Here is a 63,934-nt window from a genome sequence, read left to right on the forward strand (position 1 = left end):
ATCACCATGCCTTTCTTAGGACCCAGCTGCTCCCTTTACCATAAAAAAAGAAAAAAAAATAGATAAAATATGAAGCACATCAAGAGAACTAATTAGGAAAATATTTGAATATAAAATGTCCTCCTTCCTGCCCTCAAGGAATTAAAAACAGCCCCACTTCATTCAGGTAACATTAAATAATGTTGGTATAGCATATTAAGGTATGCTAGTATGGCAACCATGACAGCTTAAAGTTCAACAGAACTCTTCACCAGGTTGCCTGGTCAAAGCATTCCTCCTGTGGATCCAAAGTTTGGGGTTTAATTGCTAGACTTTTCCTTCTAAAATCTCATTAACATCCTGTTTCAGGAACACTGGTATTAGTAGTAAATGTTTTAGGCTTCAAATGGAAGCATCACTGGAGAGGATCCTAGGACAGCCAATGAGCTGACAAGAATTCCTCAGAGGTATATGAAACTTTTCACCCAGGTGATTGAGAAGAATAGATTTTAAGACTTAACAAAGGTACCTACTCCTGGTTAGATTCAGTTCATTTACTAATGGTCCACATTCTCTACCCTGCCATATCTAGGAAGGTTACCTCTCTGTACGTGGATGTTGATTTGGGTTTTACCTATTGGAAAGACCATGCATTGACTTCATAAGGATGAAGTGTGCAGTCTGCTTTCACTATATCTTGAAGAATCTAGCACTGGCTGCCACATGACCTCCCAATAAACTCCTCTCATTTGACTCTTCCCAATAAACACCCTCTCATCACCAGATTTGGGCAATTGTTCCCTCACCTAATTTCTTCAGAGTTAAAGATATTAACTAGCTACTGCATACTTCACTACATTTTGGGACTTGTCTGTATCCTGTCCACAACTCTATAACCCCTTTATGAAAGTTCTACCTGAATTGTCCTAGTCAGAGGGTGTCAACCCTTCCCTCCTGGGACTCTGCTCAGCCAACTCATCAAAAATTACATCCCTGCAATGATCCATAAGGCCCAGTAAGATTAGGAGCTGTCATATCTCTGACTATAACACGTCCTACCCCTCCTCAGCTCTTCTACTCTAGTCACAGTTGCTGTTTTTGACCCTCTGCATGCTAAGACTGGTTTTAGTACACTATGTTGGAGACCCGGAAGAGGTTCTTGGTTCCCGGCTTCAGATCTGCGCAGTACCAGCTGTTCCGCTCACTTGGGGAATGATTCACCGGAGGGAAGACCTTCCTCTCTGTCTCTCCTCCTCTCTGTATGTCTGACTTTGTAATGAAAAATAAATAAATCTTTCCAAAAAATACATTAAATGTTCCTGTTAGTGAAATAGGGTTTCAAATCTGGATTGTATCAGTTATAATCCAATGAAGAGTACACCATAGCCTCTTTCTCATCCATAAAATATTCATAATAAATATACATATTATTATACATAATGATAAAATATTGTAATTATTAATAACAAGAGTACAACGGTGTGTAGGCATCATCAGGGCTAGGTTGGTAAGTGGGTTTGTCTCTGGTTCAATGAAATATCAGGAAATGCTGAGCGAGTTGTTACATGGGTAACACTTGCATCAATGCTCTTAGTGTTTACTCATGTTGCTCATGAAGGAATAGGAGCCTCAGTGCTAGTGTCATGTCTGAAAATCCACTACCTGTGATGACATCATGCCAACAGTTGGAGTCCTAGCTGTTCCACTTCTGATGCAGCTTTCTGCTCACCGCCTTGTCATAAGATGAATCAACCATCCAGGAATCCACCACCTGTGAAAAAATACAACAGTAAAGCTCATGATTTCAGGCTTCTGTTATCTCCTGCACTGGTGGGACGCACACAATAATCCAAGTGGTGAGAGTTAATGCCTTGGAGGCTGAGGCAGTTGAAGTGCTAAGATTCTTCTCCACCAGTTAGAAGCCTGATTTTAGGAGAATCCTTGCCAAAAAATTCCAGCAAGAAGTTCTCTTCAAGATAGTTTCTACAGAATCACTCCCCATTGATTGAGGAGATGCTGCTACTATTTTCAATATCTGACCTTCTTGATAAAGTGTCCCTTGAGTTAAAGAACCAGATTGTGTGTTTGTGTGTGTGTGTGTGTTAATTCCTACACTAACTCTCTAAAGCTTCCAAACTTCTCAAAATGAACATAACATTTTTGTCCCCTGGGTAAAAACTTCAGAGTTGATACCCCTGTGTGCTCTAGAGGAATTAGGAGAGTCCAAAGCAGGTGTTTCTTCAGAGGTATTTTGCTCATCATAAACACTGGCAGATGCACAGCCTCAGGGCATGGTGATAACTTGAGTTCTGATCACAAAAACAAGAGGCCATGGCCTCACTGATGGGAAAACCTCTTAAGCATCTCCCTTTGGACTTTTGTACCTGTGTGGCTCCGCAGACTTGCATATACCATCTACAAGTAGAAGGCATTCAGCAGGACTGGAGATGGAAATGGGGGTTTCCTGCATACTGCTTTAGCCTCCAGAGAAACAGCTGAGAACTCACACAAAGCCTGCTCCAGTTCTCCTTATATCTGCAGGTGCTTGGGGCTTTAACCCTGTTATGGGTTGCTATATCATGCCATTGCTGATCGAGACCTTCTGCTGGGTGCATTTCCCCCCTTTACTACATAAAACCAGAAGCAACCAGGATAAGTTTATCATTCCTAATAAAGCCAAATGATGAAGCAGCAGCAGACAGGTAAGCCCAAGGTTGAGTTGTGTGTGAGCTGTGCTTATGTCTGTGTGTGAGTGTCTGCTTGTGTCTCCCTGTGTTTACTCCCGGTTCAGAATTCTAAACAATGTATACAGAAGCTGCAGCAAGACACACCAATGAAGTCTGGTGTGTCCTCCCTCTCTTTGTCTTTAATACACTCCCATTCTCACTTTTCTGTTTGCTACCCCGATGTCCTCAAACACAGATTAGTGAGAAAACCTAGAATAAGAAAAGAAGGAATGAGGAGAAGAGATATTTGAGGGTCAGCAAATGTCTGCATTTGTCATCACATCCTTAAACTTTCTATGCCTAGGCCTGGGAAAGTGCTCTGTGCTACAATCTTCCTACTCCATCCATAATTACACTTCCATACCAGACACTACATTAGAGCTATGTGTTTCTATACCTGATGCACTCCATGTGTTGTATCCATGAATACCCAGTGCAATTCTGCATGTCTTATGCCCACCTTTTCACCCAATGTTGGACACTTCAAGTGTCATTCCATTTGCACAACTCTGTGGATTAAACTAACCCTAGTTTTCATTTCTATGCTTTATTGCTTGGAATATGGGGCGCATTGTTGAATACTGAGGTGTGCTGTTTCAACAGGTTTTAGTCCTTGATGACAAAGACTTGGTCAGCCTGCAGCTTGCCCATCACTGTCACAATCCCCATTTCTGTTTTCAGTGTGTCACCATTCCTCAGTCCTTCCATTGTGCCTAATATACCACCAAATGTCCTGTATGTATCTTGGATCTTCCTCAGATGCATATTTCATATAAACTGACTGATATCACTTGGAATCTTTTTCAACAGTCACCCATCCCTGCACAATAATCTGTTTGTCCATGCTGTGGCTTACAGCAATTGTTTCTCACAGTAATTTCATATCTAGATCTATATTAGACATCAAAATAATTGTGGATGTTTATTACACATGACAGTGTTATGAAAACTGTATGTTTTTTCAACATTCTGGGTATCATGTTAACCATGTCAGCATTTGTTACTTATAATGTTTGACAAGAAAATAATTCATGGAGCCTTTTAGGCCCTGTTCCACTGAGAAACTGTATTCTAGAATCAATCTCACTTCATCATCCACCTTTAAAATTTTTGAAAATGACACACATGCATTTTGCCACACTTTTTGAAAATTGGACAATGTTTCCACAGAAGAGAATGGCATTAAATTGCCCCTTTCCAGAATATTTGGTGATTACCTTTAGGTTGTTAAATAACACACATCAAGATGGCAAATGAACTCAAAGTTAGATGATTTCCTATCATCTGAATCGGGTGGAGAGCAGAACTTTCACATCAACTCCAATAACATATGAGAGTTATTAGTAAACCCCATCCATCCACTCAAGCAAGACAGAAAAAGGCAGAGAAATGTTCTGGAAAACAATGCAATACTGAAAGGTTAGAATTCAGTGCTGGAGAAAAAGTACGAATGAAAGTGAAGCAGATGCTATGAATGTTCTTACAGTGAGAAGTCATGAACCAAATGTTAATTTGTCACACAAATATAACTTAACCAGTTGCTTCCATGGGAGTTGAGATTTGATAGTGAAACTTCCAGAAAGAGCCCAGGAAGATGGCTTTGCTGGATCTATTCAAGAAAATAATACTCTCAAATATTGGAATATTTGGCAAGCCAGAAGATATTAAAAGTATTCCTAAAATGAGGGATAACAGAAATACTTTCTACAATCTGTGTGTCCAGGTTGAGGCACATGGGTGTTTCTTGATGGCTCATGGAGGTGCATGAGCAGAGGTGTCCAAAAGCCATTCTGAAATCCTGCAGAGCTCTGCTGAGCTCCTCTCTACAGCTTCATAGCCACAGCTGAGCTGCCCAAGAATGGCGCCCGATTCTGTCTATTGTTGCTCAATTGCATTGCTGTGTGGCTGCCCTGAATTCCATGGTCTGATTCTCCTCTTCTTTGTTGCTGCCCCTCTGCTTTGGTGGCTGTGGAAGAACTACCAATATGTGCTGGCCTTTTACTTTGCCATCCAGGAGATCAATAAGGACTACCGCTTGCTCCCAAACAAGTCCTTGGGTTTCCAGTTGTGCAATGCCTTGGCCAGTAACAGCTTCACACTGTGGAATGCCCTGCACTGGCTGACAGGGGACCATAGCTTGACTCCCAACTACAGGTGCCAGATATGGAGTAAGTCAGTTGTTGTCCTTGCTGGAACAAGCTCAGTGTTTTCTGCTGAAATGGGGACCATTTTGGAGCTCTACAAAATCCCACAGGTGAGTGGGATATGAATTCCATTGAGTAAAGTTTTCATCTCCTCCCAGTTCACTCTGAAATGTCTCATGAAGTGATAATGTGGAAATATCTAGCTTCCATTTGGAACTCTCCTAGTACCATGACAGTTTCAAAGGACCCCACAGTTCCACTAAAATCTGATGACCCTCATGCACTCTGCCTAACTATGCCCTGCTCATATTCATCCAAGCCGATTTCAACTCAGCTTCATAGCTAATTTTACTGGTTTGATTCAAAGTGAATAGAGTGTTTGTGCCTGTGTGTGTGTGTATTCCTGTGTTTGTGCACAACTTTGAAAGCTGAAAAACAAAGATAAATATTGCAAGCAGAGGGTGCATCAAATACCTGGGTCCCTGCAACCGTGCAGGATATTCTGAAGAGGCTCTTGACTTCTGCCTTCATATTACCTCAGCATTGGATCTTGTATCCAAAACTCATGCCCCATCTGTTCTTACCCTGGACATGATGAACTCACACATTTTCTCTAATGACACAAATGCGGTTTCTTGTGTAAAACATGCCCTTCTCTCTGCCCTCAGCATGATCATGGCAATCAACTGGAGATTGTCCTTACCCAATAATATTATGTTCAGTTTGTGAGACAGACTTTTTCACATGTTTCTCATGACAGCTAATGCTGGTTTTCTTTCAGCTCACTTGTGGTCCTTTTGATTCCATGCTGAATGATAAGAAGCAGTTACCCTGACTCTATCAGGTGTCCACCAGCGACAGCTCCCTCGTCCATGCCATGGTCTCCTTTCTGCTGCATTTTGGCTGGACATGGGTGGGACTCTTGGTGTCTGATGACATGAAAGGAGAGCAGTTCTATCAGCACATCTGAGCAGAGATGGTCAAGAGAGGAGTCTGCTTGGCCTTTGCCTTCAAGCTCCGTGAGACAAGGACAAAGCATGAAACCACTGACAGCTCTTTCCTTTATTGGCTCAGCATTTCCTCTGCAAATGTGCATATACTGTACAGTAACATCAGGGGCCTCTTTACCATGGAACACCTAGGTGCACTCTCTCTAACTGTGGGGAAGGTGTGGCTCATGACAGCCAAGTGGGACATTGTTGTAGATGAGACACACCACATGTTGCACTCTTTCCATGGGGGCTTTTCCTTCTCACCCCACAAGGGCAAAATCCAAGAACCAAAACTTTTCTCAAGACAGTGAACCCCACCCACTACCCAGAAGTCTTCCACTTTGGTGAATTGTGGTTTTATTTTTTTCCACTGCCTATCTGCTGGGCAGTAGTGGACGCATAGGAGTCTGCCATCCCAATGTTTCCCTTGAAAATTTCCCAGGACACAATGGCATTCTGACCATTTCTGACTCCCACGATTTTGTGTACAATGCTGTGTATGCAGTGGCCCAGGCCCTGCATCGGGTGTCTCTGGAGAAAGAAGAAATTGTTTTCCCAGAAGACACAGCTCAAGCTCTGATTCTTCCCTGGCAGGTAAGCCTCCTCCACAACAGGACATGCTCTTAGCATCACATGGCAGTAGTATCTCACCAGAATATTTTCTTTTTTGACATTTGCATGATAAGTCATGAAAGAAATTGTAATCTTTCTCAGTGTGCTGTATTTCCTGGAATGATTCAGGGAAGCAATATTTATAACTGCTTTGTAAATCATCTGACCGCCACAGAGGTTTAATCCTCTATTACAATTATGGTAAAGTGTAACTGTTTTCCTTTGTGTGTCTGGTTCATTTCACAAACTTTCCTAATCTCCAGTTCAGTGCATTTTGTTTCATAGGTGAAGATTTTATTCTGTCTGGTGTCTGAGTAACATTCCACCATAATAATACACCACCTTTTGTTTATCCACTCATAGGTGTGGATGGACAAATAGATTGTGTCCATAATTCAACATGCATGTGACTGCTCAAGGCATGTTTCCATGACCAGGGTTTATCTCTTTTTTTTTTTTTTTTTGCTAGACTTGTAAAAAGAGTGAGGCAAACTTCACTGTGCGGATGTATTTCTGGTTATGTCTGTTTTATCCATGAAAATGCATATTCATATCCTTAAGTCTGAAATTAATGGGATCATCTTCTTCTTATGACTTTCACTATCCTGGTATATTTGGGATATCATATCTGGTTGAACACATATAACGATTTCTACTTTTTAATTCACGGAATTGTTGCTACACTCTGCTGAGTACTGTCACACAAGTTACTTAGCTGGAGGAAACTCCTGTGTAAGATTTTGTTTATTGCTTCTGTGTCTGAGGTATTACCAAAGGGTTCTTGGCTGAGGTTAAATCTTATACATTTCAAAGAGTTTTCTCTAATAACTGAATGGCTTCAGGTGTAATATTTAGTTTTTCCATAAATCTTGATATGATATCTAGATGTGGTCTGAAATAGAAGCCTAAATTCTAACATCTGCATGTAAAAATGCAATTTTCACAGCTTACTTTTTAATCCAGCTTGGTTTTCAAGAGACCATTCGTTAAATACGACATCTCTGAGCATTTATAAATGCACTGCATGTCTCAGGATATATTCATGGATTCCTGTGGATTGTAACCCTGCCTTATTACAGCCTCTTACCATGTTAGAGAATTGAATTAATATGATCCTCATGCATGTACAGGAAATTGTACTAATCAAATTAGTTGAGTCAATAACACGAATGGAATGTCTCACAAAAGGCATGATCACAGCTTTTCAACTATGCATCTGAGTAATTTGCTTTACTGTGTAATTTCCAAGCCTACTTGCAATTAGAGCTCACACACAATTTGGGACATGCTGCCTGCACATAGAAAGGAGTAAGTTAATTAATTACAAAGATGATCATTGATAAGATAATGGAACATTTATGAAGTTTAGCTCACATCAGTGGAGACATCATGACAGCAACTTCCCAGGCCTGAACCCATGGCAGAAGGATTGTTCAGACCTGAACAATAACGAACCTCCAGCAATTGACATTTCAGGGCAAAAAGTGAAGGAAAAGGAAGAACTTCCTAGGACATATGTACCTCCCATCTCTAATTTGATTACTTTCTGCTTTCTAACTATGCTTCTCATCCAGCTACATCCACTTCTGAAGACAGCACAGTTCACCAACAATGCTGGGGATCATGTGTCCCTCCACAAAGCAATACCTCATCAGGCACACTACGATATTCAGAACATTGTCAACTTTCCTGCAGCCCTCCAATTGATGGTTAACGTTGGAAGGTTTTCCTCTGGGAGTGGACATGACCAAGGCCTAGTCATCGGGGAAGACATGATAAAATGGCCTGTTGCATTCAAGGAGGTATGCTTCTGGGGAAAATTCTGGACATGCTCAGAAGGCTCTGGGTGGATGAGGATCATTTTGGATCTCACAACTTCAGAGGTGGAGCACTGATACATTACAAAGTCACAGGGAACTAAATTCTGTGAATCCAAGGAAATGCTTATTGCCAGCTTTCCTTACATTCATTCTAGCTGGGTCACTTAACAACCATTGAGAACAGGCAATCATTGGATTATAGGGCTTTATTGCCATCTGTCTTCTAAGCAGTTTACACAGAGACATAGTTTACACCATGCGTATAGTTATAAACAAGTCACTACTTTTACAGTGCTACCTAAGTCTCATGAATTTTCATTCCTTGTTAGGTGATAAGTTATAGTTGATTGAAAAGGACAAAGGCAAGCACGGGGGAGTGTTCCAAATAGTACTCTGTAACATGGGCAGTGTTCCAAGTGGCCACTCATGTACCTGCCATCAGGGGCAAGTCTCCAAGCAATCCCAAAGAACTAAGGCATTGCTCCCAAGGTTCAGAGCCCAGTGATCAGTTTTCACCACACACTCCTCCAAGTTTCTCATGGCTAAAACCTGACCTGTATGATATCAGTTAAAGTAGTTCAAAAGCTAGATAAAATTGCTAAAGTCATAAATCTGTAGATGAATGAAATGAATGTGATCAGATGTCCTGACACTATTTGGTAATGAGTTGAAAATCTTGAATGAACATCAAGAAACACTAAATTCTGGGTCTATGTGCTGTTAACAGGACCAAGAGTGCAGAAGTCATAGAGATGCAGGCCAGTCTTTTCATGGTGATGGGGGTTATAGTGGCATCTTCTCAAAGTGTGTAGTGATGTGTCAAATCCTGACCAACGTTTCTTTATGCTCCCTCAGACTCCAACATCTGTGTGTAGCCAGAGCTGTGTGCCAGGATTCAGGAAAACACCAGAGGAAGGATTGGCTGTGTGCTGCTACACTAGTGTTTCCTGTGCAGAGGGGAAAATTTCCAATCAGACAGGTATAAAACACATAACTTACCTATGAGAACTCCATTGTCTTAGGCATAGTTGCAGTGACATCACAGTGCACTGTTGTTCTCCAGGCACACATTCCCTCACTGTTGCAATAGACATGCTTTAGGGTTACTGATGGCACCCCATTGTATATGACGTACTACCTAACAGTGCTCAGCTGACACGTTGATTCTGTTAGGGAGCCTCCATTACTATCCACTGCTGCATGACACAGTTTGGACCAAGTCCTTCAAGTAAATCACACTGAGGTCTAAGCAAGAAACAGGAGGTATTTGCTTGTCAGGACTGTGTGTGGGTTATTAGAAGGCATGAAATCAATACTTTTTCATACACTACTGACAAACAGGGAGCTACTGCACATACACTGCTAGGGAACTGTTGTATTACTTCCTGGTTACATCATTGTCATTATGCACATGCGAAACACTCAGAACCTACACCCAACATTGTCCTTTGGAGGTAGAAAACACAAGAGAAAAACAAAACACAGTGAAAAATGAACGTGCAACATGCCAATACATGTGCATTTTGGTCATATTAAGATTTTGCACAAGTTCAAGACATCAGGAATTAGCTATCCAAAGCAAATGCACTGAGGAACATGAAGGTGCACTAAGACTCATGAAGAAAAACCTTTGTGCCCCAAAATATCATAGATAAATGTATCAATAGATAAATCTTCAGATTTTATCCAATGTGCAAATGCCAATCATTCCAACATTCACAAGATTTCATACAAGAAGACCACAATGTGATGTTACCCAAGTAACAACTCTCTCAACGTTTCGTTGATATTTCATTTTAACAAATATGCAGCCACCTACTTACCTGGCCCTGGTGGTGTCTTTCATGTTACAGAAGCCTCAGTGATCTGTTTCAAGACATAATATGATGTCATACACTCTGGGTGTTCCTCATACAGGATTTGAACCAAAGAGCTGAATAACCCATATCCCCGTGAGAGCATGAAAGAAAGCTTTAACAATTATAAAATGCAATAATGGTGATGAAAATATCACTAAGCACAATAATTTCATGTTAACAATACAGCTACGCTTTGTTTCAACAGTATCATCCCAGCCTCTGAATTGGCAAGGTATTAATCATGATTGAATTTAGAGTCCTGTTTAGAGTGTGGATATCATAGAAGTGAAGGATCATTTGATTCTCCATCTAAGCAAAAGGTTTAAACCCATGACCAAGGAATGGTTTGCTTCAGTGCATTTTTTTTAACTGCAGATGAGAATTCTCCAGGGATCAGAAACACAGGAATTTGCTCTAGTATGACATAATAGAACACCCTAGCAATCTGCCCACAAAGGGGCATTGTAGAGTGACCACTTTCACAACAGGGAAAGCTTCAGTATTAATGCAAGGGAATCATGAGTCTTTCTGCCCTACAGATGCAGAGCTGTGCATGAGTAGTGTCCAGAGCAGGAGTACACAAACACGGAGAGAATTCAGTGCCTCCACAAGCTGGTGACATTCCTGGATTTCCATGATTCTCAGGGTATGGCTCTGGCCTGATTGGCTCTGTCCCTATCTGCCCTCACCATTTTAGGGATCTTCGTGAAGCAGCAAGAAACACCCATGGTCAAGGCCAATAACCGCACCCTCACCTACATCCTGCTCATCTCACTCCTCCTCTGCTTCTACTTCTCCCTCCCCTTCATTGGCCGTCTGAACACAGCCACCTGCCTCCTAAGACAAATCACATTTGCCCTGGTGTTCACACTGGCTGTTTCTGCTGTGCTGGCCAAAACTATCACTGTGGTTCTGGCCTTCAAGGCCATGAAACCTGGATGGACCATGAGGTGATTGCTGGTGTCAGGAGCCCCAAACGCTGTTATTCCCATCTGCTTCCTTGTCCAACTGACTCTCTGTGCCATCTGGCTGGCAACATCTCCTCCCTTTGTGGACACAGATGCACACTCTGTGCTTGGACACATCATCCTCTTGTGCAATGAGGGCTCCATCACTGCCTTCTACTGTGTGCTGGGCTTCCTGGGGTCGTTGGCCCTGGGCACCTTCACTGTGGCTTTCCTTGCCAGGAAGCTGCCTGACATGTTCAATGAAGCCAAGTTCCTGACGTTCAGCATGCTGGTGTTCTGCAGTGTGTGGGTGACCTTCCTGCCTGTGTACCAGAGCACCAAAGGGAAGGTCCTGGTGGCCGTGGAGGTCTTCTCCATCTTGGCCTCTGGTGCTGGTCTGCTGGGCTGCATTTTTGTCCCAAAATGCTGTATCATTCTCATAAAGCCTGAAGGGAATTCTTTGAAAAGCTTTTAAAAAAAGCAGGTTTTAAGCATGTCTAAATATTTTTCAAAAGTTTTCACTATCATATTTGAAGAGATTGCAACCCAAAATTATACTTAGCTGCATTCATGTGTCTAATATATTACATCCTTCTTCATAGTTACTATTTGTGTGTAGTCAAGATAGCCTAGTAGAATACATGGGATCCATGTTTGTTCCTGGCTCAGACCTCTACTTCTGACCACTTCTGTCTGGAACATCCTGGTTCCAGCCACCCAACCTGGTTTGACTCCTACTGTTGGCTTTAGACACACCACTGACACAGGCATTGGAATGGAGAGAGACGATGCATAAAATGGGATGTGTCTCTGTTTTATTATTTCCCTTCTATGTGTCACTCCCCCAGAGTTAATGCACAGGCTGAGAAAGTCTTACCTGATTGAAAGTAATCATGGTGTCATCCAAACCTCAGATCAGCATGAAGATACAATAGCCATGTCCCTTTATTTTAGCTTGGCTCTTCTGGGAATGGCAATGTGAGAGTCTCAAAGTTCCTCTTTTCATGTATGCCATGTAGATAGTGTTAGTGTCTATATAATGCTAGGACATAGGGGTGTCTATATAATGCTAAGATACTCTGAAAGTGTGCTACATCTTCTAATATCTACTTTTACTTACTTACTTTTACTATGTTGAGTCTTGTGGAGTAGTGGGGTGCCTCTGCTTGAAGAGGGGTGATTTTCACAGTCTTGAGCCCACAAAGTTGTACAGTGACTAGGGGAACGGTTGGAGAAATTCTTCCATTAAAATGGGAAAACTACAAGCACATCACACACACACACACACAAACACACACACGCACACATACACACATACACACACAGTTTACACCAACCAGCATAAGTATATCTTTTACTCCCTCTCTCTCCACAAACTCTTTTTAAAAGATCTAGTTTTATTTGTCATAAAGATCTACAGAGTGAAGGAGACACAGAGAGAAGGATCTTATGTCTACTCGTGCACACCCCAAGGGGTTGTAATGACCACAGCTGAGTTGATGCAAAGTCAGGAGCTTCTTCTGGGTCTTCCACCAGGGTGCAGGGTTCCAAGGCTTTCTGCTGTTCTTTACTGCTTTCCCAGGACACAAGCAAGGAGCTGGATGCGAAAGTGAAGAAGCCAGGACATGAACTTCTGTCCATATGTGATGCTGGCTCTGCAGGCAGAGGCTAGCCTGCTACATCATGGTGCCACCCCCCTATTTTACCACTGTTTATTACCTATTTTACTATTTTATTGGGGATGACATTCCCACCACATGAGCTCTTGGGAGGGATAAGCTGTGTCCAGGCCAATGGGCAATGCTATGGGAAATGACAATAAAACTACATGTATGTCTCACAAATATTTGTGCACCTTCCCTCACCCCAGTTAAATTTCGTTTTGCCTTGAACCTACTGAAGTAGCTTCCTAGTCAAGGTGGGATTAGATGTGCAAATGTCAGCAGGCCAGCAGGTGTGGACTGCATGGCAGGCCCTGGGACCCTGCCTTTAGCAACCTTCCTGAATGTACCCAGATTATCCCCCGAGGGAAATCCCAGCAGCTTCCACACTGCCTCACTGGTCACCCCTCTATCCATCCCTTGGTTGTGCGAATTCAAGAAGCTTTGAAAGGTAGCAGGTGCAGGCCTTCTATTTTCCTTCCAGAATGTTAGCAATAATCCAGTGCCTCACCGCTGATTGGGGTGTTCCTTCCCACAAGAGATGGGGAGCCTAGGCTATGGGACCCCCCACTTAAGCTTCAATAGACAAAACATTCCTGACTCAGCATCTCTGAATCAGGGACTCTGGGTAGGTGTTCCAGCGCCACCGTGTGGTTCCAGGGAGTTGGCTTTTACTAGGAAATCTGTAAAGAACTTGAAGTTCAAAATAACTTATCACCACCCTCTTTTAGACTTCCAAGTTTCATTCAGGTTTCTGTTCCTCAGATGTGGGGGAACGGGAGCATTTACACATTGCTGCTAAGACTGTAACATAGTGCAAGCTCTATAGCAAAGCGTTGGGTGCCATGTTGAAAGATAAAGGAAGAATTGCCACATAGCCCAGCTTTTCCACTCCCAGGTGGTCAGTCAGAAGAGGTGATAACACACCCCACAACAGATCATCTGACACCAGCGCTCATGGAGAGCTGTGCATAGCAGGCAAAGGGAAGACAGCCCTAACATGGAGTGGAGCAGAGTTAGATGAATACAACGTGGTGTATCTGCTGAGTGGAAAACTGGAAAGCGACTGGGGACTACCCTGTGAGTGAACTTGTCAACAGTGCTGAGTCTAAGAGATCCAGTTTGCATCTGTGAGTCCATGTGACAGGTAAATGCATCTGAACAAGGAGATGCTGGTGCTGTGGCCTCCATGTCCGCCTGGCTGCTTCCTGGGTCATGGTGGGGTAACAGGGTGATCAACATTCCCCAAGATATATAGAGCTGATGACTGCACTGCTTCCTGAATGTCCTGTGTGCAGTGGGAAAGTCAGAGTGCTCCAGGAACTGATTTGTGTTTGAGAAATACAGAACTTTGAAATTCTAATAGATTCTAACAGGTTCACATGAAAAATGCTCTGAGAAGTCAGCACTTTTCTTGGTTGAAGCCGGGATCCAAGAGCCCCATCTGGATCTCCCATCTGGAGGGTGCAGGGACCCAAGGTCATGAGCCATCACCTGTGCCTGTGAGCATGAAGCTCAGTTGGAAAAGCAGCAGGCAATCAGATAAGGCATCTCGTTGCTTTCTGGCATGCAAGTGTCCAGGACCAGGCTTGCCTGCTGTGGTGAGGTTTTGGCTCCCCGTAATTCGATGGAGAAAATGGTTAGTATTATTCCAGGACTTTGATGTGGGTGAGAAAGAAAACATTCTCTCCAGGGTGTAACAGAGGAAGAAAACTAGATGCCACGATAGGAAAGGCAGTAAGCTGCCAGATGGGATGTGATGTTAGATGGAGTTCTCTGTGTGTGCAAACAAAGCTTTCATATATGATTAAAAAAAGGGATTCCCAAAGAGTTGCACAATGATTTGATACATGGTTAGAGTACAATAAAGTATGCTCAAGAAAATATTTTCCTTGACTATTTCAGTCTAGGTATAATAAAACATTCTAAGTAATGCATGTCAACAGTAAAATGACAAAGTTTATCAGAGTTGAGGGAAAGCAAACTGAAGCATGTAAATTATCCTTGGGAACTTCAAATGTAGGCAGCACTAGGGAAAATGTAGAAATGAGTTGAATACATTTGTGTGCACACAGCCTCCAATGCAAGACTGCTCCCCTGCCTGGGCATCCAGATGTGCGGAAGCTCATGCTCCAGTGGCTGCCTCTTTAGAGCAGGTCGCTATCAAGGGCAAGGGATGGACTCAGGCAATATCAAAGAGTGCAAGCCCAATCAGGGTGACAAAGGCTTGCTAGAAAACATGACAGTCTGCATGTTTCTCTTAGAATCTCTTGTAGTCTTTAAAACTTGCAAAGAATTCCTTGCAGACTTTAAGAGAATGATATAGCATTTTGGGACAAAAATGCAGCCCAGCAGACCAGCACCAGAGGCCAAGATGGAGAAGACCTCCACGGCCACCAGGACCTTCCCTTTGGTGCTCTGGTACACAGGCAGGAAGGTCACCCACACACTGCAGAACACCAGCATGCTGAACGTCAGGAACTTGGCTTCATTGAACATGTCAGGCAGCTTCCTGGCAAGGAAAGCCACAGTGAAGGTGCCCAGGGCCAACGACCCCAGGAAGCCCAGCACACATTAGAAGGCAGTGATGGAGCCCTCGTTGCACAAGAGGATGATGTGTCCATGCTCAGAGTGTGCATCTGTGTCCACAAAGGGAGGAGATGTTGCCAGCCAGATGGCACAGAGAGTCAATGGATGAGGAAGCAGATGGGAATAACAGCGTTTGGGGCTCCTGACACCAGCAATCACCTCATGGTCCATCCAGGTTTCATGGCCTTGAAGGCCAGAACCACAGTGATGGTTTTGGCCAGCACAGCAGAAACAGCCAGTGTGAACACCAGGACAAATATAATTTGTCTTAGGAGGCAGGTGGCTGTGTTGGAACGGCCAATGAAGAGGAAGGAGCAGAGAAAGCAGAGGAGGAGTGAGGTGAGCAGGATGTAGGTGAGGGTGCGGTTTTGCCCTTGAGGATAAGTGTTTTTGGTGCTTCACAAAGACTGCAAGGATAGTGGCTATGAGCACATACAGCGACAGAGCCAATCAGGCCAGAGCCATTCCCAGGAGATCTTTGAAAGCCAGGAAAGTCACTTGTTTGTCTAGGCATTGGTCATGCTCTGCATTGGCATGCTGGTGATCTGGACATGTCACACACTGGTCCATATTTAGTGAGAACGGAGAGATGCCATCATCCCTCATACAGTTCTCTGATACTCACGCCCCTCTCTGAGACCTGTTTCAATTTGTGTCCCTGTCTTTTTAAGGTGACTTGGCATTTCCATGAAAGATCTGCAAGTAGTGGCATTTAATAACATCCAACTTCCTCGTTGTTTGGGAATCTGCCATTCCCTCATCTCCCTAGGTAGCCTGTGTACTGATGAGAACTCTGTTCTCACACTGCCATGAGCTCTGCTGATTCAGTTCATGCTGTCTTACAAAGAATTTTCTGGGCATGTTCATTATTAGCTCCGTATATTCTTTGGTCATGGTCTTTCAATGTGAAAGGGAAGTTCCTGAAACTCAAGCGTCCCATCATGTTCTTACACATGGTACACTCTTGTTACATCCTCATGTGAGGCATGAGCAAGCAGCCTCCTCCTACCTTATTGTAACAGTGTACTTCCCACCGTGCTCTCATAACCTCCTCAACCAACCACCTATGACCCAACTCTAAGATGATGGGCTGGTGAGGATTGGTGTTCAGTGTCAGTTGCTGAAAGCTCCTAAGCAGGTGTTGGAACAAGTATATGAAGGAATGCACTAGAAAACTGTGTGGGGAATATGGGTGAGAAGCAGAGTAAGGTAAAAACCCTCTTCTCTGTTGCTGATAATGTGGATTTTATTTGCTTTCTGTAACCATGCATCTTTCAGAGCAGAGCATCTCCCAAGGGATAAGCTGGGTTATAACACGCAAGCGGCTAATACTGATGGAAAAACCACTGTGAATAAGGCAACTGGTCACCTTCCAAACAGAAGGGGATCAGGCCAGCCTTGCTTAACATGCTTCCCACACAGAACACAGTGGAACATGTATTGGTATCGCATTCCACCTGTCAATCACCTGGAAGCCTACTGGTGTGTTTCTCCGCAGGATATTGAATTTCATGCAGATTCTTCAGTGTGTTGAACAAACCTACATGCATGATTTCACATTGACATTAGAGAGAACTGCTAGAGATCTCTGAAACTTTGTTCTGCATGAATAGGTCCTGAGAGTGCATGGTCTCTCTCTCTCTCTCTCTCTCTCTCTCTCACACACACACACACACACACACACAACAAATTCACATGTGTTTTTATGACTTATGAAGATGTTCACAGACACACACAGCACACACACACACACACAACACAGACAGTCATAGGCCATTACATTATCATTTCCTCCAGAAACATCATCTCTGTGGTTCCTAATTTTGCACAAAAGTCCGGCTCACACTATGTTTTAGCCTCCATCTTAGATACTAGTCACTTTCAATTCTATTCACATCCTTTCACTTGGGTCTATGCTGAGTGTGCGATCACTGATCTACATTGCTATGTACATTTAGTGCATCTTAGTGGTTTCTCTTTGCGTTCCACACATGCTGCTTTGTTCATGTTTTATGCCACACTTCAGTCTGTATGTTGCCTGCATCATCCTTCCTGTGCCATTCAATCTCCTGCTTGTGTTCCTGACAACACAGAAAACACACTGCAACAGGTGGACTTACTTGATAGGGGGATTATTCATAATTATGAAAAGCCATTGTTTTCTGAAGATTGGCAGAATTTCGTCCCAGGTATTATCCCACATATTGGTCATTCTTTGAAGGATCTGTGATAACAATAAGGACAGGAGTAGAAGTTCTCTGTGAGCAGGATGTTCACTTACCAGTCTCATTGGCAATCTCGTTGTCTGGACAAAGGGTGCAGTCAAAACAGCAGGTGGGCTCTTCCTCCCAAGTGGTCCTCCAGTACCCATGGCCACAGCTGGTGCTGCACACTGATTGTGGGGTCTAAGGAAAATAACACATCTGCTGGTCATATGTGGAGCTGGTCAGGAAAATGCTCCTCCCAGGAGATACTTTGCAGTTTGGGAGACCAAGAAATTTCAATGGCGAATACCTAATTTCCACTGCACTAAGTGTATGGCATGTTGTACATGTTTGGAGGCAAGGAAATAGATTCAAAACACGCTAGAAACAGTTGTGTATACTTTGCATCCTTCAGAGCACATGAGAAAACACTGAAGTGAAAGAGGGAGTGGTTTAAGGCCACACAACTTAATTCTGAGATCATAGAGCACAGGCCTGCATCCTGATGGTGTCAGAGTCTGCAGATGGAGCCACATGGTGAACTCAGCTGTGTCATCCCTGAGGCCCACTCTATCAACTCCTCAGAGAGAGACAACTGTTGGCCTGGAGGATCATAGGGGAGAAGTGTCCCACTTTGACCATATGGCTAAGCCCTTGGGGAAAATTCCAGAAGTTGAGAATGTCATAGGCTGCAGCCAGCTTTCTTTTCTGGTCTAAGTTCACAGGGTCGCCAGCAGGATTTATAAACTGGAGGCTCTTGAGAAAGGTGTGCATCTCCTGAAAAAAATCACATTTTTTATGAGAAAGAGGACCAGATGAGATGACTCAGGATCAAAGCAGGACAAGGTCTCTGTCTGTGACCACTGCCTCCCCATGAACTGCATCACACAGAGGAAAAATCACAGAAAATTCCATTCAATCACTGTTACCTCCAAGTCAAACAGAAAGAAAATGAGAAACATGTGGCCCATTGTCACTGTCCCGCAGTGATGGACTTGGTGCACGGAGCCGATAATAACATGCGTGGACCCTGACTGATGGTCAAAGCCGAAGTTTATTAGGGACATCAGACTTTATACACTGAGAGTCCACACTGTTTCCCTCTCTTGATTGGAATTCCTTTTGTTTTGTATATTCCACCAGGTGTTCTCATTTACATGCTGTTTATACCAAAGGTAGCCATTCGGTTGTTGTCATGCAAATACTGTCCAATGAACTGCAAACCTGTGCTCGCTGACCTTCCAGGCTCACAATGTCCTCCTACAGCCCATCACACAGTTTTTGAAGGTTTTCATTTGTCAAGTCTAAGCTATTCACGTTGGCCTATTTATTCAATGTACCTGTGTGTAGCAATAAATGGTCAGCAGAAGGAAGTGACCCACCACCCAGTGTGAGCAGATAATAAGAAAATATTCATGCCCCCTGGGCATTATTTCCTGAGCTCCACTGGACACGGACAGAGCTCAATTCCCAATAACGCAATTTGTGCAATGCACAATATAACCCAGGTACCATCTATGTCAACACCACTGGACTGAAGTCTGAGTTCTTTGTATGAGAGCCCTTGTACTGATCCAGTGCCTTCTTCCTGGTCCATGACACTTGTTTGATGATGGAAACCTCAGCCCAACTATTCCTTTACCTCCCAGACAATGTACACGTGCAGGATTCTCCCACATGCAGGGTGACCCCAGGGAAACATGTCAGCTGGAGCACCAGCCAGCCCAGGTACACAGATACCTGTCAGTGGGGAATCATCATAGTCCCTTCAGGCCCTAATGGTTGCATTTCTGATGCATGTTCATACATCTTGTGTAAGGAGTGGGCCACAGCATGCACAGCATTGTATATGTGGTAGCTCCCTTCACTCATTGTCATGTCAAAATCCTGCCAGGACAGCCATTCCAGGGAGGCATTTATGGGACAGCACTGCAGCATCCTGCATTCAGCATTGGAAATGGAGCAGTGAAAGGACAGAGACCAGAACAGAGCAAGGTAAAAGTCCCCTGGGTACCTGGCGGGGTGTCTTTTTTCAAAAAGTGTTGGATCCTGGAATCTCACTGCAGTGCTTAGAGAAGCTGAGGGTCCCATGGAACCAATGCAGCAGAAAGTCTGGCTTACTGGTGGCAAAGTCCAAGTGGCAGGTGGTGACCCAGCCCTTCCACGTTATCAGAGATCTCATCAGCAGCAAGATTAGCTTAATAAATAATTCTGTGTCACCGAACAAAACAACCCCATTGGCTGAGGACATCATGATGTGGGTTGGCTGTGTTAGATCTACTGAGGGAACAATGCGGTCATTGACTGGTATTAGCTCCACAAAGGCCAGGCAGAAGCCATGCTCCTGCATCTCTGCTGTCAAATCAGACAGAAACACTACACCCTTCTGGTGATCCAGAATTGGCAGCCCCAACCACGTGCAGCCGAAGTGCAGCATCAGGGAGACCATGGAGAGGGCCAGAGAAGCGTCTTTTGGGGCCATCTGATAGACAGAGGGAAACTGGTTGCTGTCACTCAGAAGAGGATCCAAAGGACCCAGTGTGAGCTGAGGAGAGAAAATTGCACAACACATGTGAGTGACCGCACTGCTGAAAGACATCACATTGATGTAGCAGTTGTCCAGTGTGTTTTAAAGATGAGAATTGCTCAAGTTTTCATCAGAATCATCTGCCATCAGAAGCATATATCCAGAGAATCCCCCTAGCTCCTTTTCAGTTTAGCTCTGTGCTGCCTGAGAGGATCCTGGGGATCCTGCACACTCCTGCTCAGAGCACCCAATGTGCCCAGGGTGTGTACCCCATCCCACGGCATCTGTGGTCCTGAAAAGTGCATCACAGTGGAATGGGTTCTGTTTTCTCTGCTTCCCAGGCACCCTCACCTCTGGGATTCTGTACAGTTCCAGCAACATCCTCTTCTGGATGGAAATTCCGGTCTCTGATAGAAACACCGCAGCCTTGGCCCTTCTCCTGCATGAGTAGGTAGGGATGCTTGTGTTTGTCCCTGACAGCCACACAAGTGAATTCTTCAGCATCCTCACATTGCTGGGCATGACATTGTAGAGATCAAATCCTACAGTGATGTTGGGCAGGAGGTAGTGATTCCTGCTGATCTCCTCGACAACAAACATCAGGGCAGACAAGTACTGGAAGTTCTTGGACTGAAAGCTGCACATGAGACAGAAAGGATCATTAGGGAGGAGAGGTCCAACCTGAGGGTCATCACATGCTTGGGGCTAAGATGTCCGGCTAATGGTACTCACAGCCACCCTGATGGCCATCATGACCATTTCTTGGAACAATTCCAGGACTATTTCAGTCTTGGCCACACAGTAATCACTGTGGGAGAACAGCTAAGATCGTGGGAGGTGACTTTCCTGTCAGGAGTTCATTCTTTTGGGATCTTATAAATGGGCTGAATTGTCCACATGACAATCCTGCATCCCTCCATCTGCTGAGTGCACTGCATGAGCACTGTCCTCTCCACAGCAAACAGGCACACTGCTGGTGCCTCAGCCCTAGGCCTGGCAGCCTTCACAATTCTGCAAAACAAAGCTGTGTGGCTTGACCATACTGCCTATGGTGTGCTCCTGTAAGGCTGTGAGTGCTGTAATAGGCTGATCTTCACTCAGGAAGCACATCTGGTCATCTTTGTTTCTTTCAGGAAACAGCTGCCTCTCCCAAAGTCTCAAGGTTGATATTTAATGTCAACTAGAGGACAGGCTCGAACATTTCCCCCACAAACGATTCCTCTGGTGAAGAGTTTAATGAATGAAAGGAAAATCACTCTGGGACAGATTGTGTGGGGGTGAAAAAATTCATAGACCCAAGTGCTCCCTCACACTTGGAAGAGAGTTCACACTGGATTGCATGCCTTACACCTGGGAAAGCATGGGGTTGACACCATGGTGTATTACACTAAGCCTCTGTGTGTCATGTAAGAACTGTATGTGGATGCTTATTTTTGAATTCTCTGATAGACTTCCTATTCTGCTCCCTGCTGAGCCCTGGATAGCAGAAGTGGATTTTGCTTTAAGCCTTTGGGATCCAATAACCAAATGGGAAATATGGAAGAAATTCATGGCTTCCAGCTTATCATCAGTTTAACCCTGCCATTGTGGAAACTGGGGAGTGATTCTTCTATCTTGCAGATAGAAGACTCTTCCCCCATCTCTTCCCATCTCTTTAAATTTTCATCCCTAAGTGGAAAACAGCAAAATTTGAGAGAAGAAGAAAAAGTAAGAAGTTGGGTGGTGACACCCTTCCACTCCACCTGGAGCTGCTGACCCCAATCCGCTCGACCCACAGCACTTGAAACCTGAGGGCCAAATCCTGCACCTCTACTATCTCAGTCCTTCAGGATGAATAGATAAGCAGTTTCTTGAAATGGTCAGAAATAGAAAGAAATCAACACAAATATAGAGTACATCTGTGGCCTGAGTATTTTATGCTTATGTGCATTGCACAGAAAGGCAAATAACCCTCTACCATCAGGCTCCAGTTGAAATATTAACTCCTATGAGCTTAAACTGGAAGGACCAAGAGGGCAAGCAAGTCTGTTTCTCATTCAATGTTGAGGCTTGAAGGGTTGCAATTTTTCATTCTGGGTTGTGGACATTTGTACAATTCTAGCTTCTTAAATAATATGTAGAAAAAGAGGTGGTCATTCAAGGTGTAGAAGGTCCCAGCAAAGTTCTTTTAGTGGAAGGCAGTGGGTGTGAGGCTGAACAAACCCCATGGAAGCTCAGACCCAGCACTGCAGCATCTGTGGTCAGCCTCGGATTCTGTGCCAGAATGCACCTTCCCAAGTGGTCACAGGGCACAGTGCAAGTGGCTGCATCCCTGCCATGTGAGAGAGCTGACTTGTGTCCTGGCTCAAGGCTTTTCCCTGGCACAGCTCCCACTGTGGAAAGTGGAGGGTGAGACAGCAGATGAGAGAGCTTTCTGGTCTCTTGTTCTCTTTGACTTTCCCACAAAGAAAGAACATGGCATTCTGTGCTACAAAGGACAGCTGCTAGAACTTCTTTCACAATGTGGCTGGCACAGCTCTGGAAATGAACTTGATTAGTTTTCAATGATTTAAACTTTTGAACCACATGGGTCTAGTGTTTATCCAACTAGGATAGTACAGTGTAAACAGCATACGTTATTTTATAATCAACAGGTTCAACATCAACAGTGACAACAAAACCATTTTACTGTATCTGGAAACATCCAGAACATAAAGTTGTCAGCTGTATCTCTACACACACACTTGCTGCGTTACAAGATCAGGTCATGGAACAGGTTGCACACAGTTTGTTCATGTGGCCTCAATGTACTCACTGGGCCTGCTGACTAGACACCTGCCCATACCCTTTTGAGGCCAATGCAGGACCACATCATCACTCTACCCAAATCAGGAACAGAACAGAAGAAGCAATGTCAGGGCACAGTCCAGCACCAGCTGCAGTTCCTGCTGCTCCTGTTGTCTCATGAGAAATGTCACCTTACCCTGCAGGTCTGAGTATCCTGACAAGGATAATAAAAGTAAAGGCACTGTGTGTGCTGGGCAGGGTGCTCAACAAATGCCCTGCTGGACCAGTGAGTGGGCTCTGCAAACACGTGAAGAAGCTGGGAAGGCACTAAACCAACAGGTTTCCTATCAAAAGACCCCACATCCTATCACCAGTGCACTTAGCCCAGCAGCATGTCAAGATACAAATTCCCCATTGGCTTTCTGTCTTGCTATACAGAGGAATAACAGCGCCCTAGAGACAGAGGGTGAAGGTGAACGGGCATGGCAGGAATGTACTTTGGTCTCCTTACACTTTATTGCACACAGCAAACCACATCCTCCTCAGGTCTAACACATCTCAGCAACAGACAACTCACAGGAAACAGCTCACTCAAGGCTGTTTCTGTGCACTGAGTTCAGGGAGATTGCTCTTGTTTCCTTTATAATATATCCATGACTGTATGTATTGTCCCTGGGTCTGTATCTCTCACAGTAATGGAGGAATCAGTTCTTTCACCTTGAAAGTAAATGCCTATGAGTTTCTCTTAACTATATCAAGAGCCTGAAATGAAAACAGGAAACTGAGAGATTCCACATTACTGGACATGGAAACATCTCACTTATCTTTGCTGCAGGAAGATGTCATAAAAACCTCAGGGGGTTCCATATGCAGATCACACATGACAGACCCTATGCTGCCGTGGACACTGAGTAAGGACGGTTTAGCAGCAAGCAACACTGGCCCTGACTGCTGGCCAGCTGGGATGTCTTCTTCCCAGAGCAAGATGAGAAGAGATTCAGTGCTCTGGGGTGCAGGAGGACCTTGTGTCAGGAGGACTCTGCGTCAGGGAGCATTCTCTAACCTAAGTGTAGATGGCATGGGGCAAGGCTTTCAGGAGGTGTTACAGTGTTCAGCACCCACTCTACTCCATGAATGTAGGTACTGAGCATTCATCTCTCCCCTCAACAGAACTCAGGGATTTCTCTGACATAGGTGGAGGTCCACCTGACCTCTCAGTAGCATGGCAAGCTATTTATGATAGAAACAAATGAGCTGATCCCTCGGACCGTGGAAACCCCTCTTTTACTGAACTTTTGCCCAGGCTGTGCTGCTGTGAAAGGTGAGAGGCATGGCCAGGGGTCATACTTGGTCATTGCCTGTCTGTCTCAGTGTCCCTGAGTGGGTTGAGTTCTCTGTGTTTCTGAGTCCACTCATGGCAGTTTTTGCATATTCTCCTGGGCAAATAGAGGGCAGAGGCTACCATCACACTAGCCAGCAATGACATTCCCATTTTCTATGCGGGCTCGTAGCTAACACCTGAGCAAATAGCACACGTTCTCCAGTCCAAGTAACACACAAGGATTCCCCCATGGGTGTAGTGCTAAGCAGACCGTGTGGCAAATTGTGTGCAGAAGCTGGGTGAATAAGAGCATTTGGGTGCCAATGCAGACTGGGAGAGCCCTGGGCTGGGGTCCATGGAGTGTGGAGGAAGGGGGTGCCAGCAGCATTGCTGTTCCTCCTGAAACACACAAAACATCTTGCCCAACAACTCAGAGATGCAGAGCAAGGGTGCTGTGTTCATCAGACTGCAGCTGGGGCCCCGCAGGTTTGGGGCAAGAGTCCGGTGGTTGCCTGCCCAGATACAGAGACTACACTCACCTCACTCCCTCCAGGGCCCTGACGGTTAACCAGCAGGACATGCAGGGTGAGAAGTATAAAGGAAAGGACACCTACCATTTGAAATGAGATATTCTTCAGGCTTGTTTATGGTCATTTTGACATAGTATAAGCAGATTGGTAAGAAGGCAGTGAGCATCACATCTCCATCCTTGGAATCACCACAGTCCATGATGTGAAAGTAGTAGTGGCCACCCAGCAGCTGGCACACAGGGCAGGGAAGCTGCAGAATGAGAAGGAGAAAGAGCAGAGGATGCATCTGGGACTTTGTGCAAAATCCTAGGAGGCAGGGTCAGGAAACTGACACAGCGTGACAGGTGCATGTGTAAGCTGTGTGTGTGAGCTGCCTGTAGACTGGGGTGGCCAGTCTAATAGTTCTGCAGCTTACTCCTTACAGACTCCCTGGGGCAATGGAGAGCCCTGCTGTCCCTGGGGCACCTGCTGCTGTGGGATCCCGTCCAGGTGATAAACACAAGATGGAAAACATGTTTGCTCAGCTTCCTGTTTAGCCCACAGTGCTGTCATGTCAACCATTCCATGAACAGCAATACTCCCGGGGGGATCGTCTGTGAGATCTGGGCCAGAGACCTTGTCAAGGAACCACTTTGATAATCCAGATGGCCATGAAAGGTGTTGGGTGAGTTCATGAAGGAACATCTCTGCTTGAAATGCTCCAATGTCCGGAAAGGGAGGACGCAACTGCACAAATTTTCCAGGTGTCCACCGTGATCTCATACCAGTTCAGGCTTTGGAAATTTCCAGAACTACAACCCATTCTCAATTACCATTGAAGCACAAGTTTAGTTTTAGATATATATTTTTTTTTATTGAAAAGGAGATTTTCAAAGAGAAGGAGAAAGTGAGAAGCATATTTTCTTTCTACTATTTTTGCTCCTCAAGTGGCAGTAATGAACAAAGATAGCAAAAAGTCTTTGAGATAGGAAGGCATTTCAGAGAATTCTAGAATATTTGCCAGTGGTTTAAAAAAATCCAATATATAAAATAGACAATGACAGATTTAAGTTAACATATTTATATGTCCTTCTCTTTGTAAACGTGCCTTCCAATTAAAATATATGAGTTTTCCCAGGAAAATATCTTATGTAATTTGTAGCCATTGGGCATAGGCCACTGTGAAGCATCTCCAGTAAATCACCATAAGATGAAATGGAAATGTTCCAGAACAAACCAGAATGCAAGTTGTTTGTCACCACTCATCTGGCATTAGAGATCATGTACTGCACAAAGACACTCATGTGTCGGGAAAGCAGCAGAGAAAGGATCAAGTGCTTGGGCACCTGCACCCACATGGAAGACCTGGAAGGAGCTCCTTGCTGCTGGCTTCAGGTCAGCCCAACTCCCGCTCTTCCACTTGCTGGTGGAGGAAAAGATTGAGTCAACAATTCCTCTGTATCTCTCCCTTGTTGGGGGCACTGACCATTTCCTGCCCTGTGATTGGCCCTTTGCCCTGATTGGTGTGCCTTGGTTATCTTTAAGTTGATTGGTCAAGTTTGACAGTTAAGCAGGGGGCTTGGCGGGGGAGGGGCTGGAGCGTAACGGTCATAACGGATATAACGGTCACAACGGAGTTAACGGACGGAACGGAAGATCAGAATAAAGGCGCCTTAGAGACTCTCTCAAGTGTCGGGTGATTTCTTCCGCGGGACGGGAGGACCCCCGATATCTGGTACCGTGACTCGGATAGAATATACTCCCTGTCTCTCTAACTCTGACATTTCCATAATTACATGAATTTTAACAAAAACTCAGGAGCTTAATGTGAAGGTACACAGCGTTGTTAAAACAGCTGAGCAATGTATCATGCATCTCCCAGTTGCTTGCAGATTTACTCAATTACATGGGTTGATCTTGAACAGTTATATCACCTGAAATGTATATGAGCTTTATGTAGTGCTATCAATACATTCCCCCTTTATTTATTTGCTGTCTTAAGCACATGGTTGTAAGGGACAAATAGGTAGGCCAGCCTGGATCACAGCAAAACACTTTGTGTATTAACAACAACGTGAAAGAGAAAACACCATGCAAAGAATGGAAGATGCCAACAAAGCATGCCAGAGATCGCCTGGCATCAAAATATGCCCCAAGTAGGAGCAACAAAAACAATAGAAAGAAAACTACTGACAGTGGGGATAAAAGCCCCACAGAGAACCTTGTGAGCATAAAGCAGCATACACCCCAGGAATCATCAGTAACAATAGATGTATCCATCAAAGCCACATGGAGATAGCACCTCAAATAGACCAGGTAAGATAACATGACATTTACAAATGGAGAGCAACACCTTCACTGGTAACTGGGGTCATGCAGGGAAATGCATCGCCCACATACATTGAGGATGAAGAGAGACACGATGAATACAGCTCCAAACATTTAGATTCTCTTCAAGGAAATAGACATATAAATCACCTATGACCTAATCATTCCATCCTTAGCAGTATACCCAAGGGAACTGACAATACCCACCCAAACCGATGTTTACACAACAGTGTTCACAGCAGCCTATATGATAAAATATGAAAACAACTCCCATTCTACTTGTGCAGAAACAAAACTCAATGTGTCAATACAATGAACTTTTTACTTTGTCATGCGATGTGTCAGGGATGCTTAGTCACTTATGGATGACACAAGAAAACAGGGTGCTAAAGGAAAGAAGGCTAACGTTGTTGTTCATACAGTGCTGGATGTCTTCATAGGAAATACTCTACACAGTCAATGTCATGGAAATAGAAAGCAGATTGATGGCTGTGTGACAGCATAGAAATAGACAGTGAGTGTTTAAGGAACAAGAAAACAGAAGAAATCCTAAAGCTAAGATAAATAACCAGAATGAAGAGATGCAAGAGGCCATATTCTTCAAACTGATTGTATTTGTAAAGAAAACTGGTGTTTGATGATGAGAACATTCATATTCTCTGATAATGACATATATGTTTAAGAATTTTATGGATAATATTGTCTACATGTGAAAATTAAAGTGACAAAATATTACATCTAGGAAACCTACAGTGAATCTAAATGTTTTAATTTAATATAAAATCCCAATGGAGGAAACAGATAAATGTGAGAGCTCATGTATTAGATTAAGATAAAACATGAGTGTTTTTTCAGTTAGGATTAGGAAATCAGGTAGAAATTAAAATGCTTGAGAATTACCTTAGCCTGAAGTGTGATGTGTTTCTATCTCTGGACACTCACCTAAGCACACTGTGACACTGAACTATATTTTTGAAAGATGTTTATTTTTCATGGAAATCAGAAACAAAGAGGAGGAGGGACAGAGAGGAAGATTGTCCATCTACTGCTTCACTGCACAAGTGGTCCCAATGGCTGGAGCTAGCCAATTCGAACCCAGGAACCTGGAGCTTCTTCGGGTTCTCTGAAATGGATGCAGGATTTCAAGGCTTTAGCAATACTCAAATGCTTTCCCAGGCCAGCACCAGGGAGCAGGATGGGAAGCAGGGATGCCAGGTGTAGAACTGATGCCCTGAAATACTTTTCAAAAGAGAGACAGATATGATCACAAATGAGCTTAAGTCACCTCAGTCTATAACATCAGGAAGCAGAGGCAGAATTCAGTCAGATTTTTTTGTATGATCCTAAATTGTGAGACAGTCTTAGAAGCTGGTCTGAGAATGAATATTCTTGAATCCTTTCAGGGATTTCTTCTCGGGCCATAGGAGAATGAGGTAGCATTTGGGGACAAAGATGCAGCCCAGCAGACCAGCACCAGAGGCCAAGATGGAGAAGACCTCCACTGCCACCAGGACCTTCCCTTTGGTGCTCTGGTACACAGGCAGGAAGGTCACCCACACACTGCAGAACACCAGCATACTGAATGTCAGGAACTTGGCTTCATTGAACATGTCAGGCAGCTTCCTGACAAGGAAAGCCACAGTGAAGGTGCACAGGGCCAATGAGCCCAGGAAGCCCAGCACACAGTAGAAGGCAGTGATGGAGCCCTCGTTGCACAAGAGGATGATGTGTCCATGCTCAGAGTGTGCATCTGTGTCCACAAAGGGAGGAGACGTTGCCAGCCAGATGCCACAGAGAGTCAGTTGGATGAGGAAGCAGATGGGAATAACAGCGTTTGGGGCTCCTGACACCAGCAATCGCCTCATAGTCCTTCCAGGCTTCATGGCCTTGAAGGCCAGAACCACAGTGATGGTTTTGGCCAGCACAGCAGAAACAGCCAGTGTGAACACCAGGGCAAATGTGATTTGTCTTAGGAGGCAGGTGGCTGTGTTGGGACGGCCAATGAAGAGGAAGGAGCAGAGGAAGCAGAGGAGGAGTGAGAAGAGCAGGATGTAGGTGAGGTTGCGGTTATTGGCCTTGACGATGGGTGTGTCTCGGTGCTTCACAAAGACTCCTAGGATGGCAGCTGTGAGGATGGAGAGGGCCAGAGCCATGTAGGCCAGGGCCATTCCCAGGGGATCTTTGAAAGCCAGGAAAGTCTCTTGTTTTTCCAGGCATTGGTCATGCTCTGCATTGGCATACTCGTGATCAGGACATGTCACACACTGGTCCATATCTGGTGAAAAAGTTGCGACACTATTATCCCACATCCAGTGCTGGTTCACAGGCCCTTCCTTCAGCCTGTTCTCGTCAATTGTCCCTAATTGTTAGAGCTTGGGCCTTCCAATGAAGGATAAGGAACGAGTGATAATGAATGCCCACTCTACACATGGTTAGGCAAAAAGCTGTTCCTTTCTCCCCTTGGTAAGCTGCATGCTGATGAAAATAGTTTTTATTTTAGTAATGAGGTGGAGGCTAATGTCTGTGTCTGTTCATTCTTCTTTAAACAAAAATCTATTAGACTTTGTTGTTTCTTACCCCGTCAATTCATTGCTCATGGTTTCTTCAGGTTGGGAAGGGAATATCTGGTGCCTGCACATGTCACATTCTTACACATGGTACATTCTTGCTGCACCCTCACGTGAGACATGAGCAGGCTGCTCCCTTCAGCCTTATTTTAATGCTGCATTACCCTCCCTGCTCTCATAGCCCAGCCAACCAACCAGGGTTGGCAAGCTAATACCATGGGCTGCTGGAGACCTGGTGTTGTTTCTGCTTGTCTACTTCCGTGCACACAAGGCACCAGAGAAGCTTTTATAAGAGCTGTGGTTCAGGGAGTGCAATACACTACTAGTAGGAAGAATATTGAATGTGAATAGTCGGGAACAATCAACTTCCAGATCAGTTAAGCACATCACCCATGTCAGCCACCTGGCAGCCTGTTGCCACGTTTCCACCTTTGTGTGTTTTCAGCCTTGGATATGCGTTGTCACTCCCCGGATCTCAGTCTCCATCCTCCTGTCTTTGTATTGCCCCATTACCCTACCAAGTTTACAAACCTTTCAACACAGAATCTATCCAATTTTGGGGGGCATTTCATACTTCCAGTGCTATGCATGTCACCCTTTGAAGCTTTGATTTCCAATGCATCAGAACTGGTAGGTTGAAATGAACTTTATATCATTCAATCTTGGATTCAGATGCTACTGAACACAATTGCTAATACACGGATTTGCCTGAATAACACCATCTGAATATCATGTCACAGACATAATTACTTTTGCAACTTTCTTTCCAATGAATAGTCATTCTTCTTTTTGGGCTATTTTGTTCAAGTACAGCCTTCTTTTGCAATTCACAATGACAGTAAGTGCCTTTATACACCATTTTGTTTCTAGCTTTAGGCACAGACTGCAGTGACATTCTGCAAATGACCTTCTTTATTATATGAAACTGTCCCTTCTCTTGAGAAATTTATGAGAAGTTTCTGTAGGTGTTTTTTAATCAATCCCAGATTAGTGTTGACTTCATGAAATCATTTTTCCTGCATTTGTGCTATTAGCACCCTTAACTTAGGGACCAATGTGCTGAATTTTGGGATGTGTACTGATTTGGGCACAATGCAACATTCTTAGGAAACATAGCTGAAGGCAGTTTTGTTGTTTGTTTTGGGGATGTGTGCAATTATTTTCCAAAACAGTGTCTTGCAAACTTCATTTTGCTGAAGTGACCTGTTGTGATTCCATTATTCTACACAAACGCTTCTCAGTTAACAAACTTATTTTTCCCCTTCTCAAGTGAAATTGAGAGAACCAGCATTCTTCCCCTTGTGAAAGTTAAAAGTCACCTGCGAACTGCTGACCACAGCACAAATATCACAAATGGGTTTCTTTAACAATTGTGAGGCTACCTAAATTTTAAATGCTTTCTTGATATATTTTATAATTTTTTTCCACAGGAATGTTTGGATGTCATCTGTCATATTGTGCGAAGCTATCAACATGATTTAATATTAATATTTTTAATATTTTCACAGAAATCCCTGCAGAGTTGGTCCACATGAACGGACCCCAAGAACATACATACAACAGAAATGAACATGTAAAAATCACACTCACACACACATACACTCACACACACACACACACAGTCAGTAATCTTATTTTTTTCCTGATGAAACTTTACAGTGGTTCCTAATTTTTGCTTGATCTGTAAAAGAATCAAACTGCCACACGATGATGCGAGATTTTCTTTACTCTCCTTCACATTCACATCCCATCTCCAAGGTCTTTTTTGAGTGTGCTATCACCGATCTGCTTTTCTAGGTGTGCCTAGATGGTCTTTCTGTCTCCCTTCCACATATGAGGTTCTATTCATGGTTTACATCATGTCTCACTCTCCATGTCACCTGTGTCAGCCTTCCAGTGTCACTCAATGTCTTCTGCGTGTTCTTGAAAACACAGGAGGCACAGTGCAGCAGGGAGAGCTCTTTCATCAGGGAGATAATTCCTGACTGTGAAAAGTAAAAACTAGGACCCGGCCTGGTGGCGCAGTGGTTAAGGTCCTTGCCTTGCACACCCGGGATCCCATACGGGTACCGGTTCTAATCCCGGCAGCCCCGCTTCCCATCCAGCTCCCTCCCTGTGGCCCGGGAAAGCAGTCGAGGACGACCCAAAGCTTTGGGACCCTGCACCCGTGTGGGAGACCCGGAAGAGCATCCTGGCTTCGGATCGTCATAGCATCAGCCCTTGCGCTCACTTGGGGAGTGAGTCATCGGACGGAAGATCTTCCTCTCTGTCTCTCCTCTCTGTATATCCGCCTTTCCAATAAAAAAATAATAAAAATAAATCTTTAAAAAAAAAGGAAAGTAAAAACTATTCAAACTATTCAAAGAAGAATTCTTTCCAAAGCTCTATCCTACTTGTTGACATTTCTGTGTGGAAACGGAAGAACGGCAAAGACAAATGTGGACTCTCTTCGTGAGGTGGTCTTGTGCTTACCGGTCTTGTTGGCAATCTTGTTGTCTGGACAGGGGATACAATCAAAACAGCATGCAGGCTCCCCTTCGCGGGCAATCTTCCTGAACCCAGGGCCACAGCTGGCACTGCACACTGAGTGTGGGGTCTGGGGGAAGGGAAGCATCTGTTGATCATGGGTGGGGCTGGTCAGGGAAAAAATCCTGTGAGAGTGCTTTAGAGTTTGGGAACCCTGCAAAGTTCAATTGTGAATACCTGGTTTCTTATACACTGACTTGTGATTGTGGCCTGTATGCTAGGAAATAGATTGAAAACAAACAAGGGAGCATTTGTGTTTACTTTCCATCCAAGCAAGCACAAGAACATGATGGAATACACAGGGGCACAGGGAGTGGTTTGAAACCCCTGAGGACATTTTTTAGGTCATGGGGCACAGTCACATTCCAACTGTGGTGGAAGATCATGATGAACTCACCTGTGTGATCCCCGTGGCCCACTCTATCAACTCCTCAGAGACAGACAACTGTTTCCCTGGTGGATCATAGGGAGAGAAATGTCCCACTTTCACCTTATGGCCAAGTCCTTCAGGAAAATTCCAGAAGTTGAGAATGTCATAGGCTGTAGCCAGCTTTCTTTTCTGGTCCAAGTTCACAGGGTCGCCAGCAGGATTTGTAAATTGGAGGCTCCTGAGGAAGGGGTGCATCTCCTGAAAAAGAATGAATCATCATATCAGAAAGGGCCATGTGTGAAGCCACAGGACTCACACAGGAACGAACCTCTGTCTGTGGCCATGGCCTCCCCAAGGAACTGAACTCTAGCAAGGACAATAGAGAACTTTATCTAATCATATCAGCCTCCAGATAATCAAAAGGAAAAACAACCCAAGACACGATCCATCAAACACCAGCAGGTTGGAGGTTTTTGACACTTCTCTTCTGTGAAGCCTAAGTTATCTATCTTGGCCTATTTGCACAATGTTACCTGCATGAGGCAATTGTCAGGAGATGAAGTGACCCAAATCCAAACGTGGATGAAGAGGGCTCAATCTCTGAAAGCTGAATGTGAACGCTTTGTTCTGAAGTCTGGGTACCTGATATGTCAACACTGAGTGGACTAGAAGCTGAGCTCTTTGTAACAACAGCCCTGGTCCTGACACAAAAGCTTCTACCTGGTCAATGACAAGTGTCTGGTGATAGAAACCTTTGCTGAGCTGGGCCTGTATCTCCCAAACACTGCATCATGCAGCTTTACTTACATATGGGAGCAAGGAGCCTCTGTGAAGGGACTCTCCACAAGCAGGACCCCTCCTGGGAAATGCATCAGCTGGAGGAACCTAACATACCTGCCAGCGGGGTGCCATTGTCTTCCCCTTAAGCCTCCTTGGCTGCATTTCTGAATCACGTTGATGCATCTTGTGCAGGGAATGTGCTATTGCATGCACCGCATTGTATATGTGGTAACTCCCATCACTCATCCTCATGTCGAATTCCTCCCAGGGCAGCCATTGCAGGGAAGCATTTATGGGACAGCCCTGCAGCGTCCTGCAGTCAGCATTGGAAATGGAGCAGTGAAAGGCCAGAGACCAGAACAGGGCAAGGTAAACGTCCTCTGGGTACCTGGCAGGGGTTAGTGTTTGCAAAAAGCATTGGAATCCCGGAATCTCGCGGCGGTGGTTAGAGAAGATGAGGGTGCCATGGAAGGAATGCAACAGGAAATGTTGCTCACTGGTAGCAAAGTCCAAGCGGGAGTTGGTGACCCAGACCTTCCATGTTATCAGCGACTGCCATGTCTGAAAGTTCTCATACGTGAGAGATCCTGTGTCACCAAAGAGAATGACCACGCTGGCTGATGAGCTGCTGATTCGGGTGGGCATTCTGTGCCTAGCTGCCAGGGCAGGCTGGATCTGAAACATTGCGATCACCTCCACAAAGGCCAGGCAGAGGCCATGCTCCTGCATCTCTGCTCTCAGATCGGAGAGAAATGCCACACCCTCCTGCTTGTCTGAGACAACAAGTCCCACCCACGTCCAGCCAAAGTGCAGCATCAGGGAGACCATGGCGAGGGCCAGAGAAGTGTCCTTTGAGGCCATCTGATAGACGGAGGGAAACTGACTGCTGTCACTCAGAAGAGGATCCAAAGGGCCGAATGTGAGCTGAGGAGAGAAATGTGTACAACATGTGAGTGACCGCACTGCTGTAAGACATCACATTGATATAGCAGGTGTTATGGTGGCTGGTTTGTGCTGAAAGGTGAGAATATTTCCGTTTCCCTCCTTTCTCTCTCTCTCTCTCTCTGAGACCGTTTTGGGTTATCAGCCATCAGGAGCATGTATCCAGAGAATCCCCCTAGCTCTTTCTCAGTTGGGCTCTGTGCTGCCTTAGAGGATCCTGGGGATCCTGCCCATTCCTGCTCAGAGCACCCACTGTGCCCACGGTGTGTACCCCATCTCATGACAACCTAAGAGCCTGGGAAGAGCATCTCAGTGGAATGTTTATTTTTCTCTCCGCTTCCCAGGCACCCTCACCTGTGGGATTCTGTACAGTTCCAGCAGTGTCCCCATCTGGACTGAAATGCTTGTCTCTGATATGACTGCCATAGCCTTGACCCCACTCTTGCATGAGTAGTTAGGAATTCCTCTGTCCAGCCCTGTCAGCCATGTGAGGGAATTCTCCAGCGTCCACCTGTTGCTGTGCATGACATTGTAGAAATCAAATCCTAGAGTGAGGTTGGGCAGGAGATGGGGGTTCCTGTTGATTTCCTCGACAGCAAACACCAGAGCCAGCAGGTACTGGAGGTTCTTGAATTGAATCCTGCATGTAGGGAAGAGGGATCCTTAGCGGACGATTCCACCCTCATGGCCATCTGACACTTACCTAAACATCTTCATGGCCACTCCTGGACCTTTAGGAAAAACATACCCACCATGATTGCCATCAAGGGCACTCCCAGGACTTAGGAACTCCGCAGCTAACCCAGTCATGTTGCACACACTACTCTCTAGAAGATTAGCTGATGTGGTGTGAAGAGGTTTGACTGGCTGGGGCTCATTCTTGTGCATCTCCTAGGAGTGGGCTTACTCTCCACAAGAGAATGCAGGTGGAAGGGCACTTGCTGCATCCCTCAAGATGAATGCACAGCATGAGGACTGAGCTGTGTGTGTCACAGTCATGCTGCAGGTGCCTTTGTTCAGTCCTTGCACCCTTCACAGTTCTGCAAAGCAAAGTGCTGTGGTGCAACCATGCTGTCTAGTGTGTGGTGGGATGGCCCTGTGAGTTCAAATAGCATGATCTTCACTCAGAATACGTATCTGGTCATCTTTGCCCCTATTGGAAATGAGCTGCTTCCCAATGTTCTCAGGTTTGATCTCTAATGCCAATTACAGGAAAGGCTTGAACAATCCCTCCTACCAAGGATTCCTCTGGTGAAGGGAGGTGAATGGATGGAAAGGCCAGTCACATCTGGGACAGTTCGTGTAGGGGTGTGCTGATTTATAGACCAAACTGCTTCCTTACAGGGGCAGGAGACTTCACACAGGATTACATGGCTTAAACCTGTGCATGCCTCAGGCTGGCACCACCGTGTATTAGGCTAAGCTGCTGTGTGCCATGTAGGAATCATATCTGGATGCTCTTTTGTGTCCTGACTACTTCATTTCTAATCCTGCTCCCTGCTTATGCCCTGGAAAGCAGCAGAGGATGGCTCTTGTTCTTGGCATTCTGTACCCGTGTGTGAAACATAGAAAAAGGTTACACCTTCCAGCTTGGGGTGAGTCTAGCTCTGAGCATTATGACCATTTGGGGAGTGACTCTTCTATCCTGCAGATGTAAGATTCTCTCTCTCCATCTTGTCTTTATTAACTTAGACTTTCAAAGAAAAAAGATGAGAACTTTGAGGAAAAAAAAAAGAAAAAGCAGTAAGCTTGTGTGTGAATACCCTTCCCCTCCATGTGGAGGTGCTGACCACTTGGCTCAACACAGATCCACAGCACTTGAAAGCAGAGAGCTAATGCTGGCACCCCTAATATCTCCATCTTCCACAGTGAACAGTGAAAATGAAGTTTTGGGAAATAGGGTAGGAAAGAAATGTATAGAAACAGAACTCTGCCATGACCTGAGGATCTTAGGTCCATGTACCCTAGACAAATATGGCAAATGAGAAGCTACTGTAAGGCCACAGATGAAAGTTTAACACAAGACAAAAATGTTCAGACAACCCCCAGATAAACTGCACTGGCAAAACAAAAGAGAGAAATGCAAATACATGTCTCATCCAATGATGGGGAATGAATGAATGATATTTGCCATTCTCAGTTTTGCAGTTTTGTACAATTGTGGCTTCTCAGAAACCTGGTTAAAAAAAAAAAGTGGTGGTGACTAGAGCTCCATGCAGTCCCAGCAGTGGTCTTCTAGGGGAGGTATCAGACACAGCAGGAGCATGACTCTCTCAGAAGCAGGGATACAACACTGCAGTATCTGGGGGCAGGCTCAAATTCTGTTCTCGAATCAAACTTCCTGGGAGACCGCAGGGGACTGCGCCTGAAGCTGGGTTCCTGGCACTCATTTGTGATACCTTACTTGGGACCTAGATCATGCCTTTGCCCTGGCACAGCACACCCTCTTAGAGAAATCTAGAGAGTGCATCAGCCAATGAGAGAGTTTTTTGGTCTCTTACTCTCTCTGACTTTCATAAAAAGAATATGGTATTCTTTGCTGTCCAGGAAAACTGCCACAAATTTCCTTCACAGTGCGGCTGGCCCTGCTATGGAAATGAAGTGAGCTGCAGATGATTAAATTGATAGAATTAAATGGCTCACATACTGGGATAATACAGTAGACACAGTTCACATCACTTTGTATCAAAAAGATTTAACAGCAACAGTGATAACAGAACCAGTCCACCTGTGTCCGGAAACAAGCAGCAACTCCACACATCTCCACACTGCTGCGCAATGGCATCAGAACACATATGTGCTCTGCAAAGAGACCTAACTGTGCTCATGGAGCCAGCTTGATAGACACCTACCTGCCCACAAACATTGGAGAATCAGGGAAGCCCCTCATTCCTCAAATTCCCTGTCTCTAGAACATATTAGAAGAAGCAATGTCAGGGTCACGATGCAGTCTTGCAGCAGCCAAAATTCCAGCTGTTTCTATTGTCTCATGGCAAATCCTACCTTCCCTTGCTGGGCAGAGGCCCATGATACTGATGCCAGAAATGAGGGTCTCATAATGGCTGGGCAGGGGGCTCTGCAAATGCCCAGTCTGGTGGGTGAGTGGGCTTTGCAAACTGCTTTGTAGGCAGTAACCTAGCAGGCTTCCCAATAAGAAAGAGTCCTTGTGTCCTGCCACCAGTGTACTTGGCACAGTAGAATATCAGAATTCAAATCCCCCCTCAGCCTGCAGTCCCAATGTGCAGAACAGCAGACACATCAGGCAGAGGGTGAAGGTGAATTTGTATCACTTGAACATACTGTGGTCCCACTCCAACGCTGGGTTCCCCTAGAGCATCTTGGGACTAATTGGGACTAACACATCTGGGAACAGGCAACTCAGAGTGAATTGCTCGCTCAAGGCTGCTTCTGTGCTATAGGTTGTGGGAGGTTGTTCCGTTTTGCTTTGTCCTAAGTGTATTGCTGTGTGTATTGGCTCTGGGTCAATTTCTCACACACTAATAAGGAACTAGATGCTTTCACCTTGAAACTAAATGTCTATTTTTGTTGTTGTGAAATATGGCAAGAGCCCAAATAAAAAGCAGGAAATTGAGACCTCTCACGGGGCTGGAAATGGAGACCTCTCAGTTATCTTGGCTGCAGGAAGATGCCCATAAAACCAAGGGAGGACTCAGTGCAGATCCCACACAACAGGACCTAGACTGCCTTAAGCACGGGTAAGGCCATAAACAGTGGGCAGCACTGGCCATGGATGCTGGCCACCAGTGATATGCCTTCTTCCCAGAACTTGGTGAGAGGAGTTTCAGTGGCCCATTGCCAATCATCATTCTGTATCCTGGAGAATTCTGCTTTCCACACTGAGTGCACACAGCCTTGGGAGGAGTTTCCAAGAAGGGTGGCAGTGCTGGACACCCACTACAATACATGAAGGCAGGCCCCCAGCATTCCTTCCTCAACTCTACACCGCTCAGGCCTCGGCTGGCAAGGAGGATATACACCTGACCTCTGTAGGGATGGTGTGGCTCCTGAGGCTGGAACTGCATCACTGGGACTGTGGAAACACTCCTCTTGGGAACTTCTGCCCAGGCTGTGGTGCTCTGAAGGGTGTGGGATGTGGCCAGGAGTCTGGACCCTTGCCTATCTGACTTGGTGCCCCTGAGTGGGTTGGGTTCTCTGTGGTTCTGAGTTCACTCATGACACTGAACACACTGTTTCCCTGAGCAAAGAGAGGGGCAGAGCATGTGAGAACACCAGCCAATGTTAACATCTTCACCTTTTATACCTGACACCCCGAAGAGCTCTGCTGGACTCCTGCTCCTAGCCACCACAGGAGCAGATACCCCTTGATGCCTGGTCAGCCTGGTAACACACAGGGACTCCCCCAATCCACAGAGGCACTTTTCCCAGAACAAAGCATTCTGTGGAGTCACCAACAAGTGATTCCCTCAGATGCACAAAACCATCACAGAGACACGAAACCATGGCTATAAAATGTGGGAATCTCCAAAGGGACCACCCTCTGCTCAAAGTGCCCTACGTGCTACCACATTGATTTAGACGCTGATAAGAAATGCAGCAATGAGCCAAAGTTCTTGAGAGTAGGAAGTGGTACTACTATCTCTAAAAGATGTGGGTCTGAGATTATCCTAATGGGAAATACATGAAGAAATAGCTACAATCATTTGCTATGGAAGGAAAGTGTGCTAAAGAGGGAAGCAGACTAAACAATCTCCCTTGTGAAGTGTCCATATATATTTCTTTCTCTTTTCTTTCTAGAAAGCATGATGAGGGCCACACACTGAATTCAGACAATCAGTGCCCACATGGGCCACCACTACCAATTAAAATGTTGAGGCATTTACATCCATAAAAACACATTCATCTTACACAGGGGTAAATATTTCCTTTCTTGCCGTGTATGTGTGAGTGTGAGGCACTGTGTGCACTGATGTTTCTGAAGAAATGAGGAGTTTGAAGGGAGATGCCAGTGTGTCCTGCTGAGCAGCATAGTGGGGTAGCCCATGTGGAGGAGCTGGGTGACAAAGAACAAGCCAGTGCAAGGCTTGGAGAGCTCAGGGCTGAGGACCATGTATCATGGAATACAGGAAGCATAGCCAGCTGTGCTGCTCCTCCTGAACCACAGAGAACTTCTTCCCCCACTCCTCAGAGACACGGACCAAGAGGCACTATGTTCATCAGACCCCAACTGAGGCCCCCACGCATCAGGGCAGGAGGCTGGGGATAGCTTGTGCATGGACACAGACTCCTTGCCACTTTCATTCACCTTGCTACTGCAGGGACCTGACAGGTAACCACCGGGACCTCTGAGAAGAAAAGGAATCAAGCAAAGGTAGCCTACCTTGTGAACATGGACTGCTCTCCTGAATGGTAGGTGTCCATTTTGTTGGTGTATAAATAGATGGGGAAGAAGGCAGTGAGCAGCACATCTCCATCCTTAGAATTACCATTGTTCCGCAGGTAAAAGCAGTTGAGAGCATGAGGCTGGCAGACAAGGCAGGGAAGCTGCAGGGTGAGAAGGAGAAATGTCAGAGAAAGCATCAGGGATTTTGTGTAAGATCCTAGGAGACAGGAGCAGGGAACAGGCACGGTCAGGCAGGTGCACGCATGCATCGCGTGTTTGTGCACGCGTGTGAGCTGCCTATGGACTGGAGGGGCCACTTTAATACTCCTGCAGCTGCAGCTGAATCCTTTCAGATTCCCTAGAGGAATGGGGAGCCCTCCTTACCCTGGGGCACTTGCTGCTGTGGGTCCCCGTCCAGGTGAAAAACACAAAATGGAAAATATATTTGTTTGGCATCCTCACCAGCCCCAGGTGCCGTCATGTCATCCAATTCCATGAACAGAAATACTCCGGGGAGGAGTGCCCGTGAGATCTGGGCCAGAGACATTGTCAGAGAACCACTTTGATGATCCAAGTGGTCATGAAAGGCGTTGGGTGAGATCATGCAGGAACATTTTAGCTTGAAAACCCCAAAAGTCCAGAAGAAGAGGAAGCAGCTGTACAGCTTGCCCTGCTGTCCACTCTGATCTCACACCAATGCTGGGTGAGGAAATACGCACAAGAACATCCCTTTCCCAATGACTGTGGAGCCATACATCAGTTTTTAAAAGACTTGTTTATTATTATTGAAAAGGGGATTTATGTAGAGAAGAGATCAAAAGAAAGAGATCCTCCTTGTGTTGATTCCCTCAAGAAACCAAAAGGAACAGAGACGTCAAAGTGATTTGGAGACAGGAAGCATCTGACAGAATTCTAGAGTGCTGGCCAATGCTTTTTAAAAACACAAATCCTAGAAAAGAAAGGCTGATATTCTTAAGAAAAAAAATTGTGCATCTTTGTAAATCTGACTTTCCAATAAAAATGATTGAATCTTAAAGAAAAAAAAGCCAACAAGCCAACTTTTTCTACCTTGCAACACTGGCCCTGTGCCCCTGTGGAGCACCCCCATTAAATCATCAAATGAAGGTGAAATGAAACTGTTCCAGAACAAACCGGAAAGCAAGTGTTTGTCACCACTCATCTGGCATTAGAGATCATGTGCTGCACAAAGACACTCGTGTGTCTGGAAAGCAGCAGAGGACAGACCAAGTGCTTGGGCACCTGCAGTCACATGGGGGACCTGGAAGGAGCTCCTTGCTCCTGGCTTCAGGTCAGCCCAGCTCCAGCTCTAGCAGCTATTTGTGGGAATGAAGCTGTGGGTCAAAGGTCTCTCTGTATCTCTCCTTGTCTCTCAAACTCTGACATTCACATAAATACATGAATCTTACACAAAAGCTCATGACCATGATTGCAATGTAAACAGGGCTTTAAAATGCACAAATATCGTCTTCCAACATTACCAAGTTCATTGAAGATTCATCTGTTTACCTGAGGTTTGCTTGAACCATTATAACACCTGAAATCTGTTAGAGCTTCATATGTTCCTGTCAATTATATTTCCCTTCATTTATTTATTGTGATAAGCTTCAAGAAACATTTCAGAAAATGTGCCCAGATCTATCACCTTGTGTATGAAAGACATCATGAAATAGAAAACACCACGCAGAGAATGGGAGATGCCAACAAAGTTTCTCAGAGATCACCTGGCATCAAAATATGCACCAAGTAGGAGCAACAACAACAATAAAAAGAAAACCACTGACAATGAGAATAGAATTTGGATGTTTCCCCCACAGAGAACCATGTGGCCAAAAAAGCAGCATTAAGCCTACTAATCCTGAGTAATGATAGATGTACCCATCAAAACCACATGGAGATAGCACCTCGCATACACCAGATAAGATACCATGATATTTGCAAATGGAGAGCAACACCTTCACTGGTGACTGGGGTCATGCAGGGAAATGCATCGCCCACATACATTGAGGATGAAAAAAGACACGATGAATACAGCTCCAAACACTTGGATCCTCTTGAAGGAAATAGACATATAAATCACCTATAACGTAACCATTCCACTTTCATTAATGTATTCATGAATCTGACAAAACCTATTCAAACCAATGTATAACACCAGTGTTCACAGCAGCCCCCTGCACCAAACAAATTTACAAACACTCTGCCTATCTACTTGTGCAGAAATTAATATTTATGCATGTAACCAAGTGGCTATTTCATCATGAGACATGTGAGGGATGCTTGGTAACATGTGGATGACACCAGAAAGGAAGATGCTAAATGAAAGAGGGCCAACCTCACGGGTCACAGAGCACTTGGTGTGACTGGCAGGATATATTCAGCACAGCGAAAGTTGTAGAAACAGACATTGAAAGCAGATTGGTGGCTGACTGAAGAGCACAAAAATGGACAGTGACAGCCTAAGGGACAATGGAGTCATTCACAACCACTAATAGTCGATGGTTTTCTAACACGTGATATGCTGCCAATGACTTGATTTCTTCAGGTTAAGATGATCAAATGTTGTTCTATCATTCTCACCTGAAGAGGTAACTAAGGTTTTTGTATTAAGGGTGAAGTGTAGGGCAAAACAAAAACAAAAACAAAAACAAACAAACAAAAAAACCCACAAAGGCAAAATCTTTGCATATAATGAGTTGATGGAAGAGTGCATGTCCTTAGGACTATTTACATAATGATAACTTGGTTCCACGACAACAAGAGCGAAAACAAATCTAGGATAAAGATATTTTGTGGAGGATTTATGTGACAAATATATATACGTGTGGTCAGATAACTGTGTATGACAAGCCATGCATTCACAAAACAACAAGATTCCTTAAAAGATCATTTTAATATCAAGACTAAGATGGAGAAATTATCGGGACAATGTGAACGTGTGGCAGATCCTCTGAGGAGGCCAGGACCCAAAGTGTGATGACATAATGAGAAAGATAGGACACAGGAAATATAAGATGAGTGAAGCCAAGCACCATTTTTATTGAACTCCCGCATATATATATATATATATATCATATCATGCAGGTGACCTAGGCAACCACAGAAACCCTGCTAAAGTTAGCCCAACAAGGAAATGAAGTTACAGTCACTGAATCAGCAAAGGAGTAACTGTTTTCAGGAGTGGATTCTAAAATTCAAACCTACTAACTGAGGAAGGGGATATGGTCACTACAACAACTAATTAGAAAGGAGGCACATTGAGGCGCTGCTCTATTCCCAGCCATGCTTGCCAGCAAGGCAGCCACAGTCCACACAGTAAGTCAGGCTACCTGGTAGCACACTCCAGTAAGCTGATAGTGTAATAGTTCGGGGTCTAGGGCATCTGATGGATGGGTTTCAGAGTGCCACTCCACATGAAAGCTTACCTATTTCATTAAAATAAGAATAATGAGTGTCTTTCAGTTAGGAATAAGGAAAACAGACAAAAATGAAAAGTTTGAGAGCCATCTTAGTCCAAAATGGGGTAGGTACCACCACTGAACCAGCAGGGGAGAATGGGATGCTGAGCTGCCTTTAAAAGGAGGAGGATGTGATCACCAATGCACTGTCAGCTGGATCTATAGTATCAGAAGATGAAGTCAGAGTTGTGTCTGATTTGGTTCACATTCCTAAAAATGTGAGAGAGCCTTAGAGATGCTATACTATGAGTATTTCTGATTCCATTCAGAGATTTCTTTTCAGGCCATAGGAGAATGTAACATTTGGGGACAAAGATGCAGTCCAGGAGACAAGCACCATATGCCAAGATGGAGAAGACCTCCACGGCCACCATGACCTTCCCCTTGGTGCTCTGGCACACAGGCTGGAAGGTCACCCACACACTGCAGAACACCAGCATGCTGAACATCAGGAACTTGGCTTATTGAACGTGTCAGGCAGCTTCCTGACAAGAAAAACCACAGAGAAGGTGCCCAGGGCCAACGAGCCCAGGAAGCCCAGCACACAGTAGAAGGCAGTGATGGAGCCCTCGTTGCACAAGAGGATGATGTGTCCATGCTCAGAGTGTGCATCTGTGTCCACAAAGGGAGGAGACATTGCCAACCAGATGGCACAGAGAGTCAGTTGGATGAGGAAGCAGATAGGAATGACAGCATTTGTGGCTCCTGACACCAGCAATCGCCTCATGGTCCTTCCAAGTGTCATGGCCTTGAAGGCCAGAACCACAGTGATGGTTTTGGCCAGCACAGCAGAAACAGCCAGTGTGAACACCAGGGCAAATGTGATTTGTCTTAGGAGGCAGGTGGCTGTGTTGGGACGGCCAACGAAGAGGAAGGAGCAGAGGACAAGGTCTCTGTCTGTGACCACTGCCTCCCCATGAACTGCATCACACAGAGGAAAGAACACAGAGAATTCCATTCAATCGTTCTTAGTCCCCAGTCAAAGAAAAGATGACAAAGGCATGGCCCATCACACAGCAGCAGGCATGAGGTTTCAATGCTTCTTTTGAAGCCTGATTCTCCAACTTGTCCTATTTGCTCAAGTACTTGTGTGTAGTCATGGTGAGCCAAAGGAAGTGGCCCACCACCCAGTGTGAACAGATGATAAGAGAGCATTCATGCCCACTGGGCACTAGAGTCCTGAGCTCCACTGGACACAGACAGAGCTCAATCCCCAACAACGCAGTTTGAGCATCTTGTGATGGAATCCATGTATCTGCTATGTCAACACTATTGCATTGGAATCTGAATTGTTTGGATGACAGCCCTGGTAGTGATCCAGTGTCTTCTTCCTGGTCAATGACACAGATGACCCTGCCCATCTGTCCCTGTACCTCCCAGAAAATGTATACCTGCAAGATTTCTTGTACATTTTATTACAGTCCTTTGCAAGGGGATTCTCCTACATGCAGAACCATCACATTGAAACATGTTAGCTGGAGCACATATCAGCCCAGGAACACAGCATACCTGCTAGTGGGGAATCATGCTTTTCTCCTCAGGTCCTGATGCTTGCATTTCTGATGCATGTTTATGCATCTTGTGTAAAGAGTGGGCCACAGCATGCACAGCATTGTATATGTGATAGCACCCTTCACTAATTGTCATGTCAAAATCCTGCCAGGACAGCCACTTCAGGGAGGCATTTGGGGGACAGCCTTGCAGGGTCCTGCAGTCAGCATTGGAAATGAAGCAGTGAAAGGCCAGAGACCAGAATAGAGCAAGAAAATGTTTTCTGGGTACTTGGAAGGGGTTGCTGTTTGCAGAAAGTGTTGGAAGCCAGAGATCTCTTTGCGTTGCTGAGTGAAGATGAGGGTGCCATGGAAGGAATGCAACAGGACATTTTGCCTATTGGTGGCAAAATCCAAGTAGGAGATAATGACCCAGAACTTCCATGTTATCAGAGACCTTGTCAGTGCCAACATTAGGTTCATGAATGATTCTGTGTCACCAAAGAGAACAACGACATTGGCTGAGGACATCATGATGCTGGTTGGCTGTTTTTAGATCTGCTAAGGGAACAATGCGGTTGTTGACTGGTATTGGCTCCACAAAGGCCATGCAGAGGCCAAGCTCCTGCGTCTCTGCACTCAGACAGAAACACCACACCTTTCTGGTGATCCAGGATTGCCAGTCCTAGCCACGTCCAGCCAAAATGCAGCATCAGGGAGACCATGGCGAGGGTCAGAGAAGTGTTCTTTGAGGCCATTTGAAAGACGGAGGGAAACTGGCTGCTGTCACTCAGAAGAGGATTCAAAGGGCCAAATGTGAGCTGAGGAGAGGAAATTGCAGAATACATGTGAGTGACTGCAGTGCTGTAAGACATCACACTGATGTAGCAGATGTTACATTGGCCACAGTGTTTTAAAGCTGAGAATTGCTCAAGTTTTCATCTTCTGTCTGCTGGATACCTTTCTGGATTATCCGCTATCAGAAGCATACATCTAGCCAAGCCCCCTAGCTCCTTCTCAGTTGGGCTTTGTGCTCCCTGAGAGGATCCTGGGGATCCTGCACACTCCTGCTCAGAGTGCTCATTGTGACTCATGTGTATACCCCATCCCATGACAGATGTGGTTCTGAAAAGTGCATCACAGTGAAGTGGGTTTCATTTTCTCTGCTCCCCATGTACCCTGCCCTGTGGGATTCTGTACAGTTCCAGCAGCATCCCCATCTGGATGGAAATTCCGGTCTCTGATAGAATCACCACAGCCTTGGCCTCTCTCCTGCATGTGTAATTAGGGATGCTTGTGTTTGTCCCTGTCAGCCACATGACTGCATTCTTCAGCATCTTCACATTGCTGGGCATGACATTGTAGAGATCAAATTCTAGAGTGAGGTTGGGCAGGAGGTGGGAGTTCCTGTTGATCTCCTTGACAGAAAACATCAGGGCCAGCACATACTGAAAGTTCTTGGACTGAAAGCTGCACATGAGACAAAAGGGCTAATTAGGGAGGAGGGTTCCAACCCGAGGGTCATCACATGCTTGGGGCTAAGATGTCCAGGTAATGGTACTCACAGCCACCCTGATGGTCCTTATGACCACTCGTTGAAGGAAGCCCAGGGCTCCCAGGCAGGGCCACACAGCACTCATTGTGTCACATCAGTTGATGTCATGGGAGGTTGTTTGGCAGGCAGGTGTGTGTTCCTTCAGGATTCCTAGAAATTTGGTTAATTGTGTTCATGACAACGCAAGAAGGGTACATCCTGCATCCCTCCATCTGCTGAGTGCACTGCATGAGCACTGTCCTCTCCACAGCAAACAGGCACACTGCTGGTGCCTTAGCCCTAGGCTTGGCAGTCTCCACAGTTTTGCAAAACAAAGTTCCATGGCCCGACCACACTGCCTATGGTTCGCTGGTATAAGGCTGCATGTGCAAAAAGGCTGATCTCTGAAAGAACATCTGGTCATCTTTGTTCCTATTGGGAAATAGCTGCCTCTCCCAAGGTCTCAAGTTTGATATGTAATGTCAACTAGAGGACAGGCTCGAACATTTCCCCTGCAAAGGATTTCTCTGGTGAAGGGAGTTTAATGCACGGAGAGGACAATCACTTCTGGGACAGCTTGTGTAGGGGTGCACTGATCCATAGACAAAACTGCTCTTCCAAAATTGGAAGAATGTCTACACTAGATTACCTGACTTTAACCTGGTAATGCATGGGCCTGGCACCACAGTGTATTATGCTAAGCTTCTGTATGTATGGATGCTGGTTTATGACCTGCCTGAGAGACTTCTAGTTCTACTCCCTGCTTATGCCCTGGAAAGTAGGAGAGGTTTTTGCTTTAAACCTTTGGTACCCTGTATCCTCATGGCTGCAAGATTGTGGTCAGCTCATCCCTGACAATTTTGGCCATTGCTGGAGTGATTCTTCCACTTTATTGATGGAAGATTCTTTCTCTCTCCTTTCTCTCTCTCTTTTTCTCTTTGTAAACTTTGTGTTGAAAAAAACTCAAGAGCAATAGAAAAAGAGGAAGCAGTTGGGAAGTGACAGTCTTCCTCGGCACTTGGATCTGCTGACCCAGATTGCACCCAGACCCACATCACCTGAAATGAGAGGGCCAAAGCCTGTGCCCCCCCCCCCCTTATCTCAGTCCTCCAAGATGAACTGTGGAAGCAATGTCAGGAAATAGGAATAGAAAAAAATCAACACAAATGCAGAGTACAAGCTGTACTTTGGTTTATGTGTACCTGCCTTGCATAGAAAGGCAAACAATATACCATAAGGGTGTGTTGATGAACTATTAACTCCTGTGAGACACAAATGATCAAATAACTTCCAGATAAACTGCACTGTCAGGACCAAAAGAGAAAAGCAAATCCATTTCTCAATCAATGTTGAGGCATGAAGGTTTGCGATTTGCCATTCTGGATTGTGGACATTTGGACAATTGTAGCATCTTGCACAATGGGTAGAAATAAGAGGCGGCCATCTGAGGTGCACATGGTCCCAGCAAAGGATCTTGAAGTGAAAGGAAGTCCGTATGGCTGGGAACATCCTCCCTGGAATCTCGGACCCAGCACTGCAGCACCTGGGGTCAGGCTCAGATTCTGTTCTAGAATGGACCTTTCTGAGAGGTCACAGGGGACAGTGCAATTGGCTGGGTCCCTGCCACCTGCCTGGGAGAACTGACTTGTGTCCTGGCTTATGGCTTTTGTCTGCCACAACTCCTCTATCTGCAGGAATGTGGAAAATGAGCCAGCAGATGAGAGAGCTTTCTGGTCTCTTGCTCTATCTGACTTTCACACAAAGAGAGAACATGGCATTCTGTGCTGCAAAGGACAGCTGCTAGTGCTTCCTTTACACGTGGCTGGCACAGCTATGGAAATGAACTTGGTTAGTTTTCAATGATTTGATTTTTGATCCACATGGGGCTAGTGTCTAACATATTAGAATAGTAGAGACAGCTTATATTATTTTATAATCAACAGGTTCAACAGCAACAGTGACAACAGAACCAGTGTCCCTGTATTGAAACATCCAGAAGCTAAATCAAATTGCTGAAAATCTACACAGATCCCTGCTGTACTATAGCATCAGGCCATGGAACAGTTTACACACACATAATTTGCTCATTTGTCCTTATGTTCACTGGCCAGCTTCTTAGGCAACTGCACACCCATATGTGAGACCAATGCAGGACCACATCCCCAGTCTCCCAGTCCCTGGAACAGAACAGAATAAGTAATGTCTCATTCAGGGTTATATCCAGCACTAGCTGCAGCTCCTGGTGTATCAATTGTCTCATGGGAAACTTCACCTTGCCCTGCTGGGTAGTTTCCTGACATTGTCAACAGAAAATAGTATTGTGAGGGCTGGGCAGAGTATTCAACAAATGTCCAGCAAGATGAGTGAGTGGGCTTTGCAAGCACCCAGGTTGGCTGGGAAGGCACTAACCCAACAGGCTCCCCAGCAAGAGCCATTGGGTCCTCCCTCCAATGCACTTGGCACAATAGCATGCCAGAATACAAATTTTCCATTGGCCTTAAGTCCTGGTATGTAGAGGAATGCCAGACCCACTGAGGCAGAGAGTGAAGGCGAATGGACATTGCTTGAATGCGCTGTGGTCCCATCCCAACAATGGATTGCACACAGCATCCAGGACCTCCACAGGCCAGCACTTCTGGGAACAGAAAACTCACAGGAAACAGCTCGTTCAAGTCTATTTCTGCACAGTGCATTGTGGGAAGTTGCTCTTTTTTTTTTACTTTATAATAAACCTGTGTCTGTATGTATTGTCCCTGGGTCTACATCTCTCACAATAATGGAGCAATCAGTAGTTCCACCATGAAAACTAAATGCCTGTAAAATCCTCTTAACTCTAGTAACAGCCTGAAATGAAAACAGGAAGCTAAGAAATTCCACAAGGCTGAATATAGAAACATCTCACTTATCTTTGCTGCAGGAGGATGCCATAGAAACCTTGGGGGTTCCATGTGCAGATCCCACACAACAGAGCCTGGGCTGCAGTGGGCACTGGATTTAGCAGTGGGCAGCACTGACCCTGACTCCTGGCCAGCAGGGATGCCTTCTCAGAGGAAGATGAGAGGAGATTCAGTGTCCTGATTCCCAAGAGGACTCTGTGTTGGAGGGCATTCTGCTGTCCATCCTGAGTATACAGCGCCTGGCTAAGGGGTTTTGCAGTGTTTGGCACCCACTCTACTTCTACTGGCATCATGCCTCCTCTCAACACAGCTCAGGGTTGAGTGGCAGAGGTGGAGGTCCACCTGACCTCTGCAATATGGTAAGTATCCTGGGGCCAGAAACATATCAGCTGCAATCCAAGACTTTGGAAACCTTTCTCTTGCTGAACTTCAGTCCAGGCTGTCATGGTGTGAAAGGTGAGAGGCTTGCCCAGGTGACTGTGCCCTTGCCCGTTTGATTCGGTGTCCCCTGAGAGAGTTGGGTTCTTTGTGGCTCTGAGTCCACTAGTGGCAGTGAACCCACTGTTCCCCTGGGCAAATAGAGGGCAGAGGCTGTGGGCACACCAGCAGCCATGGCATTCCTATCTTCAATGTGGGCTCATAGCTACCACCTGAACAAACAACAGACATTCCCCAGTGAAGGTAACACACAGGGACTCTCCCAGTGTGTAGTGCTGAGCAGGATAGTGGGGCAAACGGAGTGGAGAAGTTGGGTGACTAACAGCCTGTGGATGCCATTGCAGGGCTGGGAGAGCCCTGGGCTGGAGACAATGGAATGTACAGGACAGGAAGCAGAACCAGCCCCACTGCTCCTCTCGAAGCACACAGAGCTCCTTCCACAGTACCTCGGGTACCCTGAATGCAATAGAGGCCTGCATGGTCTTTGGCAGGAGTCCAGTGATAGCCTGCCCAGGGACATGGACTACATCCACCTCACTACTTGCAGGGTCCTGGCAGGTACCCTCCAGGATATTCAAGGTAAAAAGTATAAACTAAAGGACACTTACCATTTGCATGTGCAGTTGTCGTCAGGTCCAACCATGGAAAGTTCAATATGATATAAACAGATTGGGAAGAAGGCTGTGAGCATCACATCTCCATCCTTGGAATCTCCACGGTCCATGATGTGAAAGCAGTAGTGGCCACCCAGCAGCCAGGACACAGGGCAGGGAAGCTGCAGAATGAGAATGAGAAACAGCAGAGGAAGCATCTGGGACTTTGTGCAAAAGCCTAGGAGGCAGGGTCAGGGAACTGACACAGCGTGACAGGTGCATGTGTATACTGTGTGGTTGTGTGTGAGCTGCCTGTAGACTGGAGGGGCCAGTCTAGTAGTCCTGCAACTGACTCCTTACAGACTCCCTGGAGGAAGATGGAGTCCTCCTGTCCCTGGGGCCCTGCTGGTGCAGGATCCTGTCCAGTCGAAAAACACAAGATGGAAAACATGTTTGCTCGGCATCCTCTCTAGCACCTGGGGCCATCATGTCGTCCACTCTATGCACAGCCATACTCCCGGGAGGAGTGTCTGTGAGATCTGGGCCAGAGACCTTGTCAAGGAACTACTTTGATAATCCAGGTGGCCATGAAATGTGTCAGGTAAGTTCATGCAGAAACATTCAAGCTTGAAATGCTCCAATGTACAGAAAGGGAAGATGCAACTGCACAAAATTTCCTGGAGTCCACAGTGATCTTACACTAATTATGGGTTTGGAAATACCCACAAGTACATCCTTTTCCCAATGATCATCGAAGCACAAAATACTTTTTTTAATTACTATTGTTTGAAAGCAGATTTTCAGAGAGGGAGAAAGTGACAATTAGATTTTCCTTCTACTATTCTTGCTACTCAAGAGTCTATAATAAACAGAGATATCAAAAAACCTCAGAGATGGAAGGCATTTCAGAGAATTCTAGAACATTGGTCAATAATTTTTAAAAAATCAAAATTTAAAATACAAAATGACAGATTTATTTTCTTCTTCCTTTTTATTATATTTTTGAGAACTTTTACATAGTTAATTAGGGTAAAAATGTTTAAGGGCTGTAGGAAAGTGGGTAAGACTATTTTCTATTTTTTGTTTTTTTGCACATTGTTTTCTTCATGTATCTGAGGTAAAGGGGGATATTGAGGGAGAAGCCCCACCAAATCTAGCACTGATTTTCCCCATGTTGTTACAATAGTATAGTCCTTCATAACAAGTTATAATTCCATCAGTCTGTTAATGAAATGTGCCTTGACATTGTTGTTATACACATCGTCATACAGTTCGCCATCCTCTTGCCTAGACATGTCCAACAATTTCATTGGGTGTCCATGTTTGATTAGGAAGTAAGGCTGCATGTTGCATTGTATCTTCACATCTGGATATGTAGTCTGTATTACTCCGTCACTATACATTTCCTTAAGTGAGGAGCCAAGAAAAGAGAGTCAACGACTGATATGAAGTTAAAAGAGACAAAACGATAAAAGAAAAAAAAATGCATCACCATGGAGGTGAAAAAAGACACCACTACATGGCCAATGCATGGGTGACAAAAACAAACAAGCAAGCAAACAAAAAAACCCACAACCAAACACAAAAATCTAATTTGCATGAAGTTTTTTTTTTATTATTAGAGAGAATTTGTCCTTTTGGGTTTGACTTATTTCACTGAGAATAATGGTCTCTAATTGGGACCATCTAGTGGCAAACAGTAGGATTTCACTCCTTTTAATGGTTGAGTAATATTCCACAGAGTAGATGTACCACAGTTTCTTTAACCACTCCTGTTTGGTTGGGAATCTGGATTGTTTCCATGTCTTTGCTATTGTAGATTGTGCTGCTGTAAATATAGGATTATAGACCCCCTTCTTAAATGCATTTTTCATTTCCTTTGGGTATATGCCTGGGAGTGGGATAACTGGATCATATGGCAGATCAATTTTCAGTTCTCTTAGCACTCTCCATACTGACTTCCATAGTGGTTGTACTAGCCTGCACTCCCACCTGCAGTGAAGGAGGGTACCTTTCTCCCCACATCCACGCCAGCAGGTATTGTTAGTTGAGTTCTGAATTCACACTGGAGTTAGGTGGAACCTCAATGTGATTTTCATTTGTATCTCTCTGATGGCTAGGGAGCCTGAACATCTTTTCATATGTCTGTTAGCCATTTAGATCTGTTCTTTTGAAAAATGCCTGCTCATTTCTGCTGTCCATTTTTTCCACAGGGTTTTCTCTGTTCATTTTTATTTATTTATTTGTTGCTGTCCCTGCATTTCTGAAGCTCTTTATAAGTTCTGGATATTAGTTCCTGATAACCCATGCAGTGTACAAAAATTTTCTCCCATTGTGTTGGTTGCTTCTTCACTTTGTTAATTGTCTCCTTTGCTGTACAGCACCTTTTTATTTCATTGTAGTCCCATTTGTTCATTTTGTGTTTTGACTATCTGTGCTTTTGAGGTCTTTCCCCAACGGTCTTTCCCTGTTCCTATAATCTTGGAGTGTGCTTCCTCTGTTTTCCTTTAATAGCTTGACAGTTTCTGGGTGTAGATTTAGAACTGATTTAGAACTGATTTTTGTATAATGTGACAGGCATTGGTCATGCTTCTTAATCCTGAAAGCTGCTCTCCAGTTGTCCCAACAGCATTTGTTGAAGACATCAGACTTTTTCACTGGTTTGTTATCAGTTTTTGTGTCAAAGATACGTTTGTAATACATGTGTGGACTTCCTTCTGATCTTTCTACCCTGCCGACTCTGCAGAGTTTCAGATGCTTTTTCCAGCAATTCTCTTCCTGTTCCCAACTCTTCTATTTTTTTCCATCTCTGTCTTTCCACACACGTTGCTACTCCAACCCTCCATGGCCGACCATCTTCCCCACTTTATCTCTTCAGGTTAAAATGATCAAATGTTGGGTCTGTCAGTTTCACCTGAAGATGTAAAATATGTGTACCAAGGGTAGTGAAAGCCCAGAACCAGAATCAATGAGAATAAGCAGATGAAAAAGTACATGTTCTTGGGACTATTATGTATATGGGGAAAACGTGGAGCCTGACAATGAGAACATTATAAACGCATAATAGTATGTTGCTGAGGATTTTATGGGAAATACGGTAGCTAGGTGTAACCTAAGACAAACTATGACATTCTGAAAATCAACAATGATTCTATTCTTCTTCAGTATCAAGTCAACAATCAACAATCAAGTATCAAGTCAAAATCAACAATGATTCTATTCTTCTTCAGTATCAAGTCTAATGGAGAAATGACAGGATAAAGGAGAACTTACACATTTTGTTAAAATATGAATAGTGAATGTCTTTTAGGAATAAAAGAATCAGAAGAGAGTGAAATTATTTTTAAAGATTTATTTATTTTGATTGGAAAGGCGGGTATACAGAGAGGAGGAGAGACAGAAAGGAAGATCTTCTATCTGATGATTCACTCCCCAAGTGACTGCAAACGGCTGGTGCTGAGCCAATCCAAAGCCAGGAGCCAGGAGCTCTTCTGGGTCTCCCATGTGGGTGCAGGGTCCCAAGAACTTGGGCCGTCCTCGACTGCCTTCCCAGGTCACAAGCAGGGAGCCGGATGTGAAGTAGGGTGGCTGGGATTAGAACCGGCAATCATATGGAATCCCGGTGTGTGCAAGATGAGGACTTTAACCACTAGGCTATCACACCCAGTCTGAGAGTGAAAAATTTGGGGAACTGTGTTTTCCTGGATTGGCATGTGTTTCTATCACTGCACAACTGGCTGGGAAGAGTGTGATGCAGAACTACTTTAAAAGGGAGACAAGTATGTTTGATAATAAGCTAAGTCACTTGGATCTGTAACATTAGATGGCAAAGGCAGAGTTGTGTCAGCTTTGGTTTGCAACCCTGAAAATGTGGGTGAACCTTAGGAGATGCTCTTGGCAAAAGTGTTCCTGAATCCTTTCAGAGAGTTCTTCTTGGGCATTATGGGAACGATGTAGCATTTGGAAGATAAGACATAGCCCGGAAGACCCACACCAGAGACCAAGATGGAGAAGACCTCCACAGCCACCATGACCTTCTCCTTGGTGCTGTGGTACACAGGTAGGAAGGTCAGCCACACACTGCAGAACACCAGCATGCTGAAAGCCAGGAACTTGGCTTGGAACCCAGCTCCATCCCCAGGGAATCGTGCAAGACCAGAAAGGTCACCACCTTGTAGAGTTAGTGAGTTTTATCCCTGTTTGGGGTACTCATGCTCTGGGCATTGGATACGCTACTCTGTATTTGGGGAAGAGTGAGAAATACGGGGTTTTCTTTGCCGAAATTCAAAATACTTCCACAGGAAAAACAAGAGTAGCAGCGTGAGGTTTTCTTTCATCTGGCATTTTCCTGAATGCTGAAACACAGCTCTGGCTACACACAGATTGAAGAGCTGCGCAGGCAGAGCAGCAGCTTTGGTCACCATTGGCCACATTGACAAGCCACTCTGATGTAGTATTAACACTCCTCTCTCACAACATGATTCTGTGACCTTCACTTGAAGATCATGACTTTGTCTCCCACACACACGATTCAAGATTTCTACAATCATCTTTCTTGCTATAACACTACTTTTCTAAACCATGCTGAATTACCTGACACATTTCATTGCGCATATTTCCAATTATATTCCCAAATATCTCTGCTATCGAGTCACTGGAGCCAGAAGTAATTGGAATGCTTGTTTGTGTGTTTAAGTCACTGCAAAACTGCATTGCAGCAACAGCTCCCTTGTATAAAAGATGCTACTTTCCAGAGGAAAGAACTTAAATGTATATTAGCAAGTACACATCAAAATAACTGCTTGGGGCCCAGCACAGTAGTCTAATGACAAAAATACTCACATTGCATGCTTTGGGATCCCAGATACGTGTTGGTTCATTTCTCCGCTGCTCCACTTCCCATCCAGGTCCCTGCTTGTGGCCTGCAGGGCAGTCAAGGATGGCCCAAAGCCTTGGGTTGCTGCCCCAACATGGAAGACTTGGAAGGAGACCCTGGCTCCTTAGCTCTTGGCTTTACATTGGTTCAGCTCTGGCTGTTCTGGCCTCTTGGGGGGCAAACCAGTAGATGGATCTTTCTCTCTGTCTCTCCTCTCTGTAAATCTGATATTTCAATGAAAATAAATGAATTTTTTCAGTAACTACTCAAAAAAAAAAAAACCACTAAATACCATTGGAAATGTGGTAGAACTTGTTCTGAATTTGGACTGAAGTTACTCCACTTCTGGGTTTCACAGGTTAGTAAAGTGTTGATTCTAAACAGAGTGGGTAGAACTGGTATGTAAATGACCTGCCTAACTACCTGGCAGAATCGAGTTGTGGAAAGAAGACACAAATAAGGTTCATTGCTTGAGATGCTGAGAGGGGACAGTACCAGATGAATAAACCATATGCAAAAATAGTAAAACAATATGGAAATTGGATGTGTAAGAAGAAGTAGAAGACAGCCCATGCTGAGCTTGTACTTATCATGCTTTAAAACATTGTAATGGACAAAGGTGGGCCAGCATTAATCTGTCCCCCCAAATTGCCAGCATCCCATATGGACACCTTTCAAACCCAAATCCCTCTCTTCAGATCCAGCACCTTTGAATGCACCTGGGAGACCAGCAGAGGGTGGACAGAATGCCACCATCAAAAACCCAGAGGCAGGCCCCAATTCCTGGCTTGGCCTCACCCATTTCTAGCTTTTTTGCAACTAGAGAATTGAAATGATGGACAGAGGATCGCTCCTCCCCACCACATACACACCTTCTCTGTGTGTGTCTCTCTCTTATTTCTCTCTCTATATATATAACTCTGCCTTTTGATCAACATAATGATGCTTATTTTAAAAGAATATCTAGGAAGAACTTTCGCAATAGGTTAAAGTTTGGCAAAGGCAAAGTGGGATTGATAAAGTCTCTATGGTCTGAATTCCATTAGCATGGCAAGTTTTGTTCCGAATGCAATCACCCAATGCATCGATAACTATGACAAAACTGCATAGGTCAGCTGAAGACATGGGTAAGGAATACCATGTGGGTCAGTGCCAGGATAGGAGATGGGAGTCCCAGGCTCACTTTACACATGATCTCCCAAGGATGTACTCAGATCTCCCCATGGATTTCAAGATGAAAAGAGAAGCGCATCTCTTTGAAGGCGACAGACCACTTGATCAGGTCTTCATCGGTGAGCAGCCCTTGGTCATGGGGATTCTTAGAAGAAAACTCTCTGATTTTCTTCAGCAAGCACAACCCAGCAGGATAATTCACGGCATTCTGGATACCACAATGCACCACACTGTGCCTTGGTTTATCTAAGGGCACAACATCTCCAGCATGGTTGTGGGATGGGAGTCACCTCAGAAGTGGGTGGGGCTGGAGGACAGGCAGGATCAGACACGAAGAAACAGTTTCAACCAGAGCAGGGCAGTGTTTCCTTGTTATTCCTCCAAGCTTAACCTTGGCAAAAGGTTAGTTTTCTATGGAAGGTCAACAACTCCGGGGTTCAACTGAAGAGAAACCTGATTCCCCCAGAGAACAATGAGGAGTGGTTGCATCCAATCAGAGAAGTGTAGTTCTTGGGGTTCACAGGGGATCCCACAGCATGGGCTCTGCTGCAGCCATGGTAATTTGGTTGGGCCTGTGCAGAAACTGAACCTAAGGTTACCATGTAGGATCCCCACGCATGGAGAGTACAATGACCTTGTAACTGCGACATACCACATGGATGTGCATATCGATTTTTTTAAACTATGAGTAGGTGAATTCCATGCTTGATCGTTTCATCCTATGTACTTCCCATCAACGGACTCAAGATCTCTCTTAATGAGGACATCCATTTTCTAAATGTGCATGTTTTGAATATACGCAGTGATAGATCATTTATGTTTCATTTAGCTTAACACATCTTTTTTATCTTTTATTTTTTTTAAAGATTTATTTATTTATTGGAAAGTTAGATATACAGAGAGGAGGAGAGACAGAGAGGAAGATCTTCCGTCTGATGATTCATTCCCCAAGTTAGCACAACGGCCAATGCTATGCGGATCCGAAGCCAGGATCCAGGAACTTCTTCCAGGTCTCCCACACGGGTGCAGGGTCCCAAGGCTTTGGGCCGTCCTCAACTGCTTTCCCAGGCCACAAGCAGGGAGCTGGATGGGAAGTGGAGCTGCCAGGATTAGAACCGGCGCCCATATGGGATCCCAGTGGGTTCAAGGAGAGGACTTTAGCCACTAGGCCATGCCGCCGGGCCCAGCTTAACACATCTTGAGCGTGACACGACGGGAGTATTCATTCTCTAAGTGTCTTTGAGTCTTTCCTCATGATCAATGTGATCATCTATAACATTTCACACAAACTGTTAGGACTGAATGCCAAAGACCTTTACGTTCTGGGTACTCTGTATACACTCTAGACCTCCTAGGTACAACACTTCTGCTACAGTATAAAAGTAAGGCTTTCTATGAAAATACATGTCCATTCATTTTAAAGTAAATTTGCAGATTTTTCCCAATAATCAGTAGTAATACATGTTGACACTGTCTTGGAAATTCAATTTACTGTTCTAAAGTTTGCATCTGATCATTAAGAATAACACCATCATGAATGAAATATAAATTCAACTCTGAAGTCATCTTTCTGATACACATGTATTTGTCTCCTATAGAACACACTTATTTTATTTGTTCAAGAAAATGTTTGATGCGTTTATTATTGCACAAGCAGAGAAACCCCCCTTGTTGTGTACATGGGGGATGGATTCGTAGAAGTCAGGGTTGACATGCAGACAGATCCCTCTGTAACTCAGAGTGCATATCCTGTGGTCACATGCACCTTCTGAGTCCTGGAATACAGGATGTATTGTAACATGTAACTAATAAGACCTCGTGTAACTAAAGGGACCACAGCTGTAGCAGATAGCCCCTCAGGTCTCTGTTACCAGGTGGGCAAGACTCACAGCTTACCTGTATGTGACACGAGGCAAAACTTCCAGCCTTGTATGTAGAATGTGACCTGTGTGTGACATGACAGCATGAGGGTCTAAAGGGATAGTGCCTTCTAGCCAATTAGAGTGTCATTGTTGGGTGGGGGGCTGTCTGGAGATGCCCTTCTGCCTTCCCCTTTTCTAGTCTATATAAGTTTGTGCTTCCTTTACAGTAAATGGCTATGCCCCACCAATCTGTTCCCGGTGGTTCTTGCGGTTGGAGAACACTGTCACCTCACAGTCCTTGTTCAGCACCTGCTGGTGCCTGAACAAGGACCTGAAGGTGTCAGATAAGTTTGGATGATGATGCTCACCCTGGCTAGGGGGCCCCATTTTTATCCCAGTAGTGGATTCCTGGGTCTCATCCTCGTTAGTGGTCTATGATTTCATCCCAGTAGCAGGCTCCTGGTGTAGCCCCTGTTAGTGGACTCCCTTGGGAATATTCCACTGGCTAGTTGACCTTGCCCCTGTGGGGTTGCTGAAATTCATCCCCCTCTTTCTGCCCTTGTGTGGAAAGAAATTTCACACATGAGGTGAGCCTCTGCGTAGAGGAAATTTGCCCCATGTGTGGGGGCTCGATAAGAGAATGAGCGCTTCCTCTTTGTAAATATGCTTGTTCATTGTAGCCATCTTTGCTTGTAAATTTGCTTGTTCATGATAGCCATGACTCAAACAGATCAAGGAGCTTGAAATTCAAAAAGCAAACTAAAAATGTCCTTTAGATAGATTCTTCAGAAGGAAGCAAGGCGGAACACACCCTGAATGTGAATCAGAGGGATGGGAGGCGACGTGCAGTAATGATTTGGTCCAGCAGGAGGATGTCACAGCTGATTGTTCTGCTCCAGGGGCTGTTCTCAGGTGGCCGATTTTAGTAAGCTGGCTGCTAGGGAAGCTAGGGATGGTGCTCACTGTCAACAGCAAGCCTTGCAGGTCTGTTTCAAGTCCCCCCATGTCATCTCATGTGGCACTGTAACCCGCTCACTTGCACTGTGCCTACCGCTCTTTCCTTTGATTTTGAGGCAGTATTCCAGAGGGGTTTTCTGCCTCTGGCTGTAGAAAACCAATCCCTTCCCTGGCTCTGTGGGGGTTTGAGCCTTCTTTCGATGTATTTTCTGTCAACACATTTATCCCTTGACATTTATACCCACTAGTGGTATCCCCATGGCTTCTCCAACTAAATCTAACATTGTGTTATGTCAAAGAAAAATAATCCTCAAAATAGGTCTGTAACTTCATTCAAATTTTTGGCACCCTTGGAACTTGCACAGTTTCTAAAGTGGAAGGTGTTGTGTTTTGATAATTGTGAACCTTGAGCCTAGCAGCTAAAGTCCCCATCTTACACGTGCTGGGATTCCATATAGGCACTGGTTCTAGTCCTACAGCCCCGCTGCCCATACAGCTCCCTGCTTGTGGCCTGGGAAAGCAAGTGAGGATGACCCAAAGCCTTTCCCTACACCCACGCAGGAGACCTGGAAGAGGTTCCAGACTTCTGGTTTCTACTAGGCTCAGCTCAGGCCGTTGTGGCTGCCTGGGGAATGAATCATCATGTGGACTATCTTCCTCTCTGTCTTTCCTCCTCTCTGCATATCTGACTGTCCAATAAACAATAAATAAATATTTTTTTAAAAAAACAAATGTGAGCTGCAGTATATCTGCAATTAGCTGACTGCCATGTCCCCAGCAACCCAATGCTGGGATTGTGGAGGTCAAAGAAAATAAGTAGTTTTTGTAGTTATTAGGGTATTACTGATAACATTCTCTAAACAGACAATCTATATAAAAATGATTTGGTATAAAATTGAGCTCAATCCATTGTTAAATTGTCTCAGCTTATGGGGTGCTACTTATCATCTGCATGTATTTTTGTCTATTCATGTCATTTCAAGTTCTCCTTCATTAAAATGACAAAGAATATGTTTTTGGTCTAAAGGTACTTGAATGATGATTTTATAACTAAATATGATGCATATATAGAGAGAATTACGTAAAAAAAAGAAAGAGTCCTGTTTCTAAGAGATATTTTACGTCTTCTTTGGCATCCTTGACATGCATCCTAAACATTCGAGTTTTAAATATGAGGACTTTGGTAATTCCAGTGAGGAATGCCAAGGGTCCATCGCTCCTTTTGTAGAGACAATGACTAATGCGCTATTTGGATTGTATTCAAGATGCTGCTGAATGCCAAGTGGGGCAACATTTTGTCATATCAGATGTGTATAAAATTACAGAAATCTAACTTGTGTGTTCTGAAGAGTTCCAGAACCACGTGAAACCTAACAATAATAAAATATGAACCTTATACGCTGGTAACTGGTAAATGTATTTAATTTTGAAAATGTATCCAGTTATTCATTACATACATTTAGGATGATTTCTATTGCTGGAAAAGCTAAAATATAGGTTTTTCTCTTTAATGAAAGGATTTAACAGTCATGGCCATTTATTCATTCCTCTCAGGGTTTCGATTCAGACTTTATTATCATAATGACTTTTCACTTGCTAATTTCTAGCAAGCACTGCTATCGGCAAGTTTGGTTAATAAAGTCTCTTTAGTACATCCTATATTTGACATGATTCCTATTGCACATTACAACATTTTGGAAGCACCAAGAGAGCAATGACCATCCTGGGCTCCAGAACCTGGCTTGACAACTGGATAGGCCACCAAATTGATTACCATGTTCTTGCTTTTACCACCATCATAGAGGGGACCAATTTTTCACGGACTGAGCTCTTACGAGTAATAAACTGCATCCAAGGCATGAGAATAAAATAAGAATAAAACTATGCACACATTTCACAAATATTTTATCCTCAATTAAATGTTATTTTCCCTTGAACCTACTGAAGTGCCGTGCTATAAGAGGTGGTATAAAATGCTGCTCATTGTGAAAATGTCAGCAGGCCAGCAGGTGTGGGCTCAGGGCAGGCCCTGGGAACCTGCCTTTAGTGACCTTCCTGGATGTGACTGGCTCAGCTCCCAGGGGAATCCCAGCAGGTTCCACTCTGCCTCAGGTTGGTCACCCTCAAGCCATCCGTTTTTCATTTTATCACTTGTGAATTCAAGAAGCTTTGAAAGCTAGCAGGTGCCGGCCTTTATTTTTCCCTCCAGAATGGAAGGCATGAAGCTCATCCCTACCCACACAGGGGGGTCTTCCCCCCACCCTCAACCACAGATGGGGAGCCTAGGCTGGGGGTCCCCCACTTCAGCTTCAATAGGCAAAACATTCCTGACTCAGCATCTCAGAATCAAGGACTCTGGGCAGGTGCTCCAGCGCCATCTTGTGGTTCCAAGGAGTTGAAGCAGGGTTTTAGTGAGGCTGACTGGGTGATAAAGATGCTTTGGGATCAATAGAGCTGATGATTGTACTGCCTCATGGATGTCCTGTGCGCAGTGGGAAGGTCAGAGTTGTCAAGCAAGTGATTTGTCTATTCACTACGTTTGAAAGAGAGAGAACTTTGAAATTCCAATAGGTTCACATGAAAAAATGCCCCGAAAAGCCAGCACTTTGCCAGGCTGGATCCAGGAGCCCAGAAGTCCTGTCTGGATACCCCATGAGGGTGCTGGGACCATCATCTGTGCCTGTTAGCAGCTGGCACTCACTTGTGGCACTCACGTCTAGCATCCGAGTGTCCAGAACCAGACTTGCCTGTTGTGGTGATGTCGCTCCCCACCCCCACCCCATTCATTCATCCAAAAATGGCTAATGTCTGATACTGGACTTTGATTAAGTGAGAAAGAAAACATTTTTCCCGTGATGGAATTGAGAAAAGAAAAATTCGATGCCACAATAAGAAAACAGTGAATTGCCAAATCAAATACGATGTTAGACCTAGTTGTGTGTGTACCTGCAATCTTGGCATGTGTGATAAATAAGGGATTTACAAAGAGTTACAAAATGACATAGTAAGTGGTTAGGGCACCATAAAGTATGTTCCAAAAATACTCTCCTTGACTGGGTCAGTCTGGGAATGAAGGAAACATCCCGACTAATGAAGGTTAACAATAAAATGACCAACTTGAGTAGAGTCGGAGGGGAGCAAAGTGAAGCACATCTAATCATGTTTGTGAATGACAAACATAGACAGTGTCAAGTAAAATGTGGAAATGAGTTGAATATGTGGGTGGGTGTGAGTGTGTGGGTGTGTGTGTGTCACAGTGTCATGAAATCACCATGCCTACAGGACACCTTATACTCTCACTTTCACGGCAGGATGGTTCCCAGTAGGCAGAAGGTGAAGCTTACCCCAGTGTGCACACGGAGAAGGCAGGGAGAAAACGTGGCACTCTTCAGGACTTTAAAATAGAATCTTAGCATTTTTAACCCTGTTATGATTATCAAGAACATGATGCTTACTGAGAAAGCCAAGTACAGAAAGACAAATTCGTCTTATCTTACGTGAAGGTGGACTGTCAAAAGTCAGATTTGTTGGGCCTGGCACAGGAGCCTAATGGCTGAGGTCCTTGGCTTGCATGTTCTAAGATCCCATATGTGCCAGTTTATATCCTGGCTGCTCCACTTCCTATCTAACTCCCTGCTTGTGGCCTGGGAAGGTAGTAGAGGATAGCTCAAAGCTTTGGGACCCTGCACCCACATAGGGAGAACCAGAAGAAGAAACCTGGCTCCTGGCATCGAATGGCTCAGCTCTGGCCATTGTGGCCACTTAAGGAGTGAACCAGTGGATGGAAGAAGATCTTTCTCTGGCTCTCCTTCTCTGTAAATCTGATTTTTCCAGTAACAATAAATTGATTAAAAACAATAATAAGGATAAAAGTTAGACTCCTTTTAAAAGCCAATGCTAGAATGCTTCTTACCACAGGCTAGTTGTAGGCAAGAGGGAAAGATGTAGCTAATGGCACACGGGGCTCAGCTGGACATAGGGGCACCACTGTCAGTGCAGTGAGTTACAACACACTGCAAAGTCACAAACTCTAAGACGCAGCTGCCCTGCAATGACACAATTGGCCTCTGCTAAAAACTAGCTTTAATAAAAGAAAGGAAAGAAACAGAAATGGAAAGAGTGAAAGAGAGGCAGAGATTGAAGAACTGGGGGTGGGAGCGTTGGGTTGAAGTGGAATGCAGGGAGGCCACGATCCTTGGGAACCTGAAGAAAATATGGTTTGTCCAGAGTTTATTGGAGCATGTCTTCATTCTCCAAGAGAAAAAGATGCTGCAAAAAAAGAAACTCACTCTCTGAGGGTGAATCTGGTGACAGCCAGAGAGGAAGAGATACTGTGGGCAAACCGAAAGCCTTGGGAGGGTTCTTGATCCTGAGCCAGCAGGTGGCGCTGCAGGCAGTGGTGGAGAACTGATGTTTTTCCTGAAATGGAAACATAGATGAGGCTGATTTGTGTTGGCCAAAGAGGCAAAATGTCCTCAGGTTATGATCGCTTTTTGTGAAGAGAGACTCACTTCACATTCTTGTCCAGAAGATAAATTTCTTAAAAATTATTTATTTTTTATTGCAAAATCAGATATATATAGAAAAGAGGGGAAACAGAGGAAGATCTTCCGTCCAATGATTCACTCCCCAAGTGACCGCAATGGCTGGAGCTGTGCTGATCTGAAGCCAGGAGCCAGGAGCTTCTTCCAGGTCTCTCATGCGGATGCAGGGTCCTTTGGGCCATCCTCCGCTGCTTTCCCAGGCCATAAACAGGGAGCGGGATGGGAAGTGGAGCTGACGGGATTAGAATCAGCACCCCATGGGATCCTGGTGCGTTCAAGGCAAAGACTTTAGCGCCTAGGCCACCGTGCTGTCCCCAGAAGACTCATTTTAATATATATATATATATATATATTTATTTATATGAAATCTGGATTCATTTTTTGATTGCTTGCATGAAGAAATAACTACATTCTAATGAAGATCAAGTTTGGTATGTTGGTTTGAAAGCAGTATTGAGGGAGTTATTCTTTCATTTTTTTTTTTTTTTGCATTAACTGGCACTGGTGACTGCTAAGAAACTTGAGCTTGAAGAAGTTGCTTCCCTCATCGGCAAACAGTTGCC

The 63,934-nt window shown here is 44.8% G+C and overlaps 1 protein-coding gene and 3 pseudogenes across 1 annotated transcript; 1 reads left to right on the top strand and 3 right to left on the bottom strand.

The window, feature by feature from the left end:
• Nucleotides 1-4,563: 4,563 nt before the first annotated feature.
• Nucleotides 4,564-11,641, top strand: LOC121162834 (annotated as a pseudogene).
• Nucleotides 11,642-14,951: 3,310 nt separating this feature from the next.
• Nucleotides 14,952-24,727, bottom strand: LOC121162835 (annotated as a pseudogene).
• A 3,618-nt stretch (nt 24,728-28,345) lies between these two features.
• Nucleotides 28,346-40,976, bottom strand: LOC121162836 (vomeronasal type-2 receptor 116-like). The gene is made up of 7 exons (XM_040990076.1): nt 40,959-40,976; nt 39,529-39,692; nt 34,524-34,809; nt 33,342-34,151; nt 32,475-32,702; nt 32,024-32,147; nt 28,346-29,259 (listed from the first exon to the last, which is right to left on the bottom strand). The coding sequence occupies exons 1-7, from the start codon at nt 40,974-40,976 to the stop codon at nt 28,346-28,348; spliced, it is 2,544 nt and encodes an 847-aa protein (XP_040846010.1).
• A 2,198-nt stretch (nt 40,977-43,174) lies between these two features.
• On the bottom strand, nt 43,175-50,090 carry LOC121162838 (annotated as a pseudogene).
• Nucleotides 50,091-63,934: the final 13,844 nt, after the last annotated feature.

Source organism: Ochotona curzoniae, unplaced genomic scaffold, assembly GCF_017591425.1.
Source record: "Ochotona curzoniae isolate NIBS_2020 unplaced genomic scaffold, NIBS_Ocur_1.0 contig_545, whole genome shotgun sequence".
Lineage (NCBI taxonomy): Eukaryota > Metazoa > Chordata > Mammalia > Lagomorpha > Ochotonidae > Ochotona > Ochotona curzoniae.

Excerpts from the sequence above, each read along its gene's own strand:
- LOC121162836 (XM_040990076.1), bottom strand. Across the intron at positions 34,810-39,528 it reads GAGCAGTCCATGTTCACAAG|GATTCAATTCAAGAACCTCC; the intron begins GTAGGCTACCTT and ends CCCTACATGCAG. Across the intron at positions 32,703-33,341 it reads CAATGGCACCCCGCTGGCAG|ATGCACCCCTTCCTCAGGAG; the intron begins GTATGTTAGGTT and ends CTTTTTCAGGAG.